Here is a 72,089-nt window from a genome sequence, read left to right on the forward strand (position 1 = left end):
ATGTTCACATTAAAGTTCCATAGATGCTGAACTTCAATCATATTACAGGATACTCCTAGCACTAAACACACACAGACAGACAGAACTTTTTATATATACATATCTAAAAAATTTAAATAGGAATGAGATATCAGTAATAATCACAATGGCCTTAAATAACTAACACATGCAATGCAGGTTTTTCTCAAAGTAATACAAGTTCTATGGACAGTGTCAAAACTTAATTACGTACACTGTCTCACATGAAACCTTGTTTTTTACTAGATAGCACTCATCTTCATTCATGTTCCTGTGTTGGTGTATTTTATAATCATTCTTACTTTACATTGTCAGAATACCAGTTTATGTTGTCAAATTTACCAACTGTATCAAGTGAAATAAAGTTATTCTTACTTTAAGCAAATAAAAAGTTTCTATTTCACACTAAGTGTGTCAACTCACGTAAACAATTGTTTCTGTTTTACACCAAGTGTGTCAACTCACGTAAATAGTTGTTTCTATTTTACACCAAGTGTGTCAACTCACGTAAACAATTGTTTCTATTTTACACCAAGTGTGTCAACTCACGTAAACAATTGTTTCTATTTTACACCAAGTGTGTCAACTCACGTAAACAGTTGTTGCTATTTTACACCAAGTGTGTCAACTCACGTAAACAGTTGTTGCTATTTTACACCAAGTGTGCCAACTCACGTAAACAATTGTTTCTATTTTACACCAAGTGTGCCAACTCACGTAAACAGATGTTTCTATTTTACAGTGTGTCAACTCACGTAAACAATTGTTTCTATTTTACACCAAGTGTGTCAACTCACGTAAACAATTGTTCCTATTTTATACCAAATGCGTCAACTCACGTAAACAATTGTTCCTATTTTACACAAAGTGTGTCAACTCACGTAAACAATTGTTCCTATTTTACACAGTGTGTCAACTCACGTAAACAATTGTTCCTATTTTACACAAAGTGTGTCAACTTACGTAAACAATTGTTCCTATTTTATACCAAATGTCTCAACTCGCATAAACAGTTATTTCTATTTTACACCAAGTGTGTCAACTCACGTAAACAGTTGTTCCTATTTTACACTAAGTGCAATCTAATGCAAGCAGTGTAAATGTTTTCATTTTACCTTGAAAACATACCAATTTACATAAACAGTCATTTTTTTCTATGCAGAAGAAAAATATGTTATCATCAAAAGACAAACAGTATAAACAAGAACTTGTTTCATCTATAGTAGTCTTCTATGTTATTACCTTCTTTCACCATATTAGCCAGGAAGATATATAAAGTCTATTACTTGTGAATTCTACTCATTACCAAAGATAGAATTAGCTTATTTATACTGAAGTATCCTTCTGTGTACTCAAACTACTAATGCACGTTTTTTTGTCTATTTTTACGGGTAAAAATGAAAAACAAAGTTTGTAAACAATGTAACTTTTTGCAGTGTACAGTAATTATTTAAATGGAAAAATAAGTTTTCAATATTTTGAATTTTGACTTTATCTTGCACTCAATTTTGCCATATTCTCATTTCTAATCCTTTTATTTCTGATAAAGAACCTAATGATAATTTGCTGCATCATATTAGGCTCACTGGTTACCATCAGTGCTAAGGCAGTTACTGTAAGTTCTCTAAATTGCTAATACAGTTGTATGGCAGTGTTTCCTATTAGCAGTTACTGCTAATTTGTTAAATTAATAACATTCATATTATAATGAAGTATGTATTAACAATTATTTATTCAGCTGTCAAACATTTACTGTATTTACAGTACAAATCTGTACTGTATTCTGTTTTGCTAATACAGTTTTTATGATTTTAACCAGCTACCTGTATTTTCTTAAAGTGTTATTCCATTATGAGAACAGTAAGACTAGGGAACACAAACATGAATTTTATTAAGGTAGGAGTCACCTTCAGTTAAGAGTTTCATTTTTCTTAACAGGGTGTTTGGCCTTCGGAATGGATTGACTTTGGATGTTACAGATCCAGTAAATTTAAACAAGTTTAAGAAAAGCTTTGATGGCTGGCTTTAAGATTTATTTTTTAATCTTTTTAATTTAGTTTACAGGATGGAACAGCTGGAATCGTCCAATAGATCCCATATTGTTTCTAAATGTTATCTTAAACTCTTCAGTGATACAAGTGCTTTTTTTCACTAAATTTTGACCAAATAAACACCAAGCAAAGCTCGAAAAACATTTTAAAAACTACATGATGAGTGGTATTATACCACTCAAGGTAGAACTACTATTACTTTCTATCCAATGAGTCTGTAAAAATCAAACAATTTTTACAACTCTTAGAAAAATTATTGTTCTAAAAACAAAGTTGTTGTTTTCCAATTTCTATTAAAAGTAAATGTTTTCCTTGCCAATTTAAATCATTTTCTCAGATAAGTCATAATCTACAAGATTTCTCAAGAATGTTTGAATTTCTATTTTTATCTTCAGACAGTATAAGAAAGTCCTGAGGTGGAAAAATGGATTTGATATTTAAAACCTGTTATGAAGTAGAGCAGTTGGTACCTGCTGGTATATTTAGCACCACACTTATCAAATAAGATGTTTTTTTATGGGTAATAAAAAATTGTAGGTTAAACATAGTTTTATTTATTATGATTAAACTTCACAATTCCACTATTTCAGTATCAACAGAGTGTTTTTACTCTAAAATTATATAACAAGTTAGACATATTCTAAAAAAATGAATGTGTTGCAGTGGCACATCTTAAGTATTAATTCAGTGTAATTACATCATAACTATATATACAGCCAAAAATATTGTTAACAACAAAGATACACAACTGATGAAACAATGCATTTCAATCATATACAAGTAAAACATAAGTATATTTAATTAATAATATACTCTTTAACAGTTTTAGTTTATCTCTAAGTAGTTAGTTTGCTTTAATATATATGTAGCACAGCATTGGAATTATTTGTATTATCATTATTTAAATTAGTAACACCAACAGCATCATTTACTCAAAGGACCACAACTGAAATTCTTACTATAAACTATAAGCAGTTTTGATTAAACTGAACAGATGTTTGGATATAAAATTATTCAAAATCTATACATAAAAACTGAAATAGTAACAAACAAATGAATAACCACAAAAAACATGTTTACTACACTGCTAGTGAGGAGAGACTGTCAAGCATTTGATAAACCTACATAGTTTTGCTCAGTCCAATGAGATTAAAATTTCAGTCATTTCTTTATTATAATACAATATAAATAATTCATCAGTTACACTTCCAGTGAGATGAAACTAATGACTTAATCCTGTGCTCTGATAGGTAAAACACATACGTAAGTAAGAAATCAGATCATTTGTACATCTTTAGTCTCTTACAGTCATCTTCCATCTCAAAACTCCATATGCTAGTATGCGAAAAAGAACAACAAAAATACAAAGAATTAAAACATCAATATACAAGTCTATTTTATTCATGTCCATGAACTTCAAGAAGTCTGAAGGATCAACAAATGGACAAAACACTTCCTTACACTCCAACTCTGGTCTTCCAAAGCTATATACTGATAACATCAAGCCTTCAAAAGCATACCTGATATAAGATACGTAAGACAGCCAGCGTAGATAATATGGGATAGTTTTGAAAGTAATGAAAAAACCACTGAAAAGTAAAAATGGAATGGAGAAGACAGGTGCTAAAAATACAGCAGTCTGAAAATAAAGACAAAAAGTTCCATTAGATGTACATACAATATTGCCAGATCTTTGAATAACTCTTCTACGTACAAATCAATCTTTCAAAGAACAATTTTCATTTTATTGTAGAAATAAGGCTGTTCACAGTTGGAACACTCAGCTACTTTAAGATTCAAAATATTAAAAAAAAAATCCTTATAAAACAATTAACACATGATAAAGTAATTATACTCTAACTGGGATTCCAGATTTTTGGTTTCAACTGATAAAACACCCTGATACAGGAAGAACAACAAAGCCGTGTTTTTCCAATAATAATCTCCCCACTTTTCAGTCACTATATTTGTAAGAATTCACCCTTTCCATACAGAATATCATTGTGAAGTAAAAGGAACACAATAAGTTGTATTTATAACTTCATATAAAAGTTACATTTGCTAAGCTTTAATATAAACGGAACTAGGTTTTAAACCTGTCATTACTACCATAAGAGAAATTAATGTGCAAAGAATATACAGTATATTGGTATAATCATTACAGTTCAAAAGAGAAAGCTCCACAAAACACACATTTTAAATTCAAGAAATAAAATTGATTTATATTAAAAAAAAGACAAAAAGCAAAAGCCCTTTCTAACAAAGACAATATTACACAAATACAGAATAGTATTTTAGTTAGAGTATTTTATTATTTTTTATGTTATTTCCTTAGCTCATTTGTATCTTAAGAGTTTGTTCTCGAGATACGTTACTTGTTCTTTCAACATAAATATCACTATATTCCGTCACAGAAATTTAAAAACTAATTTTACTAGAACAAAAAAATACAAACCTGAACATTACAAGCAGCTCCAATGACAAGTGCAAAGGCTTGTGATGCTAAGGAAGTAAGAACTGATATAACAAGAAAGTTGAGGAATCTCACTGCTTCTGCAGGTTGACTAGTCATCCAATATACTATGCTGCTGTACAGTACTGGAAACAGTATCTGTAAAAACGCAAAAGGTTCAACATCAACCAGATAAACACAAAAGGGAAAAAGAACAAATTAACTTGTATAAGATATGTGTCCTACAACATCACTAACTAGGCTACAATTTTGGGGTATTTCAGCTCTATTCAGTGTAAGGTCACTGATAGTGTTTTAAAGAATGGAGTTTTCTATGAATTTTATCCAAGAGAAACTTTTATATTAAATACTTTATACTTACACACATGTTATATTCTATAAAAAACAAAAAATAATCAGTGATGACATCAGACAAGGAAGCGATTGTTCATACATGTACACCATACACAGTATACAAAAATTTGTTCACCAGTTACAGCAGCAGTCATCAACCCTCTTGATACCAGGAGCCACGACACTGTCTTCCTAAACTACTGTGAACCATTAAGTTGTAAATACAATAATAAACCATTAAAATTTACACTTGAATAATCTGTCTATTTTTGCTTGCTTTGTGAAATCCCACAAACAAGTTCCAGTTTGTTGCTTAGTGGTTGAGAAATACTGATCTATATTAGGTACTCAATTGACATGGATATTTCCATGACCAGGTGACAACTAGTTAAGTTAAAAGTACTAATGTTATTGCAATTTAGTTGAAATATGCAATTTGCACGAGCAGGTAGAACCTAAAATCAGTCCTCTCTTACTTAATGTTTGTATTACAATACTTTTTCAATAGGAAGTTTTCATATTCTTAAATTACAGAAGCACGTGTATGACACACCAGATCTTAAACTCTTAAGAGAACGAACATCTGTAGTGTTGAAAAATACTGATAAATAAAAAAATATGATTCCAGCACAGGCACAAAAATCCAGGTATTCTATGGTTGTCTACCAGGTAATGAAGAAAAATTCAACAGTGTGTGACCAGAAGTAACTGAGAGGTAGATGTCCACTGCAGCTGAAGTGAGGACCTCCCTCAGTAACTGAGAGGTGGATGTCCACTGCAGCTGAAGTGAGAACCTCCCTCAGTAACTGAGAGGTAGATGTCCACTGCAGCTGAAGTGAGGACCTCCCTCAGTAACTGAGAGGTAGATGTCCACTGCAGCTGAAGTGAGGACCTCCCTCAGTAACTGAGAGGTAGATGTCCACTGCAGCTGAAGTGAGGACCTCCCTCAGTAACTGAGAGGTAGATGTCCATTGCAGCTGAAGTGAGGACCTCCCTCAGAACATTTAAACAAGATAATTCACATGGATTTTAAGTCAACAAAAGAAATACAAAAGGCATGCTCCTAAGTTTCTCCATACAACCGAATGGAAAAACCACTTATGGAAAAACATGAACAATATCTGGCACTTGACAAATGGAAGTGTGTCATCCCATGTCCATTTAAGTTATGTGTCAAAGTTGCTATTTATTTTGTTAAATTCATCTACCAAAAAACAAGCTTAGCAAATAAGTATTTTTGGATATTATAAACCCCTGCAGTGGTGTAAACGTTATTTTAACAGTCTTACACCAGTATTACACATCTAAAGTCATAATTCACGTATAAAATCATAACCATCAAACTACCAGTGATTCGAGGTTTTTGTAATACCCCAGAGTAAAAAAAAACAAAAACAATCAGTTATATTAAAAAAGTATAAGCAAATTCAAAAAGAATGATAAATCAGCACTTTACACTGACCTGCAATGGCATATCTGCTACCGTCTTGGCCAGATAATACATTTTTGTACTGTACCAACAATTGAGATGTTCCTTGATGAACACAGACATCTCAAGGGGAACTGAAATTGTGTATGTATGTACAAATTTTATTTTCCTGGAAGCACAAAATTCCAGCAATCTTTGCAGTTACAAAATACTACTTGTTATAGATGCAGTCTTGAAAACACTATAAATTTTATTTTTAAGTGTACTAGGAAATATACAAAAGTTTAGACTTTGGCCTCGTACTTGGAGAGGCCCAACAAGAATGTCATATACCGAAATAAAGGAATAATAGCTTGGATAATATAAAACTTTGAATTATACTGTATTTGATAATGCTACTTTCATTCAAATACACTGAGAGTAAACTGGTTTAATTATACTATGAATGTAACTCATTAACACTTTGTGACATGCACAGAAATATATTTAAGTGTAACAACTGTCAAAGAATTAATCAAGTCGTGAAAAGCATGTTAGCTTCTTAGTTGTAATTCAAGTTATTAAAGTAGTTAAACGTACATGTTAAGACTGTAGGCATCATTGCAGTGAACATCAGGAAGAGAATGGTGAAGAAGAGAAAAGCAGAATTATTCAACATTTTCCCAGCATCATTGCCAATTGAGAGGTAAAGAAGTCCAATCAGTACACCAACAATAACATGTGCTGCCAGGCGAAGCTGTGTCAACATCTAAACAAATACATAATGAATAATTAGAATTTCTGTGTGTGCATGTGGAGGAAATGCAAGTTTCTAAAACAAGACATTGGATGCATCCAATCAGTACACATAGTGTATTCAGTAAGAATGACATGTAACTTCAGAACACACAAGTTAGTCCTCTTTACAATAATTAAAACTGATGACATTTGATAATAAAGAAAGACAAAAATATTAGTATACTAGTTGTACTGTTTCAAGAGTAAGTAAAACTAAAATTAGTAGTAACAAATATTTTTATAGTTCATGCCATGCTGTGTTGTGGCTTAGAATCCATGATTCTTTTGTTTGTGATTCGTGGCGTACATATTTTACTGTATTTTACGACCTTAGCCTGTTTTATTTCTATGCTGTCCTTTTAATAACAATAGAACCAACTGAAATGTTAACTTGCCCTGTGTGACATCATTTGTGTCTACTGACTGACTAACAGACAACACAGTATTGTAAAATGGTTAAAACAGGTGACTTCATCCCTGCAGCCAACAGTTCCCTTTCAGGAAGATCAGCTTAAGGTTCAAATGTTAAAAGGCACACACACACACACACACACAAAAAACTTTTGAGTATTTTCAACCAAGTGTAAATTTCAGAAAGATAATGTTTTTGTGTTAATTACAGGAATACATGGATAAAGCATCCTGAAATTTTTTTTCATTCATAACTTTTTAGTTTCACAAAAGAAACAGACAAAAGATAAACATATAAAGTTAGTTATAACAAAACGGAAAAAAACAATTGTTTTGTATTGTAAAGAGGTCAAAGATTCTTCAGAATCATTTATTTGGAAATAATTTGAAATGAAGATTAGTACATAAAGCCTGACACTAAGAAAATGCCTGAATTTTTTCATTGTATGCAACAGAATAATTTGATCTTCACCATGTGAAAGTTTATATATTAAAAAAAATTAAAAGGAGAGATAAGAAAAACATTCGTAAAAATAAAATACATTCCAATGCCAGAAATATGTATAAGAAAATATTTATGTATACTGTATTTAACATGTGCAACTTTAAAAAGGTACAAACGACCTTAGCCTGTTTTATTTCTATGCTGTCCTTTTAATAACAAATGTCTTACTGGTTCCCTTATTATGGACAAAAATGTTCTTTTCAGGAGAATCCAGAACTGATTAAAATAGCTTGTTGGATAACCTCTTTCTCTTAAGGGCTGTGAAATATTGACCTACAGTAAGAGAGAGAAAAAAACACATTCAAGAAATGTATTTAGTACTTAAAAATTATAAGAGAAAATTCAGCATGAATAATGGATGTTAACAAAATGAAAATACACACAGATACACAAAACAATATACATAATAAAACTAAATATTTACACCAATAGACTAAGCAACTCATCTTCACCAGTAATGTTTCTTACATTTTTATTGAATATACATGTAAATGTGCAAATCAGGCCAGATGAAGATAAAATATGAGCAAAAAGATGTGAAAATTATTCCTTGCCTTTATTAATTAACAGATAGCTACATCAATTACCCATTAAATGTTATGAAAAATATGGAGAAGCAATCATAAATTTATCTGTATACTTAAAAGATTATTACTATTAGTCATAAAATATATTTCAACATTATGAGCCATGGAAGTGGCTCATAATAGGGATTGTCCCCCTTTTCTTTTTTTTTTAATTCCAGCCTACAACACAAAATGGCTGCAAGAATTACAATAAAACCTGGGTAATATTACAAAATGGATCTTCCCACATTCTATAGAGTACCAAGTTATTTCTATATTTTTCACAAGCTAAAAAAATAATTTAATTCTAGCGTGCATGACATTGTATTTAAGCTTCCTAAACGAGCACAAGGTATTTGTCTGAAAATTAACTTGAAGATATAGAGTCAAACAGGAATTACAAGCCAATAATAGATGAATATTAGATGACTGTAACAGGTAGATACCGTGGGGCTTTGTACACTATACAATCAGTGTCTTTAGGTAGTAAACCCCTATATTACATGGGAAGTGGAGAAAAAATGATCTATATATAAAGATTTTGTGGCACATCCATAAATTACTTAAAACATATGAAGATTTATTTAGTGATGTTTTAGATGCATATGTTTTATTTGAAAGGCTGCTTTTACTACTGGTAAAATTTTTACATGCTTAGGAGGAGTTGTGTATTAGTTTAGGGATATACATATATATATATAGGGATATATATGGGTATATATATATATATATATATATATATATATATATACACCCATTACTATGCATTATATATAGAGAATTTAGTTACACAGAAACTATAAGTGCTCACTATATTCTCTCCCAAATCATAATAGTTTCCAGTTGTAGCTCAAATTTTTAGATCTCAAACAGACGTAATCAAAGTCAATAGCTACAGTAAATCATCATGAACCTATCAGCTAGTCTCCCACAACAGATACCTTTAAGCTGGTTTTAAAGATAAGATCAAGCTCAGTTATAAGCATCAGATTGGCAATTACAGTGACTGCTAATCCAAAGTGTCAGCTTATATCCCACACTGCCTAACTGCAAATTTTATAGGTATTGCTGATACAGTAGCTATCATTAAAACTGATTAAGGAGTGAAAAAACATTGTTAAAGCAAGAAAAGGCATTTCTAGACAAAAGTTGGCCAGAAATTTGTTTTTATATTTCATTTAGAAAATAATTAGTTTATGATAAAGTATGCATAAGCAATAGCCCAGAGTTTAGGATCATCACAGTGAAAGTGTTGCAACCTATAATCCATCAGGAATGGAAGCTGAACTACAATCAACTTATAACTGTTAACACATTTTTGACCTTGTAGAGTGTCACTGTAAGATGTAATATGGCCAGCTGCATCAAAACAATAATTGGCCTTGCTAGTGGAGAAGCAGAAAGATGGAAATATAACAAGAAATATTAAAATGCTTATTTGTAAAGATGACATTTTCTTATAATTGCATTGAATATGTATATATATATGCATGCACCTATACAACTTGAAAAATCCATTTAGCTTTAAAATAACTATAAAGCCTGCACATGTATATATAAATGCTAGTAAATATGCATTGTATGTACATGCATAAAACTTAGTTACACAATCTAGTGCATGCACTATTCCAGTATCATGTGCATAGTGATTATACATACAGTACTATTATTAAAGATAACACTGTGGCAAGGACTTCAGAAGCAATAGCCATCCAATAGGTATAAAATTAATCTAAAGTTTGTCACTGTTTCTTGACAATACACCATACACCAACTACATATTTTATTAAACTAAACTGTTTCAAATAGAACAGTGTTGCTATCATACACATTTACGTACATACACGATGGATTCAAAATAAACAAACATGGCGACTGGAAATTATGAATTTAAAAATGAAGTACAGATCATTAAAAAAAATACAGAAATAACAGAACTATCTGAAGTCATAAGATAAATAATGAATTGGGAATTTAAAACCTGCAAACAGGGATAAACAAGTGTACAAGGCTGGAGATACATTAGTCACTCAAACTACAAATCTCTGTTTTGACTCCATGCTGTTAGCTGGAATCACATATGGTGAAGTCAAAATATGGATTTATAGCTTAAGTGAATAATGTCCATAGTATCTTCAGCCTTCTACACTTACCTTCTTCACTATCCCTACTTCAGGTCTTTAAATTACCATTTTATTAATTATCTTGTATCAAAAACTTCTTGCAAGTGGATTTTTACTCTAAACTAGTTATCTCATTGTTGAGTTGTTTTTATGATCTCTATTTTCCTTTTCAAGTTAACAATTTTCAACAATTTTTGTCATGAAACCTTCATGTTTTGCTGTTTAAAATAACAACCATAGTCTGAGTGAAACTGAGTACTGATTCAATTAAAGTTTTTAACTAACCTAATGAAAGTACCTGTGCACTGCACAGTGAAAGGTTTACAAAATTTGATTTTTTCATGAAATATGCCAGTGACAATACAAAGATTGAAAGTAAAAACAAAAAAATATTCATGTCCACTGGACATGATTATGCAAACATTATTTTATTTTCTATTTTAGTTTATTTTTAATTAAAAACTAATAACTAACACCTGACTTAACCTGTTCAGTGCCGTAGACGAGATAACTCATCCAAGCCGATCGGTAACACAGTGCCACGGACGAGTTAATTCGTTCTCAATAATACCTAACTTTAAAGATAGATGTCAGCACCATACATACATTTGACCTACTTACAAATTGTTTTACTTTGATTGTATTGTAGCAGCTGAAATACTTGGCAGTCAACAGGTTAAAAACATCTCACTTTCACCTCTTCCATAATCTAACTCGAGACAAAATATATGTTTGAAAAAATATTTGCACGAGTTCAGACAAATCACATCACATGGATTTTTACTTATTTCTCTAAGTTAATAAATATTTTGATAATCTGTCACACCTTGTCATTTAATAAGGTGTCACTCTGTGCTGATTCTTCTTCATTGGGTTTGGTGGCATGGTTGTTGACAAAGTAATTGTTAGCATCAGAAAAACCATTAGAATTCTGGATACACTGTTCCTTCTTAAACATACTAGAAGCTAATACAAGTTTGTCTATATGGTCACCATACTCCCTGGATGCAATCTCTGTAACTGAGAAACATCTCTTATTACATCAAGCTTAAATGAAACAAAAATGCTAATTTGTACACATTACCAACATAACTGAAATGCAGTAATTGTTACCAAATGTATAAGAGCTTCATTAATTTATAAAATGAAAACATGCCTAACAATCAACTTGTTTTTGACATTTAACAGTTTCATTGTGATAATAACAATAATGTTCCAGTTTTAAAAACTTACCAAAATCAGCAGGATTATGATATGTTGGGCATTCTAAACCTTGAGAAGACAGGAATGACAACAGACTGGGTACTGGACCTTGATATATGCATTGCCCTTCTGCAAGCATGTACAACTGAATTACAGAAAAACAAAACATATTTACCAATAGTTCAATATATATTTATATTATTAATCAGTTTAAAGTATATTTGTCACAACTATCTAAATCTTTTAATCAGCTTCATTCAATAGACTAGATTACAAATGTTTAACTTAATTACAGTGCACCTGATTAATTACTAGAAATACAATCAAAGAATTTAAGCCATAACTAAGCATACATAGCTCTAGACCTAACAGTTAGAAGTTTTCTTTTATTTAATGATAAATCTAATACTATTAGTTGATTTTCAGCACAAGTAGAATTGTGTTCTGTATAAGTTGTAGATAGCTACCTTCTGATTATCCGTAGGTCACGTACACAATAAGTGTAAATAAGAGAGTTCATGATGACAAGAAACCCACTTCAAGTAAAAACATCTCAGAAAAGGTGATATTAAAAACAAGTTTGCAATTGACCATTGCTGGACTATATTGGAGAAACAAGCAGAAAAATGGAAACCAGTTACAAAGAACACAAAAACACACCTTCACACATTTTAGAACACTGCAAATCAAATAAACACAACATAACTATGTAAAACACCTAGGTATTAAGTAGAGAAACAAATATAAAACAATGTAAAATCAAAGAAGCCCTACTTGTACAAGAACTAAAATCAAAATTAAACCAATATAAAGGAACACCTTTATATCTATACTAATTAACAACCTAACATCTAACTGCAACGCCCCCTACAATCCTGTACTCATTTGCACTCTTGCCCCTAAGACGTGCCCAGCAACAGTCAGTTGCAAACCTTCCATTTGTTAACCTGAAGATGACTTAAAAAACGTCAAAACATTGTACTCTGCTGTATTAGTAAAAGTGTTAAAACCCATACCAGCCATCCTGAGATACATAAATATAAGATTGTTTCCAAAAAAAAAAAAAGAAAGAAAGGTGAATGAGGTCACTGTTCAAGTATATGTTACAATATTTCAGCAAACAGAAAAGACAGGAGATTATTATTTCATACTCTACCTTGTCAATATCAATAATCTGACTTCCAAATTTGTAAGAAACTACAGACCTTGTAGTTGAAAATCATAAACATGTAATTTAATCCAATGCTGCATTCAATAAATCACTTTAAACATCAAAATCAATATTTAGGAGTTTTTTAATACTTAGTTTTAAATTAAGAAATCGACTAATGTATAATGCCAAGTTTTGAAATATAATTTACAATTTGATACCAAACAAATTCCTAAAATAATAGTTGAAAAAATTTTGAATGCATGTCAACAAACACTACGAAATGGCTTTTGACAAGTGACCTATGTTGATAGGGCGAGTTTTGGGGTTTTATTGAAATAAGCTTAGGAAGTGTAATTTCTTGCTTGGAAACAAGTATTTTAGTTGACAATCAAAATCAGAGATCACATATCACATAAAACATACAAAATAATCCTCCAATTCTTGTTACAGATATCCGAAATGTTTTTAGAAATCCTGTAACAATTTCATTCAAACAGCATCAGAGGTGCAAGTTAAATTTAGTTACCCATAACAGATTAAAAGGCAAAAACATTAGGATCAAAATGTTGAAAACAGCAAATTAGTTATTCCAAAAAATGCCTCTCTTGTAAGAAATATTTTTTTACATGCAGCATATTAGTAATACTATTCCAGAGTTATTTAAAGCTTTTGCAACAGTTGATTACAAATGAATCTGCTGTAATTATTAAATCAATCATAACATGGTGTACAAAAATGTCAAACAAGTTTAACATTTATGTCCATTGAAATTTGGAACAATTATCACCTTAAAACCTATCAAAAAACACTTGATGTTAAAAACTGAAGCAGTTTCAGAATGTTCTAACGACAAGAATATGCTTTAAGAATTATATAACGTATAGCATACAATTCTAATCACAATGTCAATACCACTGTGGTAGACTATTTCACATACTTTGAATAAAGGGTGTTCAGAAAGTCAGTGTGCACTTATTTATTAACAGACATGTTTCAATATAGAATACAGGAGGTACATATGAATGATAATTATAAACAATGTTGAAAGTGACCCCCATTGGCATCAATACAGACTTGGATCCTTCTTATTTTGTTTCTAAACACCACTATCAGTTATTGGCTTGAAATAGACTGAATGAATGCTGTTATCGCTGCTTTCAAAACTGCACAGTGACTTTCTGAACACCCTGTATAACACTTCATTCTATGTATACCTTCAATGTACTGCAAGCTTTCAGCATGGTTTTTTGGGCAATTATAAACAAAGCAATGTGACTTTTGTGCAAGATAGTTGAGAAGTTCAGTTTTATAAAATGCACTTAAGAGTTGTCATAAAATTAGTACTATTCTTTGATGTCTTTTCACAATCATACAGTTCCTTCAATATATTACTTAGAACCAAACAACAGTCCTGAAACGTTTTGAAAGACTTAATCAGATGGTGCTTTAAAATAACCAACAATCTCCTTCCCATAACACACTTCATCATTATTTCTTGTTCTATAGTCAACTATTATTAATCTTGTTTCAAAGTAGGCAGTTAAGGGTAGAAGCAATAATCACTTAAGCAACTTGACAATCCTCATTTTATTTTTTAACACTAATGCAAAATAATGTTCAAGCTTATTGACTTTGGTTTCCAAAGAACATTAAGTTACAAAACATATTTTATATTATTTTCAAGGATGATATACTTTATGCAAAAAAATTATACAATTTTCCTACTATGAGTTTATGTTACATGTTAAAATCATTTATATCCTACAACGTACTCTCGCACGGGTTCAAATGTTATTCAATATTTTATATAAATTAAAGTACAAAAACCACAAATGTTTAAGTCTGCCACAAAGAGTATTCCAAATTAAATAAATAATCAAATAATACAAGATACAAGATTTATGTTGCACAAAATGTTTAAGAATTTTGTTAACAAAAACATGCATTTTGTTACAACACTTCACCCTGAATGTTTCTTTAATACAGTAGGTTAAAACACATTTCACCATTCTAACATTTATGACAATGTAGAAACATTTTTTCATCATAAAACTGTAAATACAATGAGTCTGCACAGTCAGTGCTATAGACAAGAAATGTAGCATCCTAATATCTCTGAAAAAATTATTAGGATATGCAATACATGATGGCTAAAATATTACTTTTCAAAACTAAAGTTTAAAAATATAGTAGAATAACAAAGTATCTCACTGATACAAATAATTTAATTATATCAATTATTCAACGAAAAAAAGCAGTTTTCTATACCTTATCAAAATTCTCAAATATTCGGGCACTTGGCTGGTGTATGGTACAAACAACCGTACGTCCTTCTCTAGCTAATGCCTTCAACAGTGTAATGCATTGCTGACAATTTGAACTATCTAAACCACTGAAACAAAAAATTAAACTAGTACTGGTAGCAATTAAAAATTCTGAAAAAAGAAGAGGGTAACAAATTTCTTAAAAAAATGTAATGAAAAATAAACTGTTGACATTAAGAAACAAATGTGTTATTACATAAAATACATGAAATTAACCAACAATAGGCTATTTTACAAATAAAAACAGTAATAAATGTACATATAAAGTAATTTCTAATTTTTGCAATTAATTATAATTCCATAAACAAGTTGCATATATATTTTGCTTTTCCAGTATATGGTTTACCCTGTTTAAATAGCAATGTACCATACTCTTCTGTTATAACTTCACAATCATTCAAATTTTGTAAAATTTGTAATAACTCATGTTTTATTATTAATGTTTAAATATTCATACAAAAATTAATATTTAATGGATTTAATAAAAAGTAAATTAAATTAAAATACTCTGTGATACATATAAGAATGTATCAGTTTAATAAGTAAAATTTTACTGAAAGATAACTATTTTAAGTTGTTAATAAAGTCATTTAAATAACTTGGCACTACTTTATGTGGATGAACATCTTATATCATACAAAGGCTTGCTTGGAGAATGAAAATTGGTAGTTACAATGGATTTAATGGATGGCAGTTGGAAGTTTGTTTAGGTAACTAGTTGGGACCTTTTAAACAAATATAATTTGTCTACTGGGGTACAAATTAAAGCCTTATCACCATCATGTGGGCTAGAATGCCAACTTCAGAAGGCAAGTTTATTTAACTTGTTTACCCTTAAGTGGTAGTACCATGTTATTTTTCTTTATTTTATTCTTCATGTAAGACTGAGGAATGGAGGTTAAGACTGACAGTGTATCCCCACCATAATGTGGACCCTACTTCTTCAATTACCTCCAAAACCTAAGGTACATTTTATATCTCACATTATAGCCTGTGTCCTGTGGATCTGGTGCAGTAATTTTATTTTTTTATTTATTAATACAAATCATTATGAGCAAGAGGTTTGGATTTGCTGTTTTTTAATGCAATATTTTCTCCCTATATATACTACACAGCAATAAACTTTGTATTGTGTTAAATTGGTATGACATGATTTATAAAGCACAAAGCTTACAAATTACAAAACTTAAATTAGCGTGGCACAGTCTGTGATGACGAGAAAACCCACTTGTAAAGAAAGTTATATATGTTAAAACGGCTGGTGTGGGCAGAGAAAGCACTAGCAGAGAAGCAAACAATGTTTCGACCTTCTTAGGTTATTGTAAGGTTCACAAAGAAAGAAGGGGTTACCACGTTTGAAGATGGTTGTGTAATTGGGTGTAGGAATGTAGAAGGGCATGCTTAGATGTTGAAGAAAATTTATTAAGAAAGGTATAAAGGTGTTCCCCTTTTTATTGGTTAATTTTGGGCTTGAGTTGTTGTATAAGAAAGGCTTCTTTAATTTTGCATTTGTTTATGTTTGTTTCTTTATTTAGTATTTGAGTGTTTTCTATGGTTATGTTGTGTTCATTTGATTTGCAATGTTCGAAAATTTGTGAATGTGACTTTTTATGTTCTTTGAATCTGGTTTCCATTTTTCTACTTGTTTCTTCAATATAGAAGTCGTGGTAGTTATCACATTGTATTTTATAAATAATGTTGGTGTGATGTTTGTCAGTGTAGTTTTTACATAGTATAGACCTTAGTTTTGTGCCTGGTTTTTGAATATTTGGTATTAACTGGAATGTCATATTTTGTCACTAGTTTTTCCAAATGTTGGTTATTTGTCTGCTGATGTCAGGAATATATGGTATGCAGCAGTATATGGTTTCGTGATTTTTTTAATTCGTGAGATATATTTACTTTTGTTGGTTGATTTTGCTTTCTCTCTAGGTGTGTGTGTATAATGTTTTCTACGGTTTGTGGAGGAAACTTATTGATGTTGATGAAGTATTGCTTTATTTTGTCTAATTCATCGTTAATTTTATCTGGTGAGCATAGTTTTACAGCTGTGTTTATTTGGTTTCTTAGCATGTCGAGTTTTTGTTTTATTTCATGTGCTGAGTCCCAAGGAATGTATAGTCCAGTATGGGTGATTTTTTAGTGGATTTCCGTTTTAAAATTGTTATCGGTTCTTGTAATTTTGAGGTTAAGAAAAGTTATTTAATTGCTTTCTTCTTGTTCACATGTGAAGTTAATGTTGGGATGTATAGTGTTAATGTGATTGAAAAAATTAAGTGTGTTCTGCAGATGTGAATCCTACTTACTAGAGTAACACATTTGCATTAAAAAAAGTCCAGTAACCAGAAAAATATTTTTAATACACAATGTTTAACCTTTTAAGCTTCAATAGGGATTTAGTATGGCAAGTGAATTCAGATCAAAACAATGTAGAATTTATAAGGCATATAAAACGCACAGAACACCTACACCCTACTGCATAGTTCAAAGAGCTCTTTCTTGGTTCACCAAAGACCCATATGTCAACCAAGCTCTTACTTTATCTCCAATTTCTTCTATAGCTACTCAAAAACAAACCCTCTATCAAACATTGTATCCCAGAATCCCAAGGGAGGCAAGAAACACAAGATTTCTGTCAGATTAGGTTTAACCACCACTGTGCTTGGGCAATCTACTAAACATACTTTAGTTTCCATTAGTAGAAGGGCTACACCATATATAAGGACATCTTCCTGAACCAACCCAAAACAGTCTTAAGGAATTTATAGACAAAGAACTTCACAAATAGTTTCAAATGTAGGGTGATTAATGGGTAGCAACAGATATCTCATTATGTATAATATATACTGTGTATAATCACACTGGGAAAATCTATATACATGTACAAATTTGGTTGATTGTTTTGAATATATACACAGCACTACTTATGTTAGTACTTATGCTAGCTATTTCTAATTTTGAGTTAAAGGCAATTAGTCAACAGCATCCACCCATCATATTTTAGGCTAGGTCAATCACAGAACTCCATTTTAGTTTATCAAGTTTAATAAATAAGCTGTATTTGTATCCAAAAAATAGAAAATCTCAAAAAGGCTAAAGACTTACTTAGCAGCATGATGGTTTGTCCCCAACGAAAGATAGAAAGCCTTTATATATTTTAAAGTAACTGAGAAAGTCACTAAGGGTAAATTCTGAGCTTCTGTCTTATTCACAGGCCACATGAAAAAGTGTAAATAAGAGACTGTTTCCAAAAACAGAAAGAGGTGAATGGGGCCACTGTGTTCGATTCAATAAATATAGTAATAGCTTAGCAAATAGAAAAAAAAGGTTTATTTTATATTCTAGCTGGTCAATATCAATAATTTCACAGTTAACAATTCCTACAAAATTATAGACTTTGTATTCTGACATCACAAACATCTAATTTGAACAACTGATGTATTCAACATATTAGATTAAACAAAAATCAATGTTAATGTACGTGAGTGTATGCATCTGTGTGTTTATTTACTTTTAAAATACGAATGTTAACATGAAAATTTACATTATAATCTACAGATTGATACCAAACTTAAAGAGATTAATCCAAAAATAGTAGTCCAATAAAATGTTGAATGCAAGTCAACAAATGCAACGACATGGCTTTTGACCCATGGTCCTTTGCAATAGGGTTAACTGGCAGAATTCATCTGAAACTGAAAATAAATTCTCAATAATGACAACATGTTGATAACAATGATTTTAGAAAATAAAAATGAAACATTTAAATTTTAAAGTAATACAAATCAACCTTGTTGGTTCATCTAGAAATATAACTGTTGGGTTGTTCACAAGTTCTTGAGCTATGGAAAGACGCTTACGCTGACCACCTGAGAGGCAGGAAGTTCTTGTTTTTGCACAATCATGTAATCCAAGAGCAAGAATTATATCAGAAACCTGAGGAATAAAACAATTTATGTATAAGAATATACAATCGTAAGATGAAGTTAATGCATCAATTTTTATATACAACAAACAACATATAACCTACTACTATTATTGTAATTCCCAGTATCAATAACTTCATGAAAATTTTGGCATTTGTACCAGATGAAGATTTTATAGATTATTGTTTACCTTCACCATATGAAAATATGATTAAATTGAAAATCAAAAAACAGTAAATAGGTAAATATTCTTAAGTAGGTCTTACGAGTGTCTTATTTTAGAAACTGAAAAATTTCCTTTAAGATACAAAACTGGTATTCATGACTTTAGGTACTTGTGTTTTTATTTGTTTTCAATTAACAATTTAAGATTTTCAAAATATTCTTTATATTGTTTCACTTTTACCAATCACTTAACATTCAGTTCCTGGTGCATTTATATGTATAACACTCTTCTCTGAATATACTTAAAAACAAGTTTATGTATTTCTAATATTTTCTGGTTTCATTTAAATAAGTTTATACATCTTGAATTTCAAATGTAATTGAATTCCTATACCCTACACACATTACATTTTAGTAACTACATAACAGAGCCAAGGGTTTCACTTTATGTGGACATTTTTAAATTTTGGTTTATAAATAAAATAATACCAGTGAATTTTCCTTTTTTGGAAAGCAAAAAACATAAGTTTTCAGGTTCTTTTATTTATTAAATTGCAAAACATATTTGGTAACATTATTAATTTCCAAATATTTTTAAATTAGCTTTCAAAACAGTATGTTTTTAATAATTGATATGTGACTTACAATTGACTTCTTTTGGCGAGCAGAAACTGATGTTGTAATTTTTAGATTAGCAGCAACTGTCAAAGCTTCTTCTACTGTTAACTGTGGTAGCAGGAAGTCACTCTGCATGATGTAACTTGCAAGCCTACGAAACGATCGAAGATCTCTCTGGTGGTGGTTTACTAAAATATCCCCTTCAACTTTTTTCCAACTAGAAAATACATAAATCTTTTAAAAAAGAATGACAAATGGATTGTTTACAGTTGAAATGCTTAAGAGCTGCACAGAAATGACAATTTGTATGCTCTTATTTTTCTTCAGAAATTGAATGAAATATTAGAAAATGACAAAATATGTATTGTAAAACAATTATAAAAATATATGAAACTGACTTAAGAAACAGGGGTTCAAAAACATGTAATGTGGCAAAAAAATATTTTGACAAATATTATAGTGAAAATAAAATATGAAAAAGGCAGAGGAAACCCCATCTTCAGGTAGATCAGTTTATAAGTTACTTTTTTAAATCCTAAGTTGTGGATGAAGATATGTTATCCATATGATTTAGTACAAAACTAGTAAGCTCAAAATTTGGATAATTGCATTCCATGAATTTCTCTCCTCACAGATTTCCATAACTCTGTTATAAAACTAACAAGTGTTTATTTATGAAAATAAACATATAACTTTGATATTTTCATTCTGTTCAGCAAACTAATAAGTAAAACCTCACAATGAAAATATTTAAACAAACACGACTAGTTTCAGTCACAGACCTACCTCAGGTTAGTTATTCCATTAGGAGAATTAATATTAGTCTTCAAAACAAATGCAAGAATACACAAAATTTGACCAACAATACAGGTCTTCACAGGAAAAACAAAGAACTATCAGAGCTCTCTAGATGATGTACTGATTTAAGCATTTTTTTCAGACATGTATACAAAATATTATTCATAAAACCTTTTTGGCAATTAATATATATATTATTTTATTATCTTAAAATGTCTAAGTACCCTAAGAAGAACACCAAGTTTTCAAAATAAATTATGATGTACTTTGTAACATTGATTATAAGTTTGTTATTTTTTAAATTTCATGTAAAGCTTCACTAGCCATCCCTAATTTAACAGTGTAAGACTAGAGGGGAAAACAGCTAGTCATCATCACCCACTGACAACTCTTGAGCTACTCTTTTACCAATAAATAGTGGGATTGACTGTAACATTATAATGCCCCACAGCTGAAAGGGTGAGCATGTTTGGTGCAACAGGGATTTGAACCCACAATTCTCAGATTACAAATCGAATGCCTTAACACAACTGGCCATACCAGACCTCATTGATTATAAATTAGTTAAATAAGCATAACAGTGACTAGTGAGATTAACAGTAGGTTCAGGTCAACTAATGACTTTATTTCTTATTTATCAAGTTTATAACTTACTATCAATAAATCTGTAACAAGTCAAACTACATGGCATTGAACAAAATGTACACAACTACATTTAGGTGATAAAGCACATGAATACTTTAGATGCATCTTCGCTGTCGAAAGAAACAGTATATGACAGTATTTGCATCTTTTAGTCGATAAAGGCAAAAAAAACATTATTGAAGGTATAAAATTAGTCATTATTTTGTACACAACAATGTACTATTTGGGATAAGTCACATGTCAATTCTGCATGTTTAATTCTTTGTCCTTATATTTGTCATAGCATATTACAACAAAAGAAAAATAATTCTATATTTATTGTCACATTGTCAGGAAAAATTGAGATGGGTATGCAGCATCAAAAAATCATTTTCATATTAAGCATTACATTGTACACCATCCTCTCATGATGGGCTTGATATAATATACACATTTGCAGACATTAATTATTTGCACTGTAACCTTTGATACAGCATGTATATCTTCACAAAATTTGGTAGACTTTTAGTAAAGTTTACAAGTATTCAATGAACAAGAAATCAGGTTTTTAATGAAATATTTTTATTGAAGATTTGTTTGTGAAAGTATCATCAAGTCTGTTTCGTTACTAGTCTGAGTGCAAAGTGATTTCATATTATGATTAAAAAACTATTCTTTATCCTCAAATTTTCAAATATTTGTGTAATTTCTAAAACTTCCTAAATACATTTCAAACACTTGTTTTCAGTGAGACTTTATATTTTATTTTTATACTTTAACCATGTGGGTTCTGTCACATGGCTAACCTCAATAACAATCATAAAAATTAAATTATGAAATATATATTTTTTGTGCTAGAATGACCACAAATTATAACACAAAAAATACAAATGTTTAGCCTAATTTAGCCAGTCATGCCCAGTTAACCTATAATATAAAACTGACCTTTAGTTATCCCTGCCTTGTCTATGTTTTAGTGAACTGGTATTTTGTAAGTATAAAAGTACATTCCCACATGAATTAGGGAAATGCAAATATTAAGACTGTGTAATATCCACATACACAACAAAGAATTTTTTTTTTTGTAAATAAACAAGTTGTTAAAATGAAAAGTATGGTTATAGAATAAATAAAATGATGGCTAATAATATATCCAAAGAAACTTCTGATCAACAAGTGTGTAAGCAATATAGAACTACATTTTATAACACTTCAAATCATTAGAGAATACAAATCATCTTGCCTACCACAAGTCTTTACAGAAGTAGTATTTCAATCATTACACAGGCCTACAAATTTAAACTTCATAAGTTATTTTAGTTTTAATAATAAATTTTCATTAATTCAGCTATGCAGATTTTAAAAAATAATTTTAATATCATGTGAGGATTTTTTACAAATAAGAAAAAACAAACTTACTTAGATCAAATTACTATTATACTTACCAGAATGAACATTTTGTGTTCAAGAAAAATTTAAACAAACTTAAGAGGAGGAATACTGATGTCAAATGAATAAGTATCTTCATTCAACCTGATATTTGTTTTGTGAATGTCATTTTGTCGAAAATTTGTGTTGTGGTCATTTTATTTTATGTATTGCATTCAGATCACCTCATTTCAATGACAAGAAATAATTAAGCATCATTATGATGTTCCACATACCCTAACACTGCACTTCTTCATTTCCCTGATGTCTTGATTAAACCTTTCCCCTTGTATTTTATCAGTGGCAATGAGATTTGCAGAGAAATGGTCAATATGTGAGTGTAAGAAAGGAACATTCAAACTCGTATTAAAATCCAATTCTTTGAATTTCTCGGCATGTTTTTCACAACATTTTCGTAATTTGAGTCATCATTTCCTAAAGATTTGTCAGTAACAACTTTAAAGGCAATCTGTACTTCTTTTCCAACTTTCCTCATTGTCCTTTCAAACTGTTCATGTGAAGTCAATTTCCTAATCTGAGGTCAAACAAAAATCCCTTTTAAAACTCCACTTCTGAAAGAACCAGGATTTGTCCACATAGATACTCGGAACAGTCATCATCTTTTTCTAAGATCTTTACAAAACACTTCATGAAGCCCACTTTTAGTGGAGCTAATAGGACATTCTTTGTGTCAACCAAACACATGTTAATATACTTCCCTTAAGCAATGCTGTTAACAATTTAAAAATAAATTATCACAAAAGCAATAACAAAAAAACGTGAACCTGACAGAATACCATGTTTCTACATAAGACAATACAGATATTAACTTTGTTAATTTCCACAAGTACCTACTAATAAAACAAGTTTATTGCAAAATTTACAAGTACAAGAGCGTTTTATAATACAGAATTAGAGCTTGGATAAAAAATCCAAAGAATAATAAAGTCTTAAATCCAAACTTTACCATTACTTAACCGTACAAAGCTTACCATACTACATTTATTACTTTTATGAAACTTATAATTTAGTTTTTATGGCATACTAGTAATAAGCTATTTCTGGTAAATCAAATCAGAGTTCTAAGCCTCCTATCTTTTCTATGTAGATCTACAGGTATAGCTGTATACATTAAAATTTCATTCAATTTAGAATATATTTTTAAAATGTGATGAACCAATCCCTGTGTAACTGAATGAACTTAAATGATAAACTGCTAACATGAAATGTACATAAGCAGTAAATCGTGCATACCTATTCCAAGGTATCATAAAAAAGAATCAGACCATTATGTTTGTCTTATGAATAAGAACTGCTTAAATTGACCAAATCTCTGCAATATTTATGTATTCTCTGCAGAGGAATATATCTGATATTTTTTAAACCAACATATTTTATAATCAAAAGAATCAGATCTGTATGCTTAAATTTAATGAAATGGAAAATCTCACTTGTAGATGAAAAAAAAATTTTTTAATACCTCAGGTATAAACTTTCCTTAGTATTATACAATACCATTTTTATCATTTTAAATTCCAACAGAGTATGAATGAAATCCAGCTTGCTAGTTATGACCCCAAATTGGATATAGTTTAAATTTAATGAAACACACACAAAAAAAGTTTAACTTACATATATCCAGCTAAAATGTTCATTAAAGATGATTTTCCTGCCCCTGATGGTCCCATAATAGCTGTCAATTCTCCACTAACAATTTCACCAGATAGTCCATTCAGTATGGTTTTGTATCCTGTATAAAATTCAAAGTATATCTAGTTTTACAAATTGTAATCTAAATCCTCATTCACTAAAAGGAATATATTTCACTTAATTATTTGGGTATTATCAAATACAATAAAACAAGTTTAACAAGCCTGTGTTGTGTAAAAGAACACAAGTACATTTAAATTAAATCTTTGATGAACTACAAATCTGTTTTATCACATGTATTTATATTATCTCAAATAAATAATTAGAAGAATCAATCTCTTTTTACTTATTTTGTCATATGTAGCTTATTCTACATCTAAAAGGCATTCTTTAATCTTTCTGCTCAAATGAGCATGTAATGTATCACCATAATCTGAACTTTATCTATATTTGAGTGAAAATTTAATTTACAAATAATAATAATAAGCTAAAAAATGCAGAATACAACACCATAAGTAATGAGAAGGAAAACTAATCTTGAATTTCTTACACATGTCCAAAACCTACTAGAGAGAAGCAGAAAATTTGAAACAGATGGTGTGTGTGTTTCTTATAGCAAACCCACATCAGGCTATCTGCTGAGTCTTAAAACAGATGGTACTCTTACACAGAAATTATGGCCTTGGGGATCAACTTAATCTTACACAAGAATTATATCTCTGAAACTACACAAACAAGAGGTAGGTAAAAAGATAAGTAGAAAGAACTTTTATATAATAATAAACAACCACAGCCACTATCTTGGATAGCACATACAAGACTGTAGGTCAACAACTTTTTCAACACTCCTGACACAAATATAATAGAAGAAATTACTTTTCATGCAGCCATAATTTAGAATTTAAAATATTTATAGTGTTATGTATTATAATTTATTCTGGAGGAGTCTCTGATTTATTAGGTTACGTGTTACAATTTTAAATAGCCAGATATTTTAACTTGAAGTTAGAAGCTAATTAAATATTGACAAGTATTAAATTTATGATATTTGCCAACAAAATTGATATGCAATTTTCTTTCTTAACACAAATGCATTTCATTACATGAACTCTAGTAAAATTTATAATAGTTTTTTTACAGATGACATATACAATAATTTTACAAACTTACAAAACCGAGTCTTCTATCTAGCCTGGAACTGAATATTTTATCAATAGTTCACTAGCCACAAATTACTTTTATGTTAATACACAGATACACTTTAGTTGATGGGAATGCCATAGCTAACTATTATTCACATGCAAGTTCCATCTCAATGAAAATATCTAATGTCCTCGTAGAAATACTAATGTCCAGTGAATTAACTTTGAAGTTTGTAATGTTCAAAATCTATCAACGTTCCTAGTCAAATAACTGTAGTTTTCCAATTAACAAGCTTTAATAGCAATTAAAGCTTCAGAGGCTCATAAAATGTTGAATGTAACTGACCAACAATATTCTAAAACTGTCTCTTGTCATGTTGATTTTAAGTTTTTTTTAGTTCTCAAATGTGTCATTTGGCAACAATACTGTCCATCACTAGTATTACATACACACCTAGTACATCATTGATTCTTATGTTTGAGAATCTTCTACAAATTTAGAGAACAGGTGGGATTGTACAGTACACATTTAACAATACAAGTTACATGCATTTCTAAATACATACAGTTGACTGAAACATACATCAAAATAAATAATAGTAAATCTGTTACAACAGAATAAACAGAAATGTGCTACAAAAGAGTTTGGGAAATATTCACTCCACAACTTCAGACCAAATGTACATTAACTAGAATGACTACAAAAATCCTTAATATAAGAGCATAACAGTACAATGTGCAAATGTAAAGTTAGGGGACTTTAGCATGTAATATTCAAAATATCACAAAAAATACACCTGGCTATTTCTTTGTCATCATTAATTTTCACCAGGGGAAATAAATAAGGTACCTGTTGACAAAATAAAACCTGATCACAATTCTAACAGGTCCCACTTTTTTTTTTTTTACTTAGGAAACAAAATATTCTAAATATTGGGAAAGAAATTTTATACCCACTCCACAGAACCAATTTTATGATATTTAATGTACTGTAGTAACTCAGGTACACAAACTAGGAAATTATGAAAGAGTAGAAAATTTACTAACTATCATAATCTCCTCCAAACCACATTTTCAAAAATTAACTATTCAATAATTAGTGAGTCAAAAAAATAAAAACCTGGAAAGAAATAGTGACTTCCTTAAAAAAGGCAATCCCGCTGTCAGGATAACCAAATCAGTATTTCTAGAAAAAATATTCAAAAATAAGTATTGTCCTAAAACAGCTTATTTGGCTAACCAACACCCAGAGGTCTTCATGTAATTGGGTTTTCATAAAAAACAAAATGGACCAACTGGAAAAGCTAATTTGTTAATGTTAACACAACAATATCTCAAGACCATGATTCATCATAAAGTATCTCCATTGAGACTTCCTAAACAATTTGGTTAGTGAGAGAAAATAATGAAAGGCCTTTATGGGACATATAAGATGACCCTCTCAGCAAGTTTCAAGGTCAATCAGGAGAGTTTGTGCCATAGGTTAGACATAATAGCTTCTCAATCTCATAGCTAACATATTAGATTGGGAAGTTTTATATGGATAGAATTATGGAATCTTCTAAGATAATAAGTTATGCATGTTTCCACCACCCACTGCCAACCTTTGGTCTACTCTTTTAATAAAGAATAACGGGACTGACCATCATATTATAACATCTCTTTGGCTGAAAGGGTGAGCATGTTTTGTATAACAGAGATTCAAACCTGCAACCCTCAGATTGAGAGTTGAGCACCCTACCCACCTGGCCATACTGGACCTATGCAAAGGCATCTAGATTTATGATGTCTGACCATATTATTGGCAAGTAAGTTGTTTGTTTTCAAGGCATAGCTGAGATGGTTGGCATGGTTACAGTAAGCATGAATAATTCTACCTTACACAAAGATTATGTCAAAGCACTGTAAATATTAAATTGAATAAATCAACAACTGCATATTTGGACAGTGGACAGTGTCTCAAATTTGAAAATTAGGTCACACATCTTGAGATAATCCCCTCTCTATTGCCCCCACCCCAATTAGACAATGCTACTATCTTGGCTCCTAGGATTTATTGCTGGCTTCAAAATATTGAATATTTGGTTACCTTTCTATAATACTATGTTTATGCAATCAAACAACTAAGATACAATCTAAATGATATATTAACAAATGTTGTCTCACCAAATTAACAAAAATAAAATTAAATATACTGTAATCCCATGTAAATTATAAAAGTTCTTACATTTTTATTTCAATAGCACATGTGTGTGTGTGTGTGTGTGTGTGTGTGTGTGTGTGTGTGTGTGTGTGTGTGTGTGTGTGTGTGTATAAAACTTTGCTATGCTTTAAAATGGCAAGCCTACCTTTTTTATAACCTTCTGAAACTAAGTAAGTCAGTTTTTTCCATTCTACATTAACAGTTGGCCTTTTCGGTAAACTATTCAAGTTCTGGCTGTCATAAGGCCAAGACAGCATTCTTCTTGGAGGCGTATGGATGCATTTTTCCTGCACACAAGATGTTAGATCACACTTAGCTGCATTTAAACAGTTGCCATTGGTCTTATTCTGGTCACTGCTAACTGCTATATTGACATGTTGAGTGACTGGCTGCGTGCAGTCATTATGGTCATCCTGCATTAGTACTTGAACTGAGAGAATTTCTGCCATATTCAGGGAAAAGTCCTCTAGTTCTATGTGATCCCTTCTTTGTGATAGTTAACTGAAGAAGGGTTGTATATGCTCAGAATCTATATCTAGAACAAATAAAAACACGTCATACTGAAAGATGTTAACCTTGTATATACAGAGTTAAAATATGACTGGAGCAGATAAGTTTGTTGAGTTTAGATTTCTTGATGATGAGAAACCCATTTGAAATAATGTATCAGAATGGCTGGTATGGTTATTAACACTTTTATTGATAAGGAGAGAACAATGTTTTGACCTTCCTTCTTAACCTGAAGATGACCTAAGAAGGTCAAAAGTTTTCTCTCCTTATCAATAAAAGTGTTGATAACCATACCAGCCATTCTGAGATTTGTTATAGTAGTTAGTTATTTCTACATGAGTATTAACAAAATATAAAACACTATCTTATTCTAATAGAATGGATGGATAGTGCAAACCTTAAACATAAAACTTGGCAATTTACTAAAACATGGATATAACAGATCAATTAACCAACTTACCTTGTTTTTTTTTGTTGTTGTTTTATAAATGATCTACCACTTTTAAGACTTTTTTTTCTCTTTAGAATGAAATAAGTAGCTATTATAATTTGAAAATAAGAACTGGCTCCTTGATGGAAAATGACCACTTAATCTTCGAATCTGGATATGATAAATGGGCAAGTCTTTTTACATCTTCATCAGGTTTGGTTCAAGTCTTCTCATGCCTCCATTCTCCATCCATAAACATCAAGAAATGTTTTTTCTAATGCAACACTAACTCAATTTGATATGGTAACGACTAATACCTAGCACCCATTAAACCTTTCATGTGGAATGTTATCCACCATTTTAAATCACAGTTTCATTATTTTAATCAGCAGCAAAATAACTCTTTGCTTGCTATTCAGTCCATTTAAATTTTTGCTCAAAACTGGCCTGTTAAATTTCACACCTTGATGAAGTAGTGATATAGCTGAAGTGGTCCAGAAAAAATCACAGTCATGTACTATACAGTACAACATAGTAGTGGGGTCCTGGATAATGGTACAGGGTGGACAAATAGTACATTTCTAATAATAGTACAGTCCTGAATAATAGTATACACTTTAAATACATGCACAGTAATGTTAATTTTATCAACTATCTAAATATACTGGCTAGTTACACACTAGGAACCTGCCAGTTTCCCTATAATTTAACATGTTTCTACTTTGAGTTCCAAATGGGCCAATGTCTATATACTGCTTCAAGACATAGCTCTCAACAGGTCACAGAGTGCTATAATTAGATGGCCAAGCCCACACTTACTTGATTTGCAATGACTAACATAAGCAATACTTATTTGGAGATTTGTCAGGGAAACAAGATGGCTAAAGTATTTCTCAGGTGAGCAATACCAGCAGTTTCCCTGCTTTTTAAGCCAAAATTTAATAATGGTACAGTCCAAAATAAGTATTCTATAGGGTGGAAAAGTGTCTGAAAATTAATAATCATACATACACGATTATTTGAAACTCTATACTGACTAGCTAAGGAGTGGTGGGTAAATATGGAGACCAGATGGATTCTGTTATTCCATTACGTTAAGGTTGATATTCTTAAGTTAATGAAGAGAGGGGTGGCTGGATTAATTTTTGCACATGCCAATTCCATTTTTAGATATTTTACCCTAAAAATGTCCTTCAGTACATTTCCCATTGGCTACTTCAAACTTACATTTGTAATCTTTCAGTGATTTGTCATTTTTTTATTATATTTCTTCTTGTCTATGGTTTCCTTGATTATATCTTTGAAGAAATTGATGTTATTTTTGCAATTCTTCTGTAGATTATGGCTCACTCTTAGAACTCCTCTTTTACATCCAAAATATCAAGAATGTTTAATAATTGCTGTCTGTTTCTTCTGATTTTCTGTTTCTTAATAATCTTTTATTTTTTATAAATTAATTCTTAATCTTTCAGTTTTTGTTTCTTCTTCATCAACTTCAGGTTTTCATCACATTCTTCCTAATTGTCAAATTTTTAAAAACTCACATTTAAATTTTACTGAATTAATCCCAATTCTTACACCACATCATTTTGAATTACATCTAAATTTTACTGAATTAATCCCAATTCTTACACCACACATCATTTTGAATTACATTTAAATTTTACTGAATTAATCCCAATTCTTACACCACACATCATTTTGAATTACATCTAAATTTTACTGAATTAATCCCAATTCTTACACCACACATCATTTTGAATTACATTTAAATTTTACTGAATTAATCCCAATTCTTACACCACACATCATTTTGAATTACATTTAAATTTTACTGAATTAATCCCAATTCTTACACCACACATCATTTTGAATTACATTTAAATTTTACTGAATTAATCCCAATTCTTACACACACATCATTTTGAATTACATTTAAATTTTACTGAATTAATTCCAATTCTTACACCACACATCATTTTGAATTACATCTAAATTTTACTGAATTAATCCCAATTCTTACACCACACATCATTTTGAATTACATCTAAATTTTACTGAAATAATCCAATTCTTACATCAGTGTTATATTTGATTCTCTTGTCAGGTGGTTTTTTTTATATCACTTAGTAAAAAAAGTAATGGAAAGTATAGTACACTTAACAATAAAACATTTTCACTTCAAGGTCAGTGTAACCAATATCCATGAATATGCCTAACTTCACTACGAAAATACATAAATAATGTTTAAGGAAAACTAATTACATACTAATTTTATATATCTATTTCTTTGTCACCACTAGTTCAATATTCACAAGCTGAATGATCTACAGATAAATGTAGTTGATAAATTTATTTTTTAATGTCAAAAAACAGAAATACAACTATTAAAATCATTTTGATGTTATCTTTGTTTTTTTAAGAGATTTCTGTACATAAACAACATAACAAACATAACACACACCAAAGTAAATATAATGACTAATTCTGAGCATATTTTTTATATTGTGACTGTTTAACACTAGAAAACCTCAGAATGTGCATTATTTTCTGTATGTACATCAGTAAGGCTTTAACTATAAAGGAAAAATTTCATATGCACATGGTGACCTAGATCAGTTTGACAGCTTGCAGATCTATACATGAAAGCAAATGAATACGAACATGTGACGTATAGAAATGAAGCTACTTTTAGTGCTAAAAAAAAAAACAGTTAAATGTAAATGTACTAATAGATGTTAGGCAGCATTAAGAACATCTACATTAATGTACAAGTAAATGGTATAAAAGCAATGAGAAAATTATTTATTCAAATATAATTAATTAAAGAAAGTGAGCCTTATTCTCACTGTAAATAAGCTCATAATCAAATATTGTAGGTAGTTGTTTTTTTCCCTTTCAGTGTTAATATTCATTCAATAAAAGTTTAAAAAATGTTAAACATTTAGTGTTTAAAAAAACTCTAAAATTGAATCCTTATAATAGATGCTCAGATGTTATGTTTTATTAATTTGCACTGAAGGGTATTGAAGTGGCAAAAGTATTTAAAAACTAAATTAAATAGTAATTCATGATGACAAGAAACCCACTTGAAGTAAAAACGTATTTCAGAACAACTGGTATGGGTATTAAAACTTGCACTAATAAAGCAAAGAACAATGTTTCGACCTTAGGGCAAAATGTTGTTCTCTCTATTAGAGAAAGAGTTAATACCGATACCACCCATCCTGAGATACATCTTTAACTGGAGTACTAACACAAAAAAACAGTGTAAACAAGTAATCAGGTACCCAACTGTATTCTAGAGATCATAAAAGTGAATGAATTTTTAGTAAAACCATTTATTCTCACAAAACTTAATCTTTGTTTTAATTTCTTTGTATAAAAGTGTTAAACCATGTGATGTCCCATGCCTATATACTGCTTTATGAAATGGTCTTCAACATGTCAATTTAACCAACTTCCACAAATATACCCAACTTCACTATGAAAATACATACACAAAATTTAAGTGAAACTAAATTGTATAGTCAAAACTAGCTCAATATTTACAATAGGCAAATCATGTATTACATATGATGGACTTTTATTCAGTCATGTTCACCACGACCACAAATCATATATATAAATCTAAATGAAACCTAATTTAATTTTTAATGTAGCTATAAGTCATTTCTCACTTCTAATTATATGACCACTTCCTCTGTTGTATAGTTATTTTATGTTACTACAAAGCAATAAAAATAACATTAATTGTACATTATGTTGCAATTTTATAACAAAGGGCAGATTCTTCATTCTTGAATGTATGATTACAACTTTTATTTTTGACTAAACCCCTTTTATTTTAAAAGTAATGTATATACACATGTAAATAAAATTTTGATGCATTTTGAAAGTTAATTATGCAGAGTATCAACCATGTTTATATATTCTAAAAAAAAAATGCAGATGTTTTACATGCATGTTTTTTATGTCAGGTGCAACATTCTTGTAGCTGCATGTTGTATGTACTAGAACAGCACCTTATTGTGGCCAACTTAAATAACTACAGCTGACTTAAAAACAAGTCTTCACTTGACAGCCATTAATCCAAGCACAGTCTCTTTAAGAGAAAATTAAAAGTAATTAGACATACCTATAAACTGTTGAATATACAAGACTGTTTACTATAGGCATTACTCTATTTTGTGAGTTAATATCTAATGATTGCTTACTTTATCATAACAAGAGAGTTAAAATGTTATAATTTTAAAGGTTACAGTTATGAGTTGTACACTGTTATCTAGACCTTACTGTCAATGTCTTGTTACTCAAATCTTCAATATCTGAGGCTTTAATGAATAAGATATTTATACAGTTAGCTAGCAAACCCAAGTCAAGAACTAAAGCCAAGTGAAGTGAAAGAAAAGTCAGAAACTGTGATGTTAGAAGGCTTGCAAATGATTAGCTGTAAAGAGAAAGTAAAGTGTGAGCTATTGTGACTTGAGAATCACATAGACCATACACTGGTGCATTAATCCCAGATAAAAGAAATTGATGAGTTAAAAAACTGTGATCAATGCATAGTCTAGTTAGGACAACTTCCTTCTGATCTTTATGAAAACAAGATGGCAAAAGTCCAATAGAAGGTTTTATCTAGAAAAGCTTGTTATCACATTATTCACTCCAAGTCAAATGCCAACTGGCACAGAGTTGAGCCTTGAATACAGGGCTGTAGTCCATGTATGGAATAAGCAAGTCAGTTATCACACCACAGGAGATAGAGTTAGCTGCAGTGTCAGCAAGTTCATTCCCACAAATATCAAAATGGCCTAGTGTCCAGAAAAACTGGATAGCAGTAAATGATAAAAAGAGATGAGCCAGATGGTTTTGAATATGACGAGAACAGGATGAGAACTTATGTGAAGTGATTTCAGGGCCAACAGAGAGCAAAGCGAGTCAGTAGTAATAGTACAGTTCATGTATTGTATAGCTTATAGATGATCCAGTGTGTGTGCAACCACTGAATCACAAAAAACCTTGGCAGAGCCTACAGAGTCACCTAATTTTGAATCATCTGTATAAATGGGAATGGAAGGATGGTTCTAAAGATGTTCAGCAAATAGAAGACAGTACTGACAATTGGGAGTATCCACCTTTTTCTGATGACTCAAAGAAAAGTAACACTTGGTGATGGCAATAATAAGCCATGGTAGGATGGGCTAACTTGTGAAAACAGCAATGTCATCCAAGGACAGACCCAATTCAGCCAATTGTGCCAAGATACAAAGGCCAAAATGAACAATGACAGACCATCTATTCTGAAAAAGCATGGTCCACTGAGGAATGGAAACAACTCCAGGTGGGATGGTGTGGTAAGGATTAAAGTTTTGAAACATACAGTAAAAACAGTTACAAATTGCAGAGATGTAGAGGAGGGTCATGAGACTCAGTGTACAAACTCTGGATTGAAGAAATGTAGAAAGCCCCAATGCAGAGCCAAAGCCCCAGATGGTGTACAGGGTCCAACATCTTCAAAGCCAAGGTTCTAGCAAAGCCATAGACCAGAGACCCATAGCCTTTAGCACAGGACATTGATCTGCTCCCCAAGAGGCAGAAGAGGAAAAGGAGGATGTTCAGTGCCCTTGTACATTTCATATGCATAATGAAAGTCAGTATACAGACATATATCTGCCCCAAGAACTTTGTCTTGGGGATCAGAGGAAGCACAACTTCATTGACATGGAGCTTAGATTGGCTGGTTGATTCAGTATTTTATGGCACAAAGCAGCTAGGCTATTTGCACCAAATGTCCGGTAAAAAGGTGAAAGTAAATGTAGTAAAATTCATAAATGGAAATGAAGGTAAAACAAAACAGCATTGAAACACATAAATAGCATAAAACCAATGTTGACATCTAGTCTACAATGTTAAGAGAGAAACCAGAGTAAAAGAAGTTGTAAAAGACTTTCCGTAGCATAATGATAATTATCATAACTCGCCAGGAAGACTAACAGGTAAGTACAAGAACCACTGTCAGGCACTTGAAGTTTGCCTTTCCATTTCTGGTTCCAGATTATGTGTCATTATGGCCATTATCAAAAGGTAAAGTAATAAAAATGTTAAAAGATATGCAGCAAATTGTAATAATAACTCGCCAGGACAAATAACATGTATTTCAAACGGATAGTTCACACAGCAGCGTTAGTCACATGAAGTTGACCTTTCCAGTACTGGTGTTGAGGTAGTTAATGTTACAGCCATTTTCTAATTTCAAATCAAACTAGAGAGATTGTGACTCTCAAAAGAGAACCACAATAAAAAAGGTTTAATGGAGAAATATAAAACACTTAAATGACATTAAAAAGATTAATGGCCGTTAAAAAAATAAAAACTTTATCAAGGTAGATAGTGTTACTATCACCAATAACACTGTCTAATGTAATGGACAAATCTTGGGACAGAACATGTTTAAAATAGTGCCGTCGTTGAGAATCGTAAGGATGACAACAAAGTAAAAGGGACAGAGGTGGGAGTAGATGTAGACTTGTTAACTCTTAGCCATGGAGGGCAAAAGACTCTTCAGATGTTTTGCAACTTACTCTGTTGAAGACATGGAGAGATCTGTCTACACTCCTACTGTAGCAGTGGAACAGAGTGCATCAGGATGTGTCTAAAATGGATCAGTAGACAATAACTTCCTACATTCTAGGTAGGAAAAAAGTTCACTGTCTTTAACTGTTCCACCTATTTCTCCTCCACACACTTAGGACAAGAACTAGAGTAAAAGGGATGTGGAATCACTACAGTTAACACAGTGTGATTCCAGTTTGCACTCATAGGAAACATGGTCTTTACTACCACAATAAGCACATTTTAAATAACTATGACATGATGTCACTGAGCAACCAAACTGCTGACACTGGAAACATCCGAGAGGGTTGGGAACGTATGGCCATACCTTACAGTTCAGATAACCTGCTTGGACTGTGGCAGGTGAATGTGGTGATGTAAATGTCAAAATTAGAACATTAGTAAGCATCATAATTCCAGCAGTAGCAGTGGAGATTTGGCACACTGCAGAAATGTCTTGGCTCGAAAAAAACAGTGAGGATCTCTGACTCAGGAATATTCTTTAAGTCCCTCTCAATAATAACTCTTCTTGAGGAATTTACAGTAGCATAGAGAGTAACCCCAATGGGTATATTCCCAATGCTCTTTGAATTCAGGAGGGCTTTAGTGTACTGTAAGAATGTTTTCACCAAAATGTCTTCAGAGTGCAACTTTCTTACCAAGTTGTGGTAGCCAGCAAGCCCCTTTAATCCCTTTTGAATAAAAAAAAAAAAAAGGGGAGAAATCTGCCCTAACAAATGTGATGGTGATTGTTGGACAGAGTCATACGTTCATGGTCATTTACAAATTATTGTTTTCTTTTCAATTTTATTTATTTTTCTTCAATGAATGGGGGTATCCATAATAAAGTAAGAACATTTCAGTATACACTGTCTCCACCCACTATGGAGCTCTATGAGGGGAGGTACTGCAATGCCTAACAATAACACTGCAACAACATCAATTCCTTGTGAGCACTATACCCAAACACCACTATCAAACACAATGTCCATAACACCTATTGAGAATGTCCAACACTGGTACTTAGCTGACCCTAGCCAAAGTAGGATAATTAGTTGACAAGGCTGCCTATCTACAGGAATTCATGGCCAAAGTAGTGTGTCAGGGTTGGATCTCTCAACCACCAGGATTCTTTCCTCCCCTTCATGGGTCACCATGCACAACTAACACAGGGGTAAATGTTTAGATCCCAGAGTAGGTAAATTGAAAGTACAGAACCTTCTCCAGGAGGTCCCCTCACCACATACAAGAATACACCTCGAGTGGTATGGGAATATAATAATTTGAGTACCAAGCACTCACCTTTTATGTGTTGAGATAAGTTAACAGTATCATTAACTAGATCATAGCAAGTTCTTAACAAATTGCTGAATATACAATTGTACTCAAATGTCAAAAAGTTAGGCTCCTCAATTTGTTGATTAAAAACCAAAAATATTGTTTTTGATATTTTATCACTAGATATTTAGGGTTTCATTTAACTTGATAATGAGAGAAAACAATTTTTCTATTTAAAAATATGCATTTGTACAAAAATAAATAAGAAATTTAAAATAGTGCAATTATTCTAACAATTGCTCAATAAAGTCTTACTTTTAGCATTTTGGTACATAACACAGGATAACGTATGGACAACAAGAGACTATACGAGTCAAGATTCTCTGCACATCCACTTCTGAGAGAAAATATAATTAAGCCTATCCTAATCTTTCTACTAAATCATTGCTTTCCATTTTAACTCCTTCTAAAGTTTCAGCCTCCAATACTGCCAATAGCAACTTTTCCATAAAGCAACTGTACTGTTAAAAAAAAATTAAAACTTAGTTAGAGAATAGCCTGTCTTTCTCAAACTTAAAGTTGCATCCTCTTATCCAACTGCCTTCAGAACACAGTACAAAAAATGAGTTTTTTTTTCCTATCAATCAATCACCTGGATAATCTACTAAATTTCAATAATATTACCTCATATCTTTTTATCAAAATAACAACAAAAGCAACAAAGAAATGTTAAGATTTTTTAGTGTTTTAATTAAATGATGTAGAGCTTAATGTAGCTGAAGCATGACAGAGTGACCCACAAGTGAGGTAGGTGAATAAAGTACACAAGGAGAGTTGACACTTTATAATAAACACCATGAAAAACCCAAGACAGCAGGAAGCTGAAGACAGGAAACAAAACGTCTGTTGAAAGGAGGACATGATGACACTGAAACTGAAGGCTGATCACTGTATATGAAGAACTGAATGTAAAAAGTTGCTGTTGGTGATGATGAAGCAGGTGAGATGACTGTATGAAGGATATCCATTTCAAAGTTGAGAAGAGTTACAAATATATGAGTGAAAATTTCGGTCTGAAGTAACTGATTAATTCTTGCATCAATAACTTGGAAAGATGGTAGCATTTACATGAGTGTCAATCTACTAAAACTGATAGCAAAAATGATTAAATCACTTTGGCTAAATTAATACAAAATGTAACTTAAATTTTGATAACAGAATACGAAATGGAGATGTTCTCTGAGTGAGGATTCACAAATCCAAAAGAAAATAATTTTGCTGTGGGGAGAAAAGGAAGTGTGTGTGTGTGTGTGTGTGTGTGTGTGTGTGTGTGTGTGTTTTTCTTATAGCAAAGCCACATCAGGCTATGTTCTGAGCCCAACGAGAAAAGGAAGTACAAAGTTCACTGATCAGGTACTGAATATTCTACCTGGCCAGTGCCTGAGCTGTTTAGGGTTAACTGCAAACTTGCATCTTATTTTCCTAAGGTTAAATTTGATTTCTGCTAAAGTTATAAGGTGGATACAAAAGATTATTAGAACTAAAAATGTGACAAAAATCAGGAAGTTCAGTAAAAAAAAGTGTTATTAGAAATGTGTATTTACAGTGTCCAAATGTTGTGTCAAATAAGGTAAGTACAAATGTACTTTGAAAATATTGTTTGTTATTGGTAGTGTTGTCATTATTTTGAATTTTATTTATAGTGTCAGTTGATTTGTTGTTTGTGATGTTTAAATTTCCAACAGAACTTAGAAAGGTCAGGTTTAGATTTATCTATTGACAGACAATATTTCCAAGTTGTTATGCTGCTGTAACAATGTTCTTTACCGTTTAATTGAAGGTGGATGTAATAACAATTTGCTCAATTAGAGGACATTTAGCCAACAAAAATACCATAACTCTGTGCCTTCCTCACAAAACCTATTAACATTTTGTTAGTGTTTATAAGTACTTTATAATTGTCTTTGTACTAAAAATGTTATTGATCTATAGCAGTAATTTGCACTTAATACTAAAATAATAAACACTGAATGCAAACAGATTTTCATTTTAAGTTTAAAAATACTTTTGTGTATCTCAGAACATTTTGACCTTCCTAGGTCATTTTCAAGTTAAGAAAGTTTGCAAGTGACCGCTGCTGGACACGTCTTAGGGACGAGAGTATAAACGGGTACAGGATTGTATGTCAGGCTATTAATTAGTATAGGTATAAAGATGTTGATTTGTATTGGTTTAATTTTGATTTTAGTTCTTGTACAAGTAGGGCTTCTTTGATTTTACATTTGTTTATATTTGTTTCCCGACTTAATACCTGGGTGTTTTACATAGTTATGTTGTGTTTATTTGATTTGCAGTGTTTAAAAATGTGTGAAGGTGTGTTTTTGTGTTCTTTGAATCTAGTTTCTATTTTATTGCTTGTCTCTCCAATATAGAAGTTGTGACAGTTGTTGCATTGTATTTTATAATTTTTTTGGTGTTGTGTTTGTCAGTGTAGTTTTTACATGGTATGTACTTTAGTGTCATTCCTGGTTTTTGAATAAATTTGGTGTTTACTGGAATGTTTTGTTTTTCCAAATGTTAGTTATTCTTTTTGCTGATGTTGGAAACATATGATATTCAGTAATGTAAGGTTTTGTAGTTTGTTGTATCTTGGGATTTATTGTTGTTTGTTGTTCTAGATGTGTGTGTGTGTGTGTGTGTGTGTGTGTGTGTGTGTGTGTGTGTGTGTGTGTAATTTTTTCCATGGTTTTTTAAGAAATTGGTTGATGTTAATGAAGTGTTTTATTTTGTTGATTTCATCATTAATTTTATCTGGTGACCATACTTTTGTGGCTGTGTCTATTTGTTTTGTTTCATGTGCTGAGTCCCAGGGAATGTATAATTCAGTATGGGTGATTTTTCTGTGGATTTCTGCTGTAAATTGTGTATCAGTTCTAGTGATTTTGAGGTTAAGAAATGCTATTTGATCAGTTTTTTCCTGTTCACAGGTAAACTCAATGTTTGAGTGTATTGAGAGTTAGCATGATTAAAAAAACTAAATCTGGATTCTGTAGATGTGAATCCAGCAATTGTATCATCAACATACCTGGTACCAGTATAGTGGTGGATGTAAGGCTGAACTGACTGCTTGAGATTCAATCTGTGTCATAAAAATGATGGCTAGAACTGGTTATATGGGATTCCCCATACTTAGGCCATTTATTTGTAAGTAGTTTTGGTTACTGAACATAAAGTCAGTTTTGGTGGTAGTGAATTCTATAAGCATTGCTAATTGGTTGCTGGGGATGTGTATCAATGGATTGGGGTCTTGGATATAATGTTCTAATGGTATCTTGCAAGCTTCAGTTGTTGGGACTTCTATGAAGAGGGAGATCACATCAAAACTGGCCATTAAGACTTTATGGTTTAGTTGATTAAGAATATATTTAAAGTTAAAAAGAGTATTTGAAAAAGGAATACTCTCTTTATCAATAAAAGTGTTGATACCCATACCAGCTGTTCTGAGATGCATTTTTATTTCAAGTGGATTTCTAATCATCAATAATTACTTTTCTACATCTTAAACTTTTCATATTTAATCTGCATAAAGTCTACAACTTCCTATATATCAAAAGTTAAGTTGAATGTTTATATATTTTTTCATTTTCTTTACCATATCACTATATCTATTATCATGAATCTACAATGGAATGAAATGATTGACATTAGTACATATTACACATATACCTTTCAATGTTTTGTAGAATATCTTTACAAATGTTGACTCATGTTTGTAACATTGTGTCTTTCCTTTACGATTTACTATTAATCTTCACATAAATTAATGGTGCTCTTAATGCATATTACAGTTTCTTTCAGAGACACGCATTTTTGTTCAGTGTCTAATATCACGAATTGAAAATGGACAGTGTGAGATGCATATTTAAAACTAAAATCCATAGAAGTTTTTCTATAGAAGTTATTCTAACTGATTTGTACTAATAACAATTCTATAAACACACACAAATTAATTTCATGAATTATCTTAAATTTCAATTGACTCACAAATGTTATTTACTGATGTTTGACTACCTTGACTGTGCTTTTCTGCTTCTTTAGTAGTGAGACTTGATTTTCCAAATTTATTTCAGTTACCTATTAAATGTGAAGTTAAGGTATGCTGTGGGTTGGAAGTGGCTACACACTATTATATGAAATAAAATTATTTAAGTGCTTTCATTTTTTTATAATGTAAAATATTAATTCAAAAACAAACTATCTTGATATCTTTAGTTTCTCTTTAATTTACTTAACATCTGCTACTTAATTCAAGGATTTTTCTGAAAATCACCACTATGAATTACACATTTTACCATGAACTAAAAGAATGGCCCATAAAACTACACGTTGTAACTGGCAAAAAGTTAAGCATGGGCCCTGTACAACCTCATGGCTGAAAGAATGAACAAGTTTGGTTGCAACGGTAATCAAATCCACGTCCTCCAATCAGAAGAGAACCACCAAATCTGAAGAAACTTGAATTAATCAAATAATTATGATGAAAAACTAGAATACCATTGTTTTAATGATGTCAATATTTTGATTAGTTGGAATAATCAAAAACAATAATATTTAGAACCACTAATTTATTGTAGTTGATTGTTTTCTTGACAATCAATTCAGTCATAATTATGACTAATCAATAATTTTAGTACCAATAATCAATGCTTGTAAGTAATCAATCATATCAAGATATCATCGAGTTCTAACACAGAAACAGATATTCCTGTGTACAGAGAGAATCTAAGTAATTATTCTATCAAAGACTAGAACATTAGTCATAATGGAACAATAACATAAAGGTCTCAGCCTTTTTAGTGCTGAATCTTAGACTTAAGAGACAACAGAAAATGATACAAGATCTAAGAAAAAGAAAACCAAATTATCTTTATGACAGTTTTATTTTTAAAACAGTGGTTAGTATTAGGAATAAGCAACTACAACTTACAAGCACTACTACTAAAAGATTAAAACACAAAAAATTAATGATTTCCTGAAAAAGTAAAAGGATGAAATAAATGTTCACCTTGAGATATATTTGTGTGTGCATGCAAGGATAGCCCTGAAAAATCAAATTGTTCCTTATTTTTAATGTGCTATGTTACATCATGTTGTGCCATAAAGATACTCAAATATTTTTGACAACCCTAAACTATTTGAATTTAGTTTCTAGAATTATGCTTTGTAATTAAACTTAGTCTCATTGGTGCACAGAATTTCTTTCATTAACTAAGACTTGCTATTTTTGAATTAACATAATTAAATTTACAAATTAAACTTCAGTTCGATATTCAGGCCCAGATCTTGATCTGCTCCTGTTTTTTTTGTTGTTGTTTTTTTTTTACAATTACGTGATACAATATAAAAATATACTGATCCAGGATCAATGTACTGACTGGTATTTAATATTATTAACAGTATCAGAAAGTAATACTATTTCAGGATTACTTTACGTCGTTCAAAGTAAAATACCACTGCTAGTACTAGTTAGACTAGCCTAACTTGTACAAATCTTAACAAAGTCAAACGGCTGACGATTTCAAACTAAAAACTTACCTTACATGGTCAAACTAAAAGTTAAAACTGAAAATTGAATTGTCGCAAAAAATGCCTTTTTTTCACCATAAAACTTACAATTTACGTGTGACTGTTAACATTACGTTAACTTCATTAGTTTACATTTATATTCAACAAAAGATAAAAAGTAACTACACAGACTAATCTACTATCTAGCGAAACGGGCTTGGAGAAATCAGGACTAGAAACGTCTTTTCGTAGGAGTGTTAATAGTCAAATCAGAATAAATTACGTTTTTTTTAAAGATTAGTTTGAGGTTACGAGTTAAAAATAACTTAACTCTGAATTCACGTTCGGCATTGACTCAAATTACAATGGTATTAGTGGTCTACATGTTATCAGTGAATGTTAAAAGTATGTAAAGTATAACAACTTACACATACGTATGCCGTTATAAGCGTATTGGAATTTTCAAATGCAGACTAAAACATCGAAATTCACATGCTTGCCATCAAGTTTCTTTTCAAAGAGCAAGATATTTTCTTATTAATTACTGAAATGTATTTCTATCTCAGTCACCCCACTGTAATACCCTTAAATTTGTAATGATATCAATATTCTCTGAATAACTAGCGACCTCTATTGAAACAATGCTTATACTGTGAAATAGGTCAATGTTTCACTAGGTCAATCTGAACAAATATTGTCCAAAGCATGGATGTAAGAAACACCTACCTTCGTGGACCAAAGTAGGCCGAAGAAAGCTAGCGGAAATACATATAAAATTTAATCTATGTTGTACAAGGAGTAACTACATTTTCAGTTTTAATATTTTATTAAATAAATTATTAAAATTTGATGATGATATTAATTCACCGAGCGTGCCGTTCACCCCATCGTTCTAATTATCAGTTATTCTGATCTCATTAACCCTTGAGGGAAACATTCACCCAGTTAAGATGAAATGTTGTAGTTGATCATTCTCTCAAGCTATCCAAGCAACGTGCTGTTGCTATTTGCAGGGCAAATAGAATATTAGGCTATATCTTCAGTAATATGGAATTGAAGTCTAGAGATTTTATAATTTTAGTGTATAAATTATTCATAAGGCCATAAAAATCAAGTTTCAATACCCGCAGTGGACTGAGCGCAGATACCCCAATGTGTAGTTTTCTGCTGAAAATTAACAAACAGGTACATTTCAAGCCCCTATATATATATTGTTTCTATTGATTCCTGAACATTCCAAAATCTTATCACTAATGGAGGAATTATAACGTCGAAGACAAATATTATTTCTTAATATTCGCACATACAAAAACAAGGCTTACATATTCAAGGGACTGCTCACTTACTTAAATGTGTACAAGCTTATGTTTTATATTTAGTAGTTTTCCCGAAAAGTGGCCAAAGACCGCCTGGAGGGATCACCTGCATCAACCATTCGCAACAATATTTGTTTGTTTTTTAATTTTGAGCAAAGCTACACAAGGGCCATCTGCGCTAGCCGTCCCTAATTCAGCAGTGTCAAACTAAAGGGAAGGCAGCTAGTCATCACCACCAACCACAAATTCTTGGGCTACTCTTTTAGTAACTAATAGTGGGATTGACTGTCACATTATAACGTCCTCACAGCTGAAAGGGCGAGCATGATTTGGTGCTACGGGGATTCGAAACCACGACTCTCATATTACGAGTCAAACGCCTTAACACGCTTGGCCATGCCGAGCCCCCTTGACGTTTCTAATTATTTTATTATGTTTCATTCATTACAGTCAATCTGGATATGTTGATAAAAGAGTAAAATAACAAGAAGAAAAAACAAACCTAAATGGTTTATTAAAGACATAAGAAGAAAAATTTGGGATAGATGCCAAAAGTTTGAGAAATTGACAGATAAGACGGCAGGTTTACGGAAATATAAGTTCAGTTTGGTTTGTTTTGAATTTCACGCAAAGGGTTATCTGCGCTAGCTGTCCCTAATTTAGCAGTGTAAGACTAGAGGGAAGGCAGCTAGTCATCACCACCCACCGCCAACTCTTGGGTTACTCTTTTATCAACGAATAGTGGGATTGACCGTCACATTATAATGCCCCCACGGCTGAAAGGGCGAGCATGTTTGGTGCGACGGGGATTTGAACCCGCGACCTTCAGAATACGAGTCAAACGCCTTAACCCACCTGGCCATGTCGGACCCAGAATTATAGGAAGGCTAGAGATATGGTTAAGACAGAAATTATGAAATTCAAATGGTTTATGAAAAACAATTGACTGATAACACAAATTAATATGAAAGTTTGGAAAACTTTTTGTTCAATAGATAAACTCCTCACCATCCAACAAAATATGTGATAAAAAGGTAAAATATAACTTTAAGGATTCTTTGCTTTTACTTAACAGTAAACAGTGAAAACCATTTTCAGGGATTAATGCTTCGAGAAGGTGAGATAAATCGTACTTAAAACCCAGTTTTTTACACAGTTTCTACAAAAATTTAAAAATTTAATATTTAAGTATCATAACACCCATATTAATTAAACATGTTACTTTGCAGACAACTTACAGATGTATTGTACGAAGACGTTGTGTTTCTAATAGTTAGTGAAGTTATAATACGTAATCGTGTTTTCAAAAGTTTATGATTCATAAGATGCAAAACATGTATTATTTTTGGCTACATTTTCTGCCTGTTATTGACTATTGATAAACCGGACACGTGTGTATTACACATGTACATATACATGAAGTGCATATACGCAAAACGCTCTTTATCTCATTTTACCATTTTGAGCTTATGTTTCTGCTACTTTCAATAACTACATTCTGAAATAAAAAGAAAGTATTTATGAAATAAATTTCTTACATATATTATTATATTAAACATTTAATTCGACCTTTATTTTTCATTTCAAGTTGGTCTAAGCGTGGCCAAATGGTTAAAGCCCTCTACTCGTAATCCGAAGATCGCGGGTTTGAATCCCCGTCACACCAAACATGTTCGCCCTTTCAGCCGTGGGGGCGTTATAACGTTTCGATCAATCCCACTATTCGTTGGTGAAAGTGTAGCCCAAGAGTTGGCGGCGGGTGGTGATGACTAGCTGCCTTCCCTCTAGTCTTACACTGCTAAATTAGGGTCGGCTAGCGCAGATATCCCTCGTGTAGTTTTGTGCGAAAAACAAACATTTCAAGTTTTTCAATTTTATTATTATTATTGAACCAAACGCCTTTTATTCATAGGCCTTTTCAATTGAAGCGTTGCTTATCCATTAATTTAATATGGGTGAATGTTCGGTTTCCAAAGGAATGGCGAATATCGCATTTTTCATCAAAGTTCTCCAGATGCGTTCTTTCATGTATTGTGTGATTTTTATTACTTAGTCATTTGGACTTTGCTATCAGAAGTGATAAAAAAAAAAAAGTCATGGGTTATATTAATGCTATCAGGAACTAACATTGTTTCGTGTAGATATATATAAACTTTCTAAGTTATCATTAAGTGATATATTATTATCACAGAGCTAGTATTTAGGCTTTACTGAGGAACAAAGTAACGTTTGTTTGTTTGTATTTATGTTAAACACAAAGCTACGCAATCGGTTATCTGTGCTCTACCCACTATAGGTATCAAAACCCGGTTTCTGACGTTGAAAGTCCACAGTGTTGGGTGGGTTCTTAAAGAAATAGGTCACGAATCTTGAACCCACAGATTCACAGTCCAGTTAGCTAACAGAAAGCCCATTCTCGGCCTCAAACCATAGATTCATAGTCCAGTTGGCTAACAGAAAGCCCTTTTTCGGCCTAAACTAAATTTTTGTTGAATATTAAGGTAAGAGTAATAGCAATATGCGTAGGCTGGTGGTGAAAACTCATATTTGCTCGTCATTTTTGCTGGATTTATTTTGAAAAGAATATTCTCTAACCTTGTTAAATAATTAACAATAAATTTCAGCGTTACTATCGTAACAACCTTAGACACGTTACTTAAAAGGTGGCAACTGGTTATGTGCTACTTAACCCTAAATTCACTCTATACTTAAGCTGGCCAATGAGATTCCTGTAATGCTTAGTACATTTTTCTAGATTTCACTAACTGAAATCAATCAGTTTTCACGTGCCCGACCAGTTAAAATGCAGTTGTCGATTTAGCATTTGGTAAGCCTGGCGAAAATCAACATCACAAACCCCATAGGTCAAAGAATACTTTGCCGTACGAATAACTCAGCTGTTGTTCGCTGACCTGTGTTGCTCACAGTTTTCTTGGAAAAATTATATATATTTGTTGACAATGTGGTTTTAACACGTTTAATACAATTTAACAAACAATTTGAAATTGCTTATTGAAATGACTAAGCGAAATGAAAATTAAAACAATTAACTCCAATTAGAAATGATATGTTGCAACAAATAAAATGTTAAATTCAAAGCGCTAAAAATAACATTCGAACTTTATGGCATAACACAATATATTATTATTAGAAGGATTATTTGGAGAAAAGTGCTCTTTTCATAATAACTTTGTAAAAACCACGTAAACATTCTACACCGAATCGAAAGGAATGCACTTGTTATTTATCAGCGCCTCTATCTTTTACTAGTTTTAAATGATACACAATAAATAATAACAACAATATGTTATTCCATCACACACATATGCAGGGGGGTGGGGGGTCGAAGAAGTTAGGCCGAACACCCTATTTCCATATTTTTCTTATGTATATAATCATGTTTATATAACTTCAGCGCAGTTGTTTATCGTACATAATGTTTCTTACATGATCTGCACTCTGCCGATGAAGCGTTACTATTTTCTTGGTCTGAAATGTCCGGACATGATAACCAATTTTTGAAATAACTAACATACTGCTGTTACACAAAGTTGTTTAAATAGTAATATAATTAAACAATTAATCAAACACGGATGGTAGACAAAAATAAAACATATATATTTATGCTAATTTAAGTCTAGCTTCCCATGTAGTGTTACAACATAATGGTGATTTGTTGACTTTTAATTAGATGGTTGAGGATTTTATGTAAGCAGTCAAACAACTGTTTAGGCTAAACTCTTTCAAAATTACTCCCAAATCCAGTCTCATAGCATCTGTTTTTTTCACAAAATTATTTTCCTGGGGGGGGGGGTACCCCAGACCTTCGTAGTATTAGCATGCAATGACTGTGCTTCGCAAAAAGTGTGTTGCGTTTTGGTCTCACAAATTATAATCCCCCTTCCAAACTTTCTGTGCACAAACCTGAATTTCTAGTTTTTACACGTTTGGTACTATTATAATAACAACTAAAGAATACATATGAAAAACATACCTACAATAATCGAAATTATTGTTTCTGAATCTTAAATGTAAATACACACAATAAATGACATACATTTCTTATTTCAAAAATTTCCTACTTACCAAAAATAATCGTAAATAGTAATTATGATTCTTTGTCGATTTTATTGGCTCACTGAAAGAACAAAGGACTTAAAGTTAAGCTGCTATAAGATCCTAGTTTGTATACGAGTGGCTATTTACTCAGACAACTTGGATAAGCCAACTTCAGGTTATGTTCTTCTTTTTACTGGATTTGGAAATTTAAGATTTTACGAAGGTAAAAATGAAGCTCCTAAGAGTATTAGAAAAAAAAATTGTCGAACTTACTTTAGAAACTGTGTTGTAAAGTAATAGAAAAAGATACTTACCAAAGTTGTCTTTTTTGTAAGATAATTGTTGCTACACACACGTGTACCGTGTGGTCAGCAGAATGTCGGAAAGGGACTCATGCTGACGTCGCTCGTTTGCGAATACAACATGAACTGCGTCATGTCTGGTGACCTATTTGAAACTGTAACGAGCGCAACAAAACTCAGATCTATATGGATCTTAATCCTGACGAAGTAGAAACAAGGTTTAAAATAATGTATGAATTCGGTTTGGTTCTTACACGTCCATATACAGATGTCTGCTCTTGTTATTATTATTAATTTAATAATGTTGTTTAATTAACATCCATGGTCAAAGTATAACTATTTAAATAAATAGTAAGGGAAATGGCCTACATAATCCATTAATAAAAGGTGATAAGTTCAAGGAAATCAAAATCAGATTAGATTGACGTTTAATAATCATTATTTTAAGGAAGAACCTTCCTATTAAGTGTAAGAGAGATAGTATCGTGTTAGCAAGTTCTTAAAGCTTAGTAGTTTATTAGAATGAAAATTTTACTATTGTATGAAATATATACTGTATTTTATAAAGAACTAAAACACAGGATACTAACGCGTAGTTGAGAATAAACTAAATATTGATTAAAGCAGCTGTTGTATTATGATTAAACATATAATTTATGCATTTGTCCAGTGCCCACACGTGTTCTATACTTCAAAGGTCACAGGACTGCACGTCTTCCCCTTTTTCGCAGAGCAAGCATTGCAGGACATTAATGGAAAAAAGGTCAAATTCCGTTTCTTAGCCATTTAGTGCTCAAACCATCACCATTAATATATATACAATGTGGTATTACGCTGAAATTGATATACTAATACCAGAACAGACAATATACCTTTGGATCTAGACCGCTTAATCTTAGTACACAATAAAGAAGAATTACTTTAGCAAATCACGGTTGTTCTTAAAATAATGAAAACTGGAGTTTAATGCTAAGAAAACGAACAAAACTTTACAAATAAACTATAATATATTTTGTATCTGAGAACGGCTGTGTGGGTATTAAAACTTTTATTGATAAGGAGAGAACAACGTTTGAACCTTCCTCTGAGTCATATTCAGATTAAGAAAGAGAGTGGCAAATGACCGTTGCCAGACATGTCTTAGGGATGAGAGTATAAACGGATATGGGATTGTAGGGGGCGTTGCAGTTGGATGTTGGGTTATTAATTAGTATAGGTATTAAGGTGTTTCTTTATATTGGTTTAATTTTGGTTTTAGTTTGATTTTTAATCAGTATGGTGCTCGGTCCAACATGTCCATGTGGTTAGGGGGCATTTGATTCGCAATCTGAGGGTTGCGGGATCGAATCCCTCATCACACAAAGCACGCACGCCCTTTCAGCGGTATGCGTAATGCTTTATATTGCCAAGTGTTGTTTATAACAAATCGTATTTTTTGATCGAAAGTCAACTTGTAACCATTAGTTGGTACATTTGTATAAGTGAAAATCATGTTTCATGTACGCATTTGTTGCTTTCAGTATAACTTGTTATGAAGAGTGAATCTGATATAATTGCCTCGTTTATTACCAGTTACAAAATGTATGTTGGAGGTCGTTCAGAATAATTAACTAATTATTGAAAAAACGGACTATTTGTGTTAATAACTTAATGCAACTTATATATATATATATATATTCATATATGTATATCAAACAACATCCTACCACGAGAGGGCGCATTAATGAAATATTTAAATAATTTCACTGTTACACGTACATATGGAGTTTAACGAAACAAACAGAGACATAAAAGAAAGTTTATTAATTGACCTGAATATAATTATTGTTCAATGGATTGAAATTTTATATCCGCAGTTTGCTAAAATTTTTGTTTAGAAGTTAATATATTGCACGTTATTTCTCCCGGTGTTATATCGTAACGTTGTTCACGAGGCCTTATTCAGCACAATAAATTCGTATCATTTGTGATGTTATCAAGTCAACACTCTAGTCACAGAATACATCAGAAAAACAACAACAGTAAAATGTAAAAGAGCCTAACAGAATAATCTCAAAATTCACGACAGATGAATACAAACAAACTCTTGAAGAATAACTGGTACGCTTCGTCTTTATCTGAAAAAGTGAACAAAAACAAAGAAAATAATTTGTGTTGTTAGACAACTGAACTGGAGAAAAATATCGGTTTAAAATATGATATACAAACTAAAATTTAAAGCTTTCAGGAAGATGTAGATAAGTGAAAGAAAAATAAATATCCTTCATACCAGGAACAATGAACATATTAAGTCTGTAAACAGAAGGGAAATAAAATTTATTTTACCCCTAGCGTGAATTCTTTGCATTGATTGACCAAGAGCGTGTCACGTGGCATGTAAAATTTTCAATATTGCCTTGAAAGCCAAATAACAAATCGTATCAACGTTACTCGGTTGTTAAGGCTGTTGTTAGGCTTGTATGAGATCGAAGCACGGCTTTTGAACCATCCTGATTTTTTTCGCAACAAAGTGAAAAGTCGCTGATTCATTATGATGGGCTGTTATATTTTGAAAATTAAACAACTTTTAGATTTTACTGATTCATTATTGATTTTTGACATAAGCGTAAAACCTATTACGAAATGTTAAACTTTAAGATTTGCATGTAGGCCTGGAATCGTAGTTTAACTATTTTAATGAGAAATTACTAATAAATCAGGTTACATTAAAACTGAAAACTGAACGTGAGGGGGAAGGTAGAATAAAACTGTTGTTGACTGGAGATTATTCGATTGTTATTATTTAGTTTAAAAAAAAACACTCCTCTACGAGGCTCGTATACCACCCATAACATCGTTGGTCATCACCGTCTAGAAATAAATGATATTGCATTTTCAGGGTATCACTTGATCTACTAGTGGAAAAGCCACTATCTCTTTTCACAAAGTTTGCTCAACTGTTCAGGAATATATCTCTCTAAAAGGGCCCGACATGGTTAGGTGGTTAAGGTACTCGATTCGTAATCTTAGGATCGCGGATTCGAATCCTTGCCGCACCAAACATACTCCCCCTTTCAGCTGTGGAGGCGTTATAATGTGACGGTCAATCCCGCTATTCGTTGGTAAAAGAGTAGTCCAAGAGTTGGCGGTGGGTGGTGGTGATTAGCTACCTTCCCTCTAGTCTTACACTGCTAAATTAGGGATGTCTAGCACAGATAGCCCTCGAATAGCTTTGCGCGGATTTCAGAAACAAACAAACAAAGTTACACAATGGGCTATCTGTGTTCTGCACAGCACAGATATCGAAACCTGCTTTCTGGTGTTTTAAGTCCACAGATATACCGTTGTGCCACTGAGAGAATGCAGAGCGTAAAAGAAAGACATCAAGACCAGTGAACAAGTTAAACATTGTAAGTCCTCGCACGTACTGGCTGCTAGGGGCTAAAGGATTTCCTAAAACGCCCCCACAGGACAAAGACATGGATAATTTCAATTCAGCGAGCATATTCGTAGAATAAACGTTATACGTGCGGCTACTGAGGTATAACTGTATTTCGTACTGCATACGTCACTGATATTTAATATTACACGTACAGGGTACCGGTCGATTAGGAGCCTGAAAGATAACCGAACAGTCAGAAACTCCAGTTTCTTTTCAATCTACTTCGTTGCCAACTGATAGGGAGTTTCGAGAATTTTCCCTACAGGAAATGAAGCCTCTAATGCACATAAATGTGTACCAGTATATGGCCGACCTTTAAGAAAGGCTCATCCTTTCCCATGGGGGTTTAAACAAAGGACAAAGTGATACGAACTTGTAGTTGTTATTAGCGTGGTCAAGCTTTACCTGAAATAAAGGATTAGTGAATATTTATGTCTTTTACACATATAATTAAACATAAACACCTGTGAATAGATTTAGTAGCATCCACCTCAATATATCTGACTGAAGATATGTTTTACAATAGCTATGGATGGTGTCATTTGTTACGATATACATTAATCGTTATAGTTGTTTCGATTCAGGGGTTCGATTCCCCTCGGTGGGCTGAGCAGATAGCCCTTTGTGGCTTTGCTATACGAAAAAAAAACACATGTTTCGATTCTGTGAATTTATAATCAGTGAACTTATTTTCCAAATTTTTGGAAATCCTAAGGTGTGTACTGTTTTGTTTTTTAACTTTATATAACATTCTACAGATATTGCTTTGTGAATAGTAGAAACCGAGTTTCGTTACCCGTGGCGGGCAGACTACAGATATCCCATTGTATCGCTTTGTATTTAACTTCAAACAAACAAACCTTTAAAAAATTTAATGTTATCGCAGATGGCGCTAACAAAATTTGCAAAAAAATCAACAACAAAAAAACAACAACAAGATTTTTGTTCGGTTGTTGTTAAGCGCAAAGCTACACAATGAGCTATTTGTTTTCTGTCCACCGCGGGTATTGATATCGGAATTTTAGCGTTATAAGCCCCGCTGAACCACTGGGGTGGGGCAATGGTAAAGACATCAGCGAATGTAATTTATGGAGCATTTGCTATAATAATTTTTTTACAGGACGCTACGAGATGAAAAAACAGAAACAAATAAACTGAAATTTGATGCTCTCTTGATAGCCCCCTAGTGGCAAAGCGGCATATCTGCAGACTTACAACACTAGAATTCGGATTTAGACACCTGTGATGAGCAAAGCACAGGTAGTCCTTTGTATAGCTTTGTGCTTAACTACAAACAAACAAAAAAACTCTTCTGATACACTTGTACGTATTACATTGGAGATACTATATATAAGCATACAGTTGAACTGAACTATTTGAAGCTTTTGAAAAGAACAAAGACTGATTTTAAGAGTGTTATACACTCTTACGTACGTGGATATATCGTGATATACGCGTATAAAAGTATGTCATGATTTTATTTCACATACTCAGCGTGAAACAAATCCCTATGAAAACACAACTATGTATGTTAAATCAGTTTACTATATCAGTATAAGTTAAACGAAGAAAGACATTTCCAAATGCAATAGCATATAAATAAATAGATAATGCTCGTATTGCTGTATTATCAACTATTATCCATCTTTATTATTAAATTTGATTAATAAGTGTTATAATCATGTTATCAGGAAAATCTAGTTCCTTAGATACACTCAGACTAGCTGTTAATTTAACAAAGAGCCATCAACACAATTTTAGTTGGGTGTTAAGAAGATTATTAAAATTTAAAAATGCTTTATATAATTCAGTTTCAAAATAACAATTAATAAACTATAATTATAAATACATTAAAGTAGTTTCGTTTATTTATGGATAGCAAGGAATTAGAAAACTAATTAATTTATTTAAACGTTTGTAAAGTTCTAATGTATCTCAGAACGGCTAGTATGGGTATTAACACTTTTACTATTAAAGCAGAGGACTACGTTTCAACCTTCCTAGGTCATCTTCAGGTTAACAAAAAAGTTTACAAAGTTGAAAGAGCATAAATGTAAGTATTTTGTTTGTTTAGTATTAAGTACATAGCTACACAATGGGCTATCTGTGCTCTGCCCACCACGGGTGTCGAAACTCCGTTTTCAACGGTGTGAATTTGCAGATATCCTGCTGTGCCACTGGGGGTTTAAATGTAAGTAAATGAATTATAACTGTAAAGTTAGGAGAGGGTCTAGGAGAGGGTCTGAAAAGGCAGTGGAAGATACTTCATCACAAACCTACAAAGCTTCGACAGGCTCATGGAACCTGATGTGACATAAGTTCGTCAAAACGTTTCGATATCCATTCCAGCCGTCTCCAGACTTTATTTTCTGAACACTGTGTTCTTCCGCACTGGAGTTAAATTCATCACGGAGTATGTGAGTGCTTTCGGATGGTTAACTTAAACTACTTGGATATTATGTAGCATAAACAAGGGGAAATAAAACCGAAATGTTTGTCAGGGTTGTGTGTTCTGACGTGCTTTGAATTTGAATATTGTGAATTCGAGGCTTATCTGATACACGTTGCGTCTTCCAGAAAGAATATTATTTCAGTCTACCCATCTGTATTATAGATACAAGCAGGTAAGCGGAAACCAATCTGCGATGTTCTGTCATCCCGTCCTGGGGGAACGTGTCCCCATTTTCTTCCATTGGTGCTATTAAAATTGTAGGGCAGAACAGGTTCCTATCTGTTGTTAGGCATTAAATCTGATTAAGTTAAATGTTATCGTTTAAAAACATTATAGTCCATTATCACACAAAGTGATATTTGTCAAATTCTCTAACCTTTATTAGAAAATATGCACGTGAATCAACATGGATAATGAAGTATTGACATTAAAATCTGTATATTTCATTTTGTTTTTTGTATCCGCTTTATTATCTTTCAGGCAACTTTTGTTTACTTCTCGTATACGAGTATCTTTCATTTTACCAGGTTAATTTTGAAACTGCTGGACTTTTAAAAGTAAAAATACGTATTTTAACATTTCTTCTTTGTATATGTATACCAGCAATGGTACCCGGCAGTTGGGTTGGACGGGTAAAATAAAAACTCGTTTGCAAAACAGGACAGGAAATTGTGATTCTACCTTTATCCTTAACACAATAAACATGAAAAGTACACTAAGGTACCAATACTGAAAATTAACAATTTTCAAGCACACGTTAAAAGTTTGTTTTCGTTTTGCTTTTCTGAATTTCGCACAAAGCTACTCGAGGGCTATCTGTACTAGCCGTCCCTAATTTAGCAGTGTAAGACTAGAGGTCATCACCACCCACCGCCAACTCTTGGGCTACTCTTTTACCAACGAATAGTGGGATCGACCGTAACATTATAACAAACTTTAAAAACAAACAAACATTTTACGTTCTTATAAAATATAATTTGTTAATATAAAATCGAAAAAATCTCCAAATTTTTTTTTTATTTTTCAACTTTATTTCTAACCAAAACTAACACTTTCTGCTATTTGTGGTTGATTTACGCCAGTGTTAACAAGCACAACGCTGGCAATATTTTAAAAGAGTGTGTATGTGTGTTTTGTCATAGCAAAGCTTCATCGGACTATCTGCTGAGCCCATCGGGGTATTAAACGTCTGATTTTAGTGTTGTAAATCCGTAGACGTACCGCTATACTAGCGGGAGGCTTTTTTTTTTTTAAAGGGAAATGTAGTTAAGTAATGTATCGTTAAAAAAACCCTGATGAAATAAAGTAAAAATATGTAGTAAAGTATGTTAAAGGATGGACGTCTATTTAACAAACGCGGCCACTGAATGGTTACTGAGTAAGTTTGAAGAATTATTAAAAACTGGGTTTCGATATTTGTGGTGGGCTGAGCATCCATAGTGTAGCTTTGTGTTTAACTTGAAAACAAACAAACAAAACTAATTATCACAGTTAATTGAAAATAATATCTGGCTTATGGCAATATATACTTTTTTATATTATCAATAATGGTTGGAACTCTGCAAATTTTAATTCATGACTGTCAACATATGAGGCTCATACAACCTGAAATAACATTAAAATCTTGAATATTAAAGATAGCATAAGAGCATTAATTCCAAACACTTTCACTTCTACAAATGTTATAAAGTTTAGTAGCATATTTTGTATGTAAATAAACTACTTTTATGATGAAAAAAGGAAAAAAATATCACTAATATTCAGAGTTGAGGCATTAAGTCATCAACGTTGAAAGTTGAGAAAAGAAAAGAGTCAGTATTTCATTAACTTCCGCGAGATGGCGCTCCTCATAAACACCAATTGTATATTGTATATTAATAAGAGTAGATATAATTTTGATGTAAATAAACTATCCAGGAATCTATGATATATATACATATAATATGTATATAATATAATATAGGCGCGTGGGTTGAAAGCTTAAATTCTTAGCCTTTTAGAAGCTTAAATTACTTTAAATTGGTGGAAATTCAGTACAATTGAAAAAATAAAAAAATGCAAAGGTTCGTTTGTAATTAAGCAAAAGCTGCAAAACGGACTATCTGTACTCCCCCCATCACTGGCATCGAAACCTGGATTCTAGTGTCGTAAGTCCGCAGACATAGTTAAAAATATGCATCTTTATTGTTTTATATTTCTAAAAAAACCAACAAAAAAACAGTTACTTTTGTTGAGAAAACGTAACGATATGTTCACATGGCATAAGTATCGAGACCATGTAAATAATCTGTCAGCTGTCAAATTTTTTTAGTTCCATAAATTAGGGAAGAGGAAAGGTCTAAAACTTTTCCCATCTTTCAACTCAATTGAGTAGGCGGATAGTCTTCTAGCACTTATAATCTATTAAGACAGTGCGGCGGGGTTGTGCCACAGGAAGGCCATAGCAAATCAGGAAAATATTTTTATTTAAAAATATTTTTCAAGTTTCAAAAATGTTTTTGTACAAAATAATATACATATATATGTATAAGAACAGTATATTTTGAATGTTTTGGAATCAGTTCACTGTAGAAACCGGATCAATTAATACAGTTAATTAATAATTAATTAATCGAGGAAAATGGCACGCTTCTCTTGTGATTTTTTGTTTGTTTGTTTATTTTTGAATTTAGCACACAGCTACACGAGGGTTATCTGCGCTAGCTGTCTCCAATTTAGTAGTGTAAGATTAGAGGGAAGGCAACTAGTCATCACCATCCACCGCCAACTACTGGGTTACTGTTTTACCAACGAATTGTTGGATTGACCGTTACATTAAACGCCACTATGGATGAAAGGGCGAGCATGTATGATATGACGAGAATTGGATCCCACCATCCGCGGATTACGAGTTGAAATAATTTTGAAATAACAGACAAAACGAAATACAACTAGTCAACAGTACCTATCGGTAACTCGGGGTGCTATTCTCTTCTGACTAAATGAGACCAGTACGGTCAGATAGTTCAGGCGCTTAACTCGTAATCCGAGGGTCGCGGGTTCGAACCCCTTCCAGCAATCGGGGCGTTATACTGTGACGGTAAATCTCACTATTCGTTGGTAAAATAGTAGCCCAAGAGTTGGTGGCAGGTGGTGATGACCAGCTGCCTTCCCTCTAGTCTTACAGTGCTAAATTACGGACGGCTAGCGCAGATAGCCCTCGTGTAGCTTTGCGCGAAATTCAAAATACAAAACAAATTCTTAGCCTGGTAACACATTTAAAATGTCATTCTTCCTTCTGGATTAACCTACAAAAGATGTCGTTGTAAAGATACTTAGGCTTAATCTGACTTAGAGGTCGTGTAGGAATCACTGTATTCTGTACCTCTTTAGTTTCACTGTCATGTAACAGAAGAAAAACAATTATGGAAGTTGATATCATTCTCTATATATATGTTTCTAAATATGTAATGAACAATTCTTTCAATATTTTCCAGAATTTCTTCAACCTTCCACCTAAGGTAGCTTTTGCCACAGTTACCCACATTTCAGAAAAATGCTATCTTTTGTTTTGTGTACACTTTTAGTTAGTTTAGTGTATGCGAATTTTATATGTGAAATAAAAATAGTATAACTCTTTAACCAGTAATATCCTGCTCATCCTCTTTCATCAATTCAGCCAAGTAGAGAAATGAGATCTAACTCCGTAATGCACATTCTGCCTAACTTATAATTAGATCTCGTATTTGTAGGAAATCAGGGTATCTAAGAACATCACACAGTTAGGAGAAATTGGTAGTGATGGTTCTCTAAAACAAACATCTCCAACAACTAGCTAGTTCTATAAAGAACATTTAATATTTATCAGGAGTTGCTTGCACTAGAAAACCAAATATCGTTTTATTTATCTTCCTCCATTCTCATGTTGCCTGAGTACATGAAAGTACAAGTCCGTTTTAATTTTCTTAATGAATCCTACTTGAAACAAACAGGCATTAAAAAGCTCAATCTAGTCTTGCAGAAAAAGTGAATTCTTCCGAACATCCAAACCAAATACAGTACTGTACCCAACTCATAGAGTAAATCTTGACTTTCCGTGACTGAGCTCAGATATTTTTGTTTATTATCAAACACTCTTTTTTGTTTTGGCTCCTAAGTTTTCGACATCCATTAGTCGGTTTCAGTCGTTACGTAAGAAAAAAATCTATTTATTAAGTGATGATGGAATTTCACCATGAACTTCGAGTTTAGTAAAACGATAAACACTTTTAAACGTCAACTGCTTTTTCTACTTTCATTTGTTTCCAAATCCTTCCTACGCCCAGCAACATAAAAGTATATTCAACCAAGTTCAACGGACCCTCTTCTGCAGCTTTTGTTCTTTATGGTAGCAGCCTTCTTTTTGCAGCACGATCAACTTTTATCAGCTTCCTAAAATTGTGTTTAAAAAGTTAATGTAGGCCTCAACGACCTTTCTGCGCATTCTATCACTTGTGTGGAGTTAACACTTTTGCTGTTTTCTCTCTCTCTTAGGGAAGATCTTTAAAATAAACCATAAACTCTGGCATATATAAGCTCTCTGGAGTTACACAAACTGTACTTAGATGTTGTTGTGTTGAATTAAACACAAAGCTACACAATAGGCTGGCTGTGCTCTGCCCACCACGGGTATCTAAACCCGATTTTTTAGCGTTGTAAGCTCGCAGACATACCGCTGAGCCACTGGAAGGCTAATTGGATGTAACGGTTCAAATGTAAATTACAAATCTTTTTTTTTATTTCTAAAAGGGTTTGAGTGCTGGAACACTATATTTGATTTTTTAGCTTAAAATCGTTCATTGATTTTAATTGAAGAATGGTTTTACTGTCATTATAAATATTGATGTCTTTCTAAAGCACAGATAATAGCATTGGCCATTCGCTTTCAACAATGCTGTTTATGTATATGTTCTTTTGTCTGTCACATCTGAATGGCTTTCATTTGTAAACCGGTTCGTGCATTATTGTCGTAGGAAGCAATTTTTGAAGATACTGCATACCCACAACGTAATGTGTTGAACTAAAAGAAGCAGCCTTTTAATAGATGGGTTGAATCATAGAAGCTACGATAAGATATTCAGGCCATGGCCTGACTGGCCTTACCGCTTTTTTACGGTCATTTATATGAAGTTTAACCAAATATATTTGTTCTTGGTCTCCACTACATGTTTTGCCAGAAGTAGAAAAATTTTCCCGGAATAAGGAATTATTTGTTTGTTTGTTTTGAATTTTACGCAAAGCTACTCGAGGGCTATCTGCGCTACCCGTCCCTAATTTAGCAGTGTAAGACTAGAAGGAAGGCAGCTAGTCATCACCACCCACCGCCAACTCTTGGGCTACTCTTTTACTGACGAATAGTGGGATTGACCGTGACATTTATAACGCCCTCACGGCTGAAAGGGCGATCATGTGTGGAGCGACCGGGATTCGAACCCGCGACCCTCGGATTACGAGTCGAAAGCCTTAACACACTTGGCCACGCCGGACCCGGAATAAGGAAAATAAAAAAGCTAGCCTAACAGACAGTAACAACTCGACTCGTCAGTAGAAAGTTTGTTTGTTTTGAATTTCGTGCAAAGCTACTCGAGGGCTATCTGCGCTAACCGTCCCTAATTTAGCAGTGTAAGATTAGAGAGAAGGCATCTAGCCATCACCATCCACCGCCAACTCTTGGGCTACTCTTTTGCTAACGAATTGTGGGATTGAACATCACATTATAACACCTCCACGCCTAAAAGGGCGAGCATGTTTGGTGTAACGGGGGTTCGAACCCGTGACCCTCAGATTACAAGTTGAGTTACTTAACCACCTTGTCATGCTGGCCGTCGATAGTAGAAAGAACAGTTATCAAATCTGTATTGTTTTTAGTAAACTATTTCATTATTTTTATATTTGGAATTTTCCCTTTTCCTTTATGTTCGAACCATCTCTAGCTCTTTCTCCTTGATTAATTAGAATAATACATTGAAAGAGTAAGAATATTCCGTGGAAATTGTAGATCTTTAATTGGAGATTTTAATATGTGAAGAATTTGACTTTTGACTCAAGAGAAAAAGAATCATTAACTGTCCCTAATTTTGCAACTTTAAAGGCGAGCTATTTTCGTGTTCTCTGCTTGTAGCAAACTAGAATACTCCTATATTACAGGGTTGTCTGTTTCTATGACGTACGACTGGCTGTTTACTTCTGTACTCTTTAATAGATTATATTTCATGGTCAGCCACTGGATAAACCTGGCTTTTTATGTATCTCTAAGTGTATTGCATGCACTTGAGAAGGCTACATTATCTAGATATAACATTTCTATATACCAAAGGAACATTTGGAGAATTGTGGTATATTTATCAACACACCATCAGATTTTGCACAACATGATGCAAGTGTATGAATAAATTTTACTTTTAAGAAAATCTCAGATGATGGTATTTTTTTTCAAATATATTTCACTTTATACTCTCAGGGTATTAAGGGTATTTCATCCTTTGTGTTTGTTTATTAAGCACAAAATTACACAGTGAACTAACTGTTCTGTGTCCACCACAGGTATTGAAACGGCAGTATAGCATCATGTGCTTTCAGACTTGACGTTGAGCCAATGAGAGTTTATTTTACCGTTAATTGTTCGGATAAAAAATTACTTTATTTTCGGGCACTCGACTCGTAATAGGAAGGTCGCGGGTTCGAATTCCCGTCGCAACAAATTATGCTCTCCCTTTCATCCGTGGAAGCGTTATAATGTGATGGTCAATCCACTATTCGTTGGTAAAAGAGTAGCCCAAGAGTTGACGGTGAGTGGTTGTGACTAGGTGCCTTCCCTCTGCTCTTTGTGTTTGTGGATTCTCAGCTTATAAAACGTTAAACTTTGCTTACCATGGTTGGGCTAAAAGTTGTTCCAAATCCTTTTCTGAATGACTCTGATGCGTCAAGCTGATTAATATTATTTTGTTTACATGGAACAAAAATGATAATGGATATTATCCTCTTGTTAATTCTAAAACCACGACGTGAACACATATTTACGAAGTGAGTATATGATAAATTTGTGTCTGATACCGCGATGGCACATCCTTCATAATATCGACTAAGGTTATCATGTGACTTACTGTTTTGCATATTCTGTAGTTACTAATTGTCACTTTTACGAAACACATCCAAATGTATCGAGCCAAGATTGTCCTTCCAGCAAGCCCCCACACTACTGGCACAACCGTTCGTATACGGACATAGAACACTAGAAAACGGATTTACTAAACCATAGAGGGCAGAACACAGACAGGCCAATGTGCATGATATAATGACTCCTTTGTGATTAGTTCTGGACTCTGAGTAAATCATAGTAAATCGACGGGTACGATTCAGTGTCATATGTAATACTCAAAGTGAATAAATTAAACATGATTCTCGAGTGATTCGACTTGCACGTTTCAGTGTCATATGTAATTCTCAAAGTCAATAAATTAAGCATGATTCTCGAATGATTCGACTGGCACTTTTCAGTGTCATATGTAATACTGAATGTCAATAAATTAAACATGATTCTCGAGTGATTCGAATGGCACATTTCAGTGTTATATGTGATACTCAAAGTCAATAAATTAAACATGATTCTCGAGTGGTTCGACTGGCACGTTTCAGTGTCATATGTAATTCTCAAAGTCAATAAATTAAGCATGATTCTCGAATGATTCGACTGGCACTTTTCAGTGTCATATGTAATACTGAATGTCAATAAATTAAACATGATTCTCGAGTGATTCGAATGGCACATTTCAGTGTTATATGTGATACTCAAAGTCAATAAATTAAACATGATTCTCGAGTGGTTCGACTGGCAGGTTTCAGTGTCATATGTAAAACTCAAAGTCATTAAATTAAACATGATTCTCGAGTGGTTCGACTGGCACGTTTCAGTGTCATATGTAATACTCAAAGTCAATAAATTAAAATTGAATTTTATAAAATAAAGAGAACCATTTAGACTCTCTGACTTTTACTAGAATAATGTAATTTTCTCTTCAAACTATTTTATAGACAAATATCGCTGTGGCCAGGAAGTTGAAGCACTCGATCCACAATCCGAGGGTCGTGGGTTCGAATCACCGTCACACCAAACATTCTCTCTCTTTCAGCCGTGAGGGCGTTATAATGTTACAGTGAAATCGACCATCCCTTTATAACGCCCCTACGGCTGATAAGGCGAGTATATTTGGTGTGACGGTGATTCGAACCCGCGACCTTCTGATTACTAGTCGAGCGACCATAACTACTTGGACAATGTAGACCTAAACATGTGTTCATTTACCTTTATTGTCACTGTTACTTAGGCAACAATAATTGGCTACTTCTAAGCGCAGGTGTAACGTTGCACTATTTTCTTGATATAGAATCACATTTTTTCAGATTTATTCAATGATTCGATAATCATGTTGTTAGGTCCATTCAAGAGCTAATTACATACTTAAAGAGAAATAATAAACTTCTTTTCACCAAAACTAGTAAGAAAGGATTCAATTTAAGATAAAACATTATAATTTGAAGTTATTATAATCAGGACATTTAACTGAAACATAATTTACTTGAAGTGTTGTTTTAATTTCCATTTTTTGGCTAGTTACCATATTAAAAGGTTTAAATATCCTGCTCTTGCAGTTAATAATGCCCTTAAACGTAAAACTTTTATTTTGGAAAGAATACTTAGTTTTTATATGCGAAATAATATTATATTGTATTAGTACTATATTTTTAATAGCCATAAATACAACTAAATGACATAAATAACCTAAATAAATTATAAAGACACTTTTTTATAATAAATATTGTCAAAATCGAACCACTGATGTTATACTTTTCTCATATTTAAACACAAAATACCAAGGAAGGAATTTAGGGAAACAATAATACTCTAAGCACTTGAGTAGTTTTATATCATATCTATAACAACAACCAGCATGACGATGTGGTTAAGTCCCTCGATTTGTAATCTAAGAGTCAAGGGTTCGAATCCTTGTCACACCAATATGCTCGCCCTTTCATCCGAGAGGGTAGCATGTTTTACGGTCAATTCCACTATTCGTTGGTAGAAGAGCTGACGGGTTTTGATGATGTCTAGCTTCCTTCTCTCTAGTCTTATGTTGCTAAATAAGAGACGGCTAGGGCAGTGTAATCCTCGTGTAACCCGGCGCGAAATTCAGAACACACCAAGTCCTTTTTAATTTCCTAAATGAATCCTGCTTGAAACAAGCAGACATTAAAAAGCTCAATCTTCTCTTGCAGAAAAAGTGAATTCTTCTGAACATCCAAACGAAATTTTAATTTCGTAAAGTAAACATTAACTTTCCACGACTGAGCTCAGATACTTTTGTTTATTATCAAACACTCTTTGTTTTTTGGCTCCTAAGTTTTCGACATCCATTAGTCAGTTTCAGTCGTTACGTAAAAAGAAATCTATTTATTATGAAGTGATGATGGAATTTTACCATGAACTTCGAGTTTAATAAAACGATAAACACTTTTAAACGTCAACTGCTTTCTCCACTTCATTTGTTTCCAAATCCTTCCTATGCTTAGCAACATAAAAGTATATTCAACGAAGTTCAACAGACCCTCTTCTGCAGCTTTTGTTCTTCATGGTAGCAGCCTTCTTTTTGTAGCACGATCAACCTTTATCAGCTTCCTAAAACTGTGTTTAAAAAGTTAATGTAGGCCTCAACGACCTTTCTGCGCATTCTATCAGTCGTGGGGTGTTAACACTTTTGCTGCTTTCTCTTTATCTTAGGGAAGATCTTTAAAATAAACCATAAACTCTGGCATAGACAGGCTTTCTGTTTTAATTTTGTTTTAATTTTTAAAATGGCTTGAGTGCTGAAACACAACATTTGATTTTTTAGCTCAAAATCGTTTCTTCATTGATTTTAATTGAAGAATTGTTGTACTGTCATTATTATTATTGATGTCTTTCTAAAGCACAGATAAGAGCATCGGCCATTCGCTTTCAACAATGTTGTTTATGTATATTTTCTTATTACTGTCACATCTGAATGGCTTTCATTTGGAAACTGGGTTTATACATTATTGTCGTAGGAAGCAATTTCTTTTTAAAATACTCTATACCCACAACGCAATGCATTGAACTAACAGAAGCAACCTTTTAATAGATGGGTTGTGCATAGAAGCCACGATAACATAATCAGGCCATGGCTTGACTGGTCTTACCGATTCCTACAGTCATTAAGATGAAGTTTAACAAAATTTATTTGTTCTTGGTCTCCACTTAGTGTTTTGCCAGAAGTAGAAAAATACATTAGCTAACTTGACAGACAGAAAAAGCTCGACTCGTCTGTAGAAAGTTTGTTTGTTTTGAATTTCGTGCAAAACTACTCCAGGGCTATCTGCGCTAGCCATCCCGAATTTAGCAAGGTGAAATTAGCTAGCCATCACCACCCACCGCAAACTCTCAAGCTACTCTTTTACTAACGAAAAGTGGGATTGATCATCACATTTTACGTCTCTACGACTGACAGGGCGAGCATGTTTTGTGTAACAGGGATTCGAACTTGCGACCCTCGCATTACAAGTCGAGTTCCTTAACCACCTGGTCATGCTGGCCGTCGACAGTAGAAAGAGCAATTATCGAATCTGTATGGTTTTTAGTAAACTATTTCATTATTTTTATATCAGGAGTTTTCCCTTTTCCTCTATGTTCGAACCATCTCTAGCTTTTCCTCCTTGATTAATTAGAATAATACATTAAAAGAGTAAGAATCTTCCACGTAAATTGAAATTTATAATTGGTGATTTTAATATGTGAAGAATTTGACTTTTGACACAAGAGATAATGAATCATTATCCGTCCTTACTCTGTAACTTTAAAGGCAAGCTATTTTCGTGTTCTCTGCTTGTAGCAAACTAGAATACTCCTATATTACAGAGTTGTCTGTTTCTATGACGTACGACTGGCTGTTTACTTCTGTACTCTTTAATAGTTTATATTTCATGGTCAGCCACTGAATAAATCTGGCTTTTTATGTGTATCTGAGTTATTGCATGCACTTGAGAAAGCTATCTTCTTTAGTAACATGTCTACATACCAAAGAAACATTTAGAGAATTGTGGTATATTTATCAACACACCATCAGCTTTTGCACAACATGAGGCAAGTTTATGAATAAATTTTACTTTTAAGAAAATCTGAGATGATAGTATTTTTTTTTCAAATATATTTCACTTTATACTCACAGGGTATTAAGGGTGTTTCATCCTTTGTGTTTGTTTCTTAAGCTCAAAGTTACACAGTGAACTATCTGTTCTGTGTCCACCACAGGTATTGAAACGGTAATAAAGCATCATGAGCTTCCAGACTTGACGTTCTGCCAGTGAGGGATTATTTTACCATATTTTGGTCGAAAAAAAATGACTTTATTTTCGGGTCCGACATAGCCAGATTATTAAGGCACTCGACTCGCAACCTGAACGGATTCGAATTCCCGTCGCACCATATTATGCTCGCCCTTTCATCCATGGGAGCGTTATAATGTGGCGGTCAATCCCACTATTCGTTGGTAAAAGAGTAGTTCAAGAGTTGGCGGTGGGTGCCGATGACTAGGTGCCTTCCCTTTAGTTTCACACTACTAAATTAGGGACGGCTAGCACAGATAGCTCTCATGTAGCTTTGAGCGAAATTCAAAATAAACAATTTTTTTCATATAAAATAAGTTGTAAATCTTTGTGATGGACACATATTTTCTTTTAGGATCTTATCGGAACATCTCTTTACATATGGTATAAAAAGGTTTTAAGCTAAGTACTTGTATACATTTACTATACGAGAAGTTTGTTCGAAGCAAAAATATTTCAGTTTCCCCGCAGAATAATTTCCAAGATATGAAATGTAATTAGTTGATGACAAATTGGATTTGGAAATTTATGGAAATGTACTATACAGTAATTTGTATACAACTTTGATAACCTGGTGAAAGTATAGAAAGTTATAAAGTCTGAAGGTCGTTCAATCATTAACTATTTCCTATCGTTAAAACTTCACTTTACTTTACAAGTTTCTGATCCATTAACGTTGTAATCTTGAATTAAGTCATTTGAAAAGCTTTTAACGAAGTAGCCTCTAATAAATTTTCATTTTTTGGAAGCTCAACTTTTCTAGTTCAATACTTTGCTTCGGTAGAATGGTTTAAAAAGAGAAATTTTTATACAGTGGCTCAAGGCTACCATATTTTGTTGTTGTAATTAATTTTTACAATATAATTATATTTTATTTATTTAATTTATTTAATCAGATTTCTGGCTCAATCGTTGACGTAAAAATGTTTTAGTAGTTGCCAATATTAATAAAATACCAAAAATATTTAAGCGACCTATCCAAAACTGTCGTGTTTTTGTGTTTTTTGCATAAGTTTTTTTTTTATTTTCGGTCAAATGTGACGGTCAAACCCACTGTTCATCAGTAAAAGAGTAGCCCAAGAGTTCGCGGTGGGTGGTGATGACTAGCTTCCTTCCCTCTCGTCTTACACTGCTAAATTAGGGACGGCTAGCGCAGATAGCTGTCATATAGCTTTGTGCGAAATTCAAATCAAACAAACAAATAATCCTTGACTTAACTAGAAATTACTTTAAATCACTTTCAATAAGCTTTCATGCATACACCTTTTGTACTCTTACAATGCATTCTGCTACTTCAAAAAGAGCAACACTGGTTTGACTGCAATGAGAAACGAAGAGAAGATCTGGAGAACGTAAAGTCCGGCACGTTAATCTCCAGGTCATTCCTGGCACGTTCACAACAGTGTTTATACAGTACGAAATAATTAAATCTAGTTATGTTTACTTCAAAACCTACAACAGATGAATTAACAGTTGAACCATGGCCAGAAAGGTTCATCTTCTGAAAAGCTACTCAAAGGATCAACAGTTTCTTTGTTTGTTTAGATTTTTTAAACTTTTTATCAACAACAAAAGAAATGAGAGATTTAAAAGCTGGAATTTCAGTGAGTCCTACCAAATAGAAAACAGTTTATTCTCCACAGGAACAAAAATAGTAACAACATTTACGAAGCTTTAAAGTTTCAATCTTATTAAATAGCTCAAGGAAGGAAACTACTTAATGTATGCACTTACCGGAGTGAAAATGCAGATCGCAATATAAGAAACAAACTATGGTTTTCAAAGAGTTGTAAAACCGAAATATCCAGCATTGGTATATTTAAATGCAATGATTTCAATCATAACTGGCCCGTTTTCTCTAACACTAAATTGTTGTGTTGACTTTAACAAAGGTGTTTGGTTGTTCTCGAGTGGTTCGAGAATCATGTTCAATTTATTGACTTTGAGTATTACATATGACACTGAAACGTGTCAGTCGAATCACTCGAGAATTATGTATATTTTATTGACTTTGAGTATTACCTATGACACTGATACGTGCTATTCGAATCACTCGAAAATCAGTTTTGATACTCAAGAAGGTGAAAATGTTATTTTGTACAAAAGTTGTCTGAAAGTCGTGAAAATGAATATAACGTATAAACTTATCGAGTCATATGTTAAGAAAAAGTGCTATAAATAAAAACAAACAAAGCTGAATATGAGTAGAATCGTACAACTCAGAATTGTTAAAAATAAATTAGGAAGAGTCATATCTGAAATTTCACTAAACATATAAAAGATTAGAGAAAAATAATTTATTCAGAGTACTTGTTTTCCCGTAAAGGGGTCGAAGGCCGCCTGGAGGAATTATCTACTTTAACTATTCGCACTATTATACAGCAATGTGTTGTTTGTCAGTAAGCCAGTAGACACTAAAATGACGTCCCATATAGTGTGCTTGTCTTTGCACTTTGTACTGTCGTGACGTTATTAAAAAACGTGTGTGTGCCATGAATCACTAGAGGAGTTATGCTTAAGTACTGTGTGAAAAAGGGATCACTATCATATAATGAACAAACGTTAGATTACTGTAACATATAGAATTGCCAATTCTTTGAACACTCTAAAATCGGTGCCCTTAGGGAGCCAACTCCTATATTATGTATAAATTGAAGGAATAAAAACATAAAACTACACATAAGTACAGGTCATCAGAAGCTACTTATGAAGATCTTTCTGGAAAAATTGCTCTATCTACAGTATATATTCTGCTTTTCAGCTGTATAGAGCGTCCAAAAGTCAAAATCGGCGAATTGCCAAAAACGAGATTTCTTATTTTCGTTCATCATTATTTTTCTTCAACAGGCTTAACGCCATGTAGTTTTAGTGGTAACTGTAATTTTACTCTAATTTCATAGTCTAAAGCAGTATTCATGATCTTGGGATTCCTATTTTATTATTATTATATGCAAAATTTATAAACCTTTATAATACATTGTATAATCTAGTAGTCTAGAAATGCCATCTTATGTAAAAATTAAAAAACAGATATGAGAGAAAATTGTCACTAAATAAAAAAAAAACCTCTGTAGGATTGGCAACTTAACTTGTAGAAAGAAACCAGGAAAGATAAGAATGGAAGTGGACATATCACTAGATCCTACCAACGATTATATAGCACTTTAAGCCGTCTGACTTTACATGGGGAATAAAACCCTTACATTACCGGCCTCCTCACTTGTAAAACAAAATACAACAGAATTTCTAATCGTGAAATGTTTCTCTAATGCAAAATAGTAATAAAAGTCGTATGTTATATTTAACTGAAGGTAATGTGTAATAACGAAACCAGAGATTCTATTCACGCACTAAGATTTCAATAGAGAAAGAGGGTAGCCAGTAATGTAGGAATTTTATTCTCCAAGTAAAGTCGAGACAGCTTAGTTTGCTAGGAGATAATTATCCACTTCCGTCCTTATCTTGTTTGCTCTTTTTGTTTTTTTAAAAGTTCAATAGTCATCCATAGGTAGCGTTTTATTCATCGAAAAGTTTTTCCCTAACACTTGTAATAATGTTTTTATGATTTTGTTAACATTGGCCCAAATGACTGAGTAGAAGATTAATAATTTTCCTTTCACTATATTAAGCCTAAAAAATTAAGTCTAAAATGTCTTTTTAAATGTATTTTTAAATATTCTAATACGATTTGTTTCAGTTTCGTTTAATGAACTTAACATTCCTAACTGTAATAGTTCTGTCATTGTCACGCAAGTAAAGTAAGAAAAGGAATTATATGAACGTCGAAAGATTCATAGGCCCGACATGGTCAGGTGGGTTAAAGCGTTCGACTTGTAATCTGAAGATTGCGGGTTCAAATCACGTCGCACCAAATATACTCACCTTTTCAGCTGTAGGGGCGTTATAATGGTCGGTAAATCTCACCATTCGTTGGTAAAAGGTAGCTCAAGAGTTGGAGGAACGTGGTGATGACTAGCTGGCTTCCTTCTATTCTTACACTGCAAAATAGTTATTGAGTAGCTTTGTGCGAAACTAAAGATTCAATATCTGAAGGACACATTTAGAGCTTTTGCGTGAGTGTGTATGTTTTCTTACAGCAAAGCCACATCAGGCTATCTGCTGAGTCCACCGACAGAAATGAACCACTGATTTTAGTGTTGTAACTTTGTAGATTTATCGCTGCACCAGCGGAAGACCGTATTTTTGAACTCACGTAGGATTTAGTTTGGTTTGTTCTCAATTTCGCGCAAAGCTACACGAGGGCTATTTGCGGTAGCCGTTCCTAATTTAGCAGTATAAGACTACAGGAAAGGCACCTAGTCATCAGTACCCACCGCCAACTCTTGGGCTACTCTTTTGCCAACGAATAGTGGGATTGAATGTACCCTTTATAACGCCCCTACGGCTGAAAGGGCGAGTATGCTTGGTGTGACGGGGATTCGAACCCGCGACCCTCTGATCACGAGTCGAGCGACTATAACTACTTAGTCATGCCAGGTGTGAAAATGTGTTCATTTAACTTTCTAACTGTTATTCATGCGACAACAATTGCCTACATCTTAGGATAGGATGTTGCACTGCTTTCTTGATCTAGAATCACATTTTTTCAAACTTATTTAGCGATTCGATGACCATGTTGTTAGCTCCAATCAAGAGCTAATTAAATACTTAAAGAGAAATAATAAACTTTTTGCACCATATCCAGTAAGAGAGGATATAATTTAAGATGAAACATTATAATTTGAAATAATTATAATCAGGGTATTTAACTGGAACATAATGTACTTGAAGAGTTGTTTTAATTTCCATTTTTTGGCTAGATACTATATTAAAAGGTTCAAGTATCCTGCTCTTGTAGTTAATAATGCCCTTAAACGTAAAACAATTATTTTGGAAAGGATACTTAGTTTTAAAACAGGAAATAATATTATATTGTATTAGTACCATATTTTAATAGCCATAAATACAACTGAATAATATAAATAACCCAAATAAATTATGAAGATACTTTTTTATCATAAATATTGTCGAAATAGAACCACTGATGTCATATTTTACTCATATTTAAACACATAATACTAAGGAAGAAATTTAGGGAAACAATAATACTCTAAGCACTTGAGTAGTTTTATATTATATCTATAACAACAAAAAGTAGTCCAGCTTTACCATGTGGTTAAGTCCCTCGATTCGTAATCTGAGAGTCGATGGTTCGAATCTCTGTCACACCAACATTCTCGCCCTTTCATCCGAGAGGGCGGTATGTTGTACGGTCAATTTGACTATTCGTTGGTAGAAGAGCAACCCAAAAGCTGTTTGTGTTGGATGATGTCTAGCTGCCTTCCCTCTAGTCTTACGTTGCTGAATAAGAAAAGGCTAGCGCAGATAGTCCTCGTGTAACTTTGCGCGAAATTCAGAACACACCAAGTCCTTTTTAATTTTCTAAATGAATCCTGCTTGAAACAAGCAGACATTAAAAAGCTCTATCTAGTCTTGCAGAAACAGTGAATTCTTCTGAACATCCAAACGAAATTTTAATTTCGTAAAGTAAACATTAACTTTCCACGACTGAGCTCAGATATTTTGTTTATTATCAAACACTCTTTGTTTTTCGTTTTTTTGGCTCCTAAAATTTCGACATCTATAACTCGGTTTCAGTCGTTACGTAAAAAGAAATCTATTTATTAAGTGATGATGGAATTTTACCATGAACTTCGAGTTTAGTAAAACGATAAACACTTTTAAACGTCAACAGCTTTCTCTACTTTCATTTGTTTCCAAATCCTTCCTACGCCCAGCAACATAAAAGTATATTCAACCAAGTTCAACGGACCCTCTTCTGCAGCTTTTGTTCTTCATGGTAGCAGCCTTCTTTTTGTAGCACGATCAACTTTTATCAGCTTCCTAAAATTGTGTTTAAAAAGTTAATGTAGGCCTCAACGACCTTTCTACGCATTCTATCACTTGTGTGAAGTTAACACTTTTGCTGTTTTCTCTCTCTCTTAGGGAAGATCTTTAAAATAAACCATACACTCTGGCATATATAAGCTCTCTTGAGTTACACCAACTGTACTTAGATGTTGTTGTGTTGAATTAAACACAAAGCTACACAATAGGCTGCCTGTGCTCTGCCCACCACGGGTATCTAAACCCGATTTTTTAGCGTTGTAAGCTCGCAGACATACCGCTGAGCCACTAGAAGGCTAATTGGATGTAACGGTTCAAATGTAAATTACAAATATTTTTTTTTTATTATTTCTAAAAGGGTTTGAGTGCTGGAACACTATATTTGATTTTTAGCTTAAAATCGTTCATTGATTTTAATTGAAGAATGGTTTTACTGTCATTATAAATATTGATGTCTTTCTAAAGCACAGATAATAGCATTGGCCATTCGCTTTCAACAATGCTGTTTATGTATATGTTCTTTTGTCTGTCACATCTGAATGGCTTTCATTTGTAAACCGGTTCGTGCATTATTGTCGTAGGAAGCAATTTTTTGAAGATACTGCATACCCACAACATAATGTGTTGAACTAAAAAAAGCAGCTTTTTAATAGATGGGTTGAATCATAGAATACGATAAGATATTCAGGCCATGAATTACGAATCGAGTGCCATAACCACTTGGCCGTGCCGGGTCCAATACTGTGGTACAACAAAATATTGTTTAAAGCCCTTTAAGAAATCACTTTACAATTACGTTTACTGCTTTTAACTGTAACGGTACATATGATTTGCCTGATTCTACTTTCTTAAACCTGTATCTTTATAAGTCCTCCCAAGGAACAGCGCGAGGTTTAAAGATT

General features: G+C 32.6%; 1 protein-coding gene across 4 annotated transcripts; it reads right to left on the reverse strand.

Annotated features, from left to right (window-relative positions):
- Positions 1-1,855: 1,855 nt before the first annotated feature.
- LOC143233328 (ATP-binding cassette subfamily G member 4-like) lies at positions 1,856-48,109 on the reverse strand. 4 transcript variants are annotated; one of them, XM_076469461.1, is made up of 13 exons: positions 42,747-42,940; positions 28,066-28,455; positions 24,558-24,675; positions 20,103-20,292; positions 19,157-19,302; positions 15,311-15,434; positions 11,920-12,034; positions 11,513-11,706; positions 8,166-8,270; positions 6,884-7,052; positions 6,338-6,438; positions 4,525-4,680; positions 1,856-3,708 (listed from the first exon to the last, which is right to left on the reverse strand). In XM_076469461.1, the coding sequence occupies exons 2-13, from the start codon at positions 28,367-28,369 to the stop codon at positions 3,364-3,366; spliced, it is 2,067 nt and encodes a 688-aa protein (XP_076325576.1). In that variant the 5' UTR covers positions 28,370-28,455; positions 42,747-42,940; the 3' UTR covers positions 1,856-3,363. The 4 variants fall into 4 exon arrangements, with proteins under 4 accessions (XP_076325576.1, XP_076325578.1, XP_076325577.1 ...); XM_076469463.1 differs by lacking the exon at positions 42,747-42,940 and adding an exon at positions 48,008-48,109 and having other exon boundaries at positions 2,456-3,708; XM_076469462.1 differs by having other exon boundaries at positions 2,456-3,708; positions 42,753-42,891.
- Positions 48,110-72,089: the final 23,980 nt, after the last annotated feature.

The sequence above is a fragment of the Tachypleus tridentatus genome, chromosome 12, assembly GCF_004210375.1.
Source record: "Tachypleus tridentatus isolate NWPU-2018 chromosome 12, ASM421037v1, whole genome shotgun sequence".
Taxonomy (NCBI): Eukaryota; Metazoa; Arthropoda; class Merostomata; order Xiphosura; family Limulidae; genus Tachypleus; species Tachypleus tridentatus.

Excerpts from the sequence above, each read along its gene's own strand:
- LOC143233328 (XM_076469461.1), bottom strand. The coding sequence starts at position 28,369 with ATGGCAGAAATTCTCTCAGTTCAAGTACTAATGCAGGATGACCATAAT. Across the intron at positions 20,293-24,557 it reads AACATTTTAGCTGGATATAT|TTGGAAAAAAGTTGAAGGGG; the intron begins GTAAGTTAAACT and ends TGTATTTTCTAG. Across the intron at positions 8,271-11,512 it reads ACACCTTATTAAATGACAAG|GTCAATATTTCACAGCCCTT; the intron begins GTGTGACAGATT and ends CTCTTACTGTAG.